Here is a 60948-nt window from a genome sequence, read left to right as displayed (position 1 = left end):
CTCCGATAAATAAATTATTTTATATATACACATTTTAATATTTAACATCTTCTCAATATCTCCCTAAATCGTAGTCTATTTTTACTTTGCTCCGATCCACTCTTAAAGCCATCCCAAACCAAGTATGTTGGCATGGCTATGCATCAGATTGGTCTCCAGTGATTGGTTGGGGAAATGTCAAATCTCCCTCTCCCACGGAAATTGGTTAGAGTTTTAGGTAATGTCAAACTGAAGATGGAGTGTAACGGGTTAAAAATTCAGTCAGCACCTCGAAAGCTCACTAATAAAAACATTATAAACTGTTTGTTTAATCTGTATAAAGTCCAAAGTGTAAAAACAAAAGGGAAACCAGCCGAGACTCCAGGAAGTTATAGGTCCCGGCCAACAGCCCATAAAACAACCCCCTTAAAGCAGTGTTTTTTATACTGATCTTTTTATCTACATTAAACAAACAAGATACAATGTGTTAATCAGTGCACTTTGTATGCATGCTTTTTTTAACCTTTGGACAGAGCATGCTAACTGTTTCCAGTCCTTATGCTAAGCTAAGCTAGCCGGCTGCCAGCTTTAGCTTCTTTTTTACCGTACAGGCATGAGTGTCAAACCGTCAAACTATTCTTCTAAAGGTTACAAAGTTGAAATGATGGCTCTTGCAGCAAATGGCCAACAGGCTAATTTACTGGATTACTCCTCAATGAGGTGTTGTTAATGCTGTCACAAAACCTGACAGATGGGTCATGGTGAAAAAGCATGGCGATATCAAATGAGTTCAAATGAGTCTGGTGGCCGGTGTTGGCACACTGAATGCGCCTCCCTCACATTTGAAATGGGCCAATGCTGGAGCAGAGGGGGTTCACACCATCAGCACAATGGGGGGATGGGAAGGACACCCAGACAGTCCTTCTATTTCCAAGAACTGCAGTTTTTGGCGGGGAAAAGAAAAAACGTTCCTCATTCACATTTTTTCCCTCCCCTCCTCTTAGTTGTGACGCATGTAAGTAGTGAACTGGAAGCATGCTCTAGTTTGATTGAATATTTGCACATTTTGAGCCTCAGTAATAAAAACAATGTAGACAAGCAAGTGTTGTACCAAATATAATATATAGCACAATAGTTGTTAACCCAGTGTTGGCTTAACACTTTTTAGTTAGAACAAAGAGCAATAAAAATGTAAAAATATTTTCAACAGACTTTCAAACAGATTTTCTCCCTTCCATTAACTGAAATAGTAGGCTCAATTGAGGAGCAATTCTAACAAAGTAGACGTCTGAGACAAAGCAGGTTGTGTAAAGTCCTTTCAGCTCGTCATATTGTTAACTCCATCTGGGGCCATCCTTGCTAAAAAAAGAAGAAGTATGTAGTCAAGGTACTTTTGGATAATGGCATAAGCATTATCTGCACACAGTCAGGCAGCGACATAGGTAATCTTTTTTTAATTTGCAGAAAGCCGCTAAACACATGGCACAGACCACCCAGGAGCAGGGTGGGGGCAGGTTTGAATGTTCATCAATGTCAGTCTTTGCCACTTGTGCAGAATCCCCAGTCTCCAGAATGTCTCTAGAGGTGGAAATACATATTCTTCAACACTTGAAGTTGAGTTAATTAAAGCCACTACAAAACCTTGACTTTAGCTGGGGGCTGTGCCAGTAATGCCTCTATAGGATTAGGCTGCCCTCCTCAGTACTGGCCTCTCCCTCTCCCTCCTCCTCCCCCCCTCCCTCCTCCTCCTCCTCCCCTCCCCCCCTCTCCCTCTCCCTCCTCTCCCTCCTCTCCCTCCTCCTCCTCCCCTGCCGCCTCCCCAGCCTCTGCCACGGCCGCTGCTCAGGTGTCCGGCCGAGCGCCTCAGCTTCCTCCGCTCCTCGTGGTGTTCCTGCTCTGCCTGCTGCTGCTTCCTCTGTTGATCCGACTGTAAAAGGAGGAAAGAATAACGCATGTTAAATAAATAATGTCCTGCTGTGTATTTCCCCCGCCTGTCCCTTCATGGAGTAAAGTAATTGTTCATTCATACTTTGGGGAGACCGCAAGCTGTATGAACCATTACTCACTTCCAGGTAATATTTTAATGTCCACTCAGGTGAATAAACCAAAACTTGCTCAGCTTGTTTCTCTGATAACTTAAGATCCAGACAGCTGATGACTACAATCCTTCATCAGGTAAAAATATATAGTAAAAGGACCAAGATCTTAAAAGTGTAAGGTGAAAATGTGGCTTAAAAATGAATAAAAAGTACATTTATGAAATTACAGCAACACTGTCTCAAGGGGATAAATCGCCATTACAGGCGGCTAAACCAAACTGATCTTTTCCTTTATTAAAATGACGGATTTCTCTAGGTAAATATAAATTTAAAATATAGGTCTAGCCGCACATTTTAATGTCGAAATGTTACATACGTACCGTTTTCTTATATTGCATGGTGAATTATTGACTTATTTATTGTGTTTTCTCACTGCTTTAGAATTCTTTATTATTCTTGTACATTCTCATTGACATCACTCTTAGTTAATACTTTTTAATAATTTGAGTATGTTATTGGTGGTATGTGATGCTGGCTTGTTCTCATTCTCTATGTACAATTCTTTTCACTAATAGCTATATATAGCTTATAGCAAAATATAGCTATTCAGTAATTTGACCACAAGTGTCTACAGTGGGCAAGCGCTGTTTTTTGTTACTGAGGCCTTTCTAAAAAATAATGTTTCTGAGAGACTGTATGATGTTAAACCTTCTCACCAATACATCTTGGTGCATCCTCTCCACCTTCAACAATTGGCTGCACTAGTTGGTTCACAGTTGACAATGGAGTGAGTTATAGGAGAGACAGAGGATGGTGCACCGCGCCAACACTTTACCTTTTTGAGACTGAAGGTAAGCTGCTTGCTGCCCACTGCAGTGTCGGTCATGGTGCCGGTTCCAGAGTGCTCCTCTAATTTCAGACGGTCCTCCAATGAAGCCCTGAATAGAATACACACATTCCTCAGACACCATATACCAAACAGAAACACAGTGCTATCAGAGAGCAGGGTTATTGTTGTGCTGGAGTTTTATTTGTTATTGTTATAATAAAGTATTCTTATTTATTGACAAAGAGTCTTCCATTACTGGACAGGTTAGTTCATGCCCCCATCATAAAGAGCTGCAAACCCTAAAGCAGGCTGAATAATTATTAGGGTTTTAAAGAATGTCCCACACTAAACCAGCACTCCTTTAACAGTTCCACTTGATACATTTAGAAAACACATACTTCTGTAGTCTCTGCTTGCGGGCCATGTCGTTAAAACTTCTGAACTCCTCCCCGGCTTTGATCTGATAATATTGAGGCCGGCTTGTCTTCTTGCTCTCGGCAATGTTTGAGGTTTCCTCGCCTCCGTTCTGCTCCGTCTCCAGCAGGACAGTGTTGCGGTCTGCTTCCTTCCTCTCCTGCCTGCGGCGATCTCGGCCCTCCTCCCACAGCAACCTCCGCTGCTCCCTCACCTCCTCCACCCAGCTCTTGTCGTCGTCCGAGCTCTCCTCCTCGGAGCTGGCTCGCCCCTCGGGCTCCTCGTCCTCTTCATCCGCCTGGATGGAGACGTTACAAAGCTATTCATGTGATATTCTTTCTTGGCACTGAGGACAGGCCTGAAGCCTTATCCTATACAATGTCTAGCTTTAGTGTGTGACTGTGAACAAGAGATAAACAGATGACCGTGTCCAGGATTGTGGAGCGCTGTGGGCTAATATCACACTTAATACAGGATATAGTATTTATTTAGTTACGCTTCTTTTTTCTGGCACAAACCAATTTAAATCCCGGATAAGAGCTGCTTCCTCTCACGTGGGAGCAGCTCAAAACTTAGCAGTTCAAGCCTGATGTCCTACACTTCTACACATACTTGCATCTCTAAATGCCTGGAGATTGTAAAACTGTAGTTTCTATATCAGTGCGGGAAATGTAAGTGACCGTTAAGTTCAGCGTTACCTGTTGGGAAGCGGCAGCCTGCTGAGCCAGCAGACGCAGCTTCTTCTTCCTCTTTTGTCCGACCTTGGAGACGATGGGGTTGAGGAGACGGAACTCTTCGCTCCGCTCGTCCACCTGGTATTCTGGGTTTTCGAACATCACCTTGAAGCGGTCGTCCCCCAGGACGCTGGGGAGAGTCTGCAGATTTGAAAAGTTGGAAAGTTGATGGTTTTTCTCTTGCTTGCAGATAGTGTGGTGCGAAAGACATCCAGGTCAAGAGGTACAGAAAGAAACTTTAAAACTTTATTTCAACTTCAGTCGCATTTCATAAGAGACAGAAAGAACAGAATACAAAGAATAAACACAAGCTCATGACAGATGAGTTTTTTATTGCTGTGATAAAGACAGATTACAAAATGAATGTGGTTATGTCACAATTTGCTACTATGTCCTCCTACCTTGCCCTTCTTTTTCCTAGAAGCCAGCTCTGCCTCGTCATCACCCTCCTCCATCAGCTTGAGAGCCAGCTCCTTGTTCACCTTGGGCAGTTTCTGTCTCAACCAACACATTGCACATTTGATTACACAAACAGTTAACAGGCAATATGATCCAGTTAGCTTCATTTGTAAAGAAACATCGCCATTTTAATAAATATTTACTAAGCTTAAGTTATTTGTTTTAAACTTTTGAGATGACTGACGCCCCGTTCTCACATGTCTCACTTGTCACATACAGACAATATTGTGTCAACACTGTAAATTCCAACAAAACTACTTTGTAACGTTCAGGTAAATATCATGGTTTTGGTAAAAAATAAATTAAGGACATTTTTATGTAAATTAAGTTAATAAGTTAAGTAGTGAACGCAAATAAGCCAACGGTTGACCTTTGGTCTCACAAGGTACACAAAAAACATGTGGAAGTCATGTGTTTGCACTACGCCACCTCACGTCTGGAGCTCTTGCTCTGAGATTATTAGATTAATATTGCTGCAGTGTGAAATAATATGCAAAAAGCTCAAAATGCGTAGTGATAACACGGTAAATTAATAAATCGCCCTTTGGTGAGACCAGGCTGGGGGAACAGCTTCACAGGCAGTAACCATTACAAACCGGCTTGAAAAATAAACTTTGCTCTATGAAATGTTAAGTGGACCCGATACATGTCAACATCAGGAATGTGCGCTAACAAAGTGAGAAATGTATAAGAAAGTTAATGCTATTTGTTTTCAATACTGAGTCCAAAGACTATCATTTGCAGGATTTATTTCTCTTACACAAACATTCTTCTCGGGCCACAGATTTGAACAGTAAGCTGGAACCACTAGTGGAAAGATGAAACCGTGTGTCAGGACCGCTCACCTTAACCTGCACTCTCTGTGTCCTGGACTCCTCGATCTTCTGGCGGATCTTATCCTTGCGATACTCCTCGTATGCAAAAGGATTTGCCATGCTTTTGACCTGCGGACAACCAAACAGTAAAGAGACACTTTACCAAAAGCTTTTGTCTGATATGTCATCGGTCTGAATTGACCAACTCAGCTAAGTATTTAAGATACGTTAACACAAATTTGATATGGCAGTTAGACACCTTACCTTGTGATAAAGCCTGATGTCCATGAAATAGCCGTGCATGTAGGCTCTCAGGAGAGATGATCCCACCAGGTGAGACAAACCTGACAAAATAAAACAAATTCAAAACACCAGCCAGCTATTTATGAGTAAAAATTGAATTGATCAGAAAATCTGAGCAGAAACATTGGAGATGTTTTGCCATGTTAGCAGTGTGTTGGTCAGTCTGTCCAACACTTTGGTCCAGATTGAAATATTCTCTAAACTCTTAAGACATTTATTTAACAGGGGCTTTTTTCAATATTTTTTTGTACTGTTGATGTCATGAATACTTTCACACTACGGAACAAGGTCGACTTATTCTGAGCTTTTGCATCGCGAATAGAAAAGGCATCAACCGACCACGTTGTCGACAACAGGTTGAGTTCCAGTCCTTTTTACCTTTCACAATAAAAGCCCTAGACATAAAATATTTGCATGAGAGTATTTTGCATTTTCGAGTTGTTTATTCGCCAAGCCTCTGATGTGTAAAGGCCTTTAGTCTCGTTGTTTTCATGATTTACCTGAACATTAATTTGTTTAACAGAAACTATTTTGTGAGATTCAGTCTAAAAAGTAGGAGAAACAAGAACTCCACCCTGAGATTACTCCGTCCCTGATGTGGATGGGAGCAACAGCATGCACAGGTGAGAGCGTGTAGATAGAGGGACAGAGAGAATGTTGAGTAATTGCTCTGCCTAAGATCTCCTGACAATGTGTTCTACGCAGGCTGCCTCTGGGTTACATAACAGGGCCACATCACACAGCTTCTGTAAATCAACACTGCTGTTCCCCTCCCTGCCCCCTCATCTCCTTTTATTCCACAGCAGCCAACCACCTTTCTGCTTCTTGTCATTTGATCTCTTTACTGCTGAGCCTGCATTCCAATGTTCATTCAACCCTTCCAATATCCACTCCCCCCGACCCTTCTTCCACACCCACACCCACACACACCTTCTTCTTCTTCTTACCTAAAACCTCTCAATCTTTTTCTAGGCCTCTAGTTAAATAGTTTAGCCACCCGTACAAAGATAAAGGTGTAAAGTGTCTCAGATTGATTCATAGCTTTGGGTTTTACTTTCAGGGCTGAAATTAAATTCCCTCTTTATACAGTGATCTCTTTTATTCTCTGTGCTTTTGAACTAAAAGAAGAAGAGTAAATGAACCAGTTGGAGTTGCTTGATTTGGGGAAATATTTTCTGTGTAATTTGTTGTATCACTTTGAGATTTGTCTCCACATGCAATGCGCTTTGTGAGGAGAAATTAAGGCAGCAAGGTCTCACCCAGATTGTCCAGATCCTTCCGTGTTACAAACTTGTAGTCATCGTACACTGTGCTCTCCGGACTCTCCTCCAGCTCCTCTGTCAAGTTGTCAAGGAAGGAGCACCACCGAGGTGCAGGGCCCAGGGCCTACACACACACACACACACACAGACACAGACACAGACACAGACACACAGACACACAGACACAGACACACACACACACACACACACACACACACACACACACACACACACACACACACACACACACACACACACGCACAGTTCAGATTTAGACTGTTGAGTAAGTATGAAACCTGTCGTGTATTTGTTGAAACAAAAATAGACTAACTGTCTGAGCTCATGTTTCCATTCCAGCTTTTCAAAAGGACTGTGGAATTGTGCTGACGTGTAATCCAAAACTGCAGAGTGTCACTGCTTCTTAGGTTGAGCAAATCAAGAAGGAACTCGATTTCATTGAACTGGTTATACAACCAAATACATATGCAGCCTGTCAAGAGGGGTTGTGAGTAGCTTTGTTTTAAAAGATAATTAGACCTTCATACAACACTTGCATGCAGCATGTACATACGTTAATGTTAGCAACGCTATGAATGTTCTAAGCGACATTCCCCCGTCTTTGGGTGTAAATCAAATTGATTTGTGGTGGTAAAATGTAGAAAGATTCTCTGGGCTGAAATAATTGGCATGACAGTATATGTGCATTCCTGTCTGCAGCTGGACTTGATACAGTTAAGAAACAGCACTTGATTTACCCTGATCATGTATCTATGGTATGCTTATTATCTTAAAAATAAACCCTGTAAAACTCAAGTCTTGTCGTGAGAGGTGTTCCATATTTTCAGTTTACATGTTATCAGCTATTTGCTAATGAAGGCTACGGCCAGTTTTGCTGACACAAGAGCGACGGGGTAGACTTTGATTTCAGTTCTAAATCTGTGCCAGCATGTCCATTTCATCTCATCTATTTCCTCCAAGGGAGCCTGAAATTTGTGCAGCATTATTTGCATATTTCAGAATTTGTCCGACCATTTGTTGAATAGCAACAAAGCGATGGGGCGCTTCTATTTTAACCAGCGCAGCTTTTTTCGTTTTTACAACACTGGTTTAGCGGTTCAGGAAACTCACAGACCAATTACATGCGAGTTAAGCCATCTCACGTGATGCTACTCAGCCAATCACATCTGTGCATTTCAACCGGCAAACATTGCGACTCTGAATACAGACCGATGAGAGGCGAGTGACACACGGAAAGACGAGCTAGCGATACAGAGAGAGAAGACGGAGAAAGGGAGAGACACTGAAGAAAGAAGGCAGCTTTAACACTGAAGAAGAGACGAGTGAGCGGCAGACAGGGAGAGAAAAATAACTACTCATGGCGCTCTCCAAGAAGAGAAAAGTCAACAGAGCTTTCAACCCAGAATGGACTCATTCATGTTCATCCTTCCCACTGGGAGCACAACACCAGCGTCTCATATGCTCAGAGACCGTGGTGCTCATTAGAAGTGGTGATGTGAAACGCCACTATGAGACAAAGCACAACGTTTTTGACCAAACATACCCACTCAAGTCTGAACTGAGGGCACAGAAAATAAGCACTCAGAGCTCAATGTGATTTTGATTTGTGACAAAATAAAGCAAATAGTCCACCTGTCATCATCATCAGCATCATCAGCCACAGAGACAGTTTAACCCAGGATGTGCTAGCCTGGGTTAAAATGTTCAATTGTTAAAATGTGTTCAGACTGATTTATTCTAACGGTGGTTGAGAGTTAAATTAAGATGTGAAACAGTTAAAGAAAAAGGGAAACTCAAGCTGCTGCTACACTTTATTTTATTTTTCTAAGACTTTCTTTGACAGTCAGTTGTTGATGACGTGCAGACGTTGATACAGCTACTAGGCTACTTCAATATATATCACACTAATTCATAACGCAAGTTAGACATTATGATTCTCCGGACCATTGCTTGTGGAAATTTTCTCTAACTGGACCTTTTAGAGTTTTAGTTGAATACCCCTGGAATAGACTATACTCAAGAGTTTCTGCCTGTTCTGTGGAATCTGTTCGCTCCAGGCTGTGTTTCCACTTTTGGTACCATGTCCCTTTATCCATTTTGTTTCCCATAGTGGATAGTACCACCTCAGTGTGCCGCTGATCGGCGTAGCGTCGCTGCATGAAACATTTCCTTTCATCGGCAACCAAACAGAGGATTGTCTGCACTTCAACAATTAGCTATTACTAATGCTATTTTGTTTTTTTTATCTGGGTCAAGAGAATAACAAAAATTGCCGTCACTTTGACAGTAACTTGGCTATTTAAAGATCGCAAATTTGCGCAGAATGTCCTGTGTTGCGGTAGTGATTATTCTCTCTGACCCATCAGTGGTACTAAAAAAAAGTACCAGGCAGGTACTATCCACTAATTTTGCTAATGGCAAATCAAAAAGAGAGTGTCGAGTTAAGTAGAGCCGTGCAGTACCATGCAGTGGAAACGAGGCATGCCACGGTGAGGCCAATGTCGACAGAATCCAGCCTCCAGCACCTGGTCTTTGTTTTAGTTTCATAATTGCTGAGCTTCAAGCTGACAAAGCTTCAAGCTGTCCTACAGAGATAATCAGAGCTGTGTGGGCTGAGCGCAGCTTTTCTACGAAGAAACTTTACATAAGCATAAATGGCAGGTTGCTAACAAGTCTGAACGCAGAGCCTGGTTTTTCTAAGGAGTTTGCTTCCTGAGATCATAATCGACCCCATAAAAAGCCTCTCAGGAGAGGAGGAACTTGGCAAAAATCTAAATGTGCCGTCTGAACTCACCTCAGAGATACACAAAGGCTAAATTCCTCAGAAAATGACATTCTGTGGGTTAAAGGGAGCCAACACGCACAAAACGGTCAATTCCACATATTGTAAATAGCATTTCCTAACCGATAAAGGATTTTGAAACCTATTTTGTTTTACAATGCTAACATTTTAATGTTGAAACTGATAACCGCAGTATTTTATAAAAAAGAAGTGTCAAACTGAGTTGAGAAATTAAAGCAGTAAAGCTCCCTTTATATCATGAATGTTCATGCACACTTCTGGGAACTTGATGAACCCGAGATTTTCCAAATGGTACACAATGGTACTGATCCAACAAGGGCTGGGATTAACAATTATTTTAATTATTATACATTTTCATCATTGTTTAATCTTCCAATTCTTTTCTCCATTAATTTCTTCAATATTTGGTCAAGTAGGGTGGTAGAATTTTCTAAATTTACAAAGCTATTAAATAAATATTGACTTGAAAAAGGGGAAATATCATGAACATCTCATTTTCTTCCCTGCTTGTGCACGAACATGTGGATATCTGGAGCGTCCACCAATCCACACATTTTGAAATAAGATAACCCAACTTAAGTTTTTCGTGGGCTGCCTAGGTCATACAACATGAGATTCAGAACTGCGAACTTTGCCACATGCAGGCTCATTAGAATATATTACATTAAAGCATGAAAACATGTTCTATTAGAAACCCCAAGTATGAAGCTGAAAATTAGCAAAATATGTCCCCTTTAAATAATTAACAACATCGTTGTTTCAGCTGTAGATCCAGCACGTATTCCAACAGCTAAGGGATGGACTCTCCTAACCCTTTTAATGCAGGACAGAAGCTACAACATTCAGCACATCCATGTCCTTCATGTCTGGAATCTACCATTTACACAGAGCAAAATCTAGTTTACAGCCCCCCCCCCACACACACACACACCTTCTCGAAAATAACAACGCTGTCAGATCATATCAGAGTCACAGGACAGTCTGTTGACAACAACAAGCTCTCAGCAGCTTTACTCATTATGCGGCGTCCTTGTGAGAACCACATTTATGAGAGAAAATAAACTGCCCACTCATTGCTTGCTTTCTCCCACACATGTCCTTAATAAAACACCTGAGTAACTCAAGTTTTTACAAACTGTTCTGTAACACATTTCATTGCACAATTAAATATGTGTCTAGATAAGCTTGTCAGCCCAGGAGCCGAAGGACAGGATGTGAATGTGACCCGTCTGTTGCAGGCTGTTATGGCAACAGTAAGAATTAGAAATGCCTCTGCACTCACCGGGATGTAGAATGTGTTCATCTTGGGATCCTCATTGGCAGTGAAGAGCATACCTGACAAGGGGACACAGGATGCAGGCCGAACAATGTGAGGACGGAAGCAGGGCAGATATTAATAGAGCTCATCTGTGGCGTAAATACTTAATTTAGTTCCAGTTGTGTATATTTGAAGGTCCCATTACACTTTAAAAATTAAACTGGTATGTGAAATAATAAAAGTGGCTAATGAAGATTTTATTTTGCATAGCCTAAGGGCAGAAATAATTTCCGTCTAAGCAAATGAGAAGGGAATAACAAAAATGTAAAAACTTGTTAGGCAGCTCAAAGGAAAAAACATTAGAATTTGTGAGCTATAAAATGTTGGGAGGAGTCTTTTAACTCACTGCTCTATAAACAGCTTTAAGGATGAAACCCTGCATTTTAAAAAAGCTACCTAAAGACAAAACTTGGAATGATTTCAATGTAACTTACGTGTGAAAGTTCACCTTTAATTGTGTTCCTTGCAATGACAGACAAGACATAACTGCAAAATCAAACTGTGTGAACTGTATCTGTAAGATGGCACCACCTTGAGGTGAAAGGCAGCTGCATGAACGCTAGAGGTTGTGACCCACCACCCACTTTCATTCCTCCTGACCCCTCCTCACTTTATTAGTGACTATATTTGTCCCAATACACTTTAAAGTTACTATTCATGTTGGTGTGTGTGTATATACCTATATATTTTACACTTCATTTGTATGTAGTACACTGTGTTTAGAAAAGAGCTATGAGAATTGTAAATCGATCGCTTTATTAAAAACCAACCAACGCTTTATTTATTAACTGAGATGCTTTAAAATGTTCTGATGTTGTTGAATTTAAAACTGCACAGATAATTTAAGCACAAAATACTTTGCTTCCTAACTGTAATCCGAGGTGGTTTTAAATTAAAGAGAGCTGGTATGAATTTAGGGGAATAGATATTATTAAAAGAAAAACAAGGTTAACAACAAATATAAAGAATAGACGTACATCTGTCAAACTGGTGGAACTGGTGGAACGGTTAAGACAAAGAAGTAAGAATCTGTAGTAAAAGAAAAAAGGCAAACAACTACAAAACAGAGATGTGATTATTATTTTTGTATGAAACTGTTGGAACTCTGGTTCTGCGTTTTGTTTTGGTATAGCCCAAACCTAGTAGTGAAAGGGTTATTATTAGAATATTGTAAATACGGTAGATATAATAAGCGTATGCCTGCTATTTTTCTTTTCTTTCCTCTTTAATGCCTTATTCTATTTTATGTGCATTCTTTTTGGAAAACCATCAAGGACCAAAATATATTATTACTACTATTATAGTTTTTAGAGTTACTTTTCTATGCATCTCCTCTTGTACTTCTGCTGCTGAGACACGTGTGTTGACCTGCATAAGTCAAATAAAGTGAATCTTTTGTTTCATGATCTTGTTGGAGATGTTGTCCTCACCTGAATTAGGGTAGATGCAAACATCATTGATGTTGGTCTGAGGCTGTATGGAGGAGAAGGCCTTGCCCTGTGGTGAAAAGATAGAATGAATAAAGAGATAAACAGCATCAGAAAGAGACTAGAAAGATGTGGGTCCAGTCCTGATATTAGCGTAAGGACGCTGAAAACACATCATCAACATGCAGCACAAGTCGGGTCCTGTAACTGAATCTTACAGTGTCTTTGTTCCAGACTTTTATAATCTTGGAGTCGGCAGATATAACCAGGTCCAGTTGATCGTGGAAGTTGAGTGACTTGATTGGAAGGTTATAGAAGTGGTCTTTAACCAGGAGTGGCTGGTTGGAGCGCAGGTCATAGAGCAGCACCTTCAAGACAGAGCAAAGGGTGCATAACACATCGGTCATTCAAAAATCTATTCCAAATGTGTTTAATCAAAACCAACAGCAAATGGCTTCAATAAACCAAAAGAGGCGACATCACAAGGGCACTGGCTGCTCCTGACCTTTTCACTCAAAGTTGAGCTTGTTTTGAGAACAGTGTAACCTTTTAAGAGGAGACAGAATGACATCAGCCAATTCATAGTGAGTCAGCTGATCTCATGAATAACAGGCAGAAGTTCACCCCGTGTGGGCAGCTGCTAGCTAACAAACAGAGAGGAAGTGCAACCGAGTAGACCAGTGTTAAAGTGTTTTCTGACAGACATGCCTTCGGGACTGATATCTGAAATCATGAAAATATTGTTTGTCACATTTGTTTGAATTACTAGCCCAAAACTTTGCTTAAAACGCACAATATGTTATTTTCTGCCACAAGAGGTCAAATCAAAAGACTGAGTTTGGTGATGTCGTGAAGTAGCGTGGGATCGTGGAAGTTGTTCATTGTCATTGTTCAAGAGGTTTTTATCAGCAGCCAAAAATATGCGCTTGAGGTCTCCTCCTCTCCACAACAAACGGACACAGTGAGTAAAACCCATAAAAACACAGAATAAAGCAGTTTCACGTCAAAAATCAGCGTTTTGCCGACATCATCTGCCGAGAATGTTTACTCAGCTTCTTTCTCTGATAACTTAAGATCCTTACATCCTAAAATTCTTCATCTGGTTAAAAACAACCAAGATCTAAAAAGTGTAGAGTAAAGATGTCGCTGGACAAAAAGACAATTTATGATTCTGGCAGACAGCCAAAAAGCATGCGCAAAGGGGCGACCAAATGAAACTGAATATTACCAGGATTAAAATGACGGATTTCTCAAGGTTTGAAAATTGTTGGAAACATTTTGTGATGATGAAAGTACACAACTCAACACAATATAAAACATGGGTCCTAGTTGTTCCTGAACATATTAATGTGGAAATGTTACATATTATATCTTTAATGTTTGTGGCTCACCTGTCCTGTGCTCGTTCCTACTGCCATGGTGAGCGAGCCGTTAAACTTCAGAGCACTTATTGAGGGCAAACTTTGAACTCTGTCAACAAAAACACAATGAGAATGACACAAGTGAGACGCAAAAAACTAAAATATGCAATAATGCTAAACACGGTGACAAACAGGATAAAAGTGTGAATCAGATGAAAGCCGGACATTTCTAATTCTAATGATGTTTTTGTGTAGCAGAGATACAGGCAATGGAGAAAAGTGGTATGTGGCTCCATATGCATCGTCAGCTTGACATCAACTGAAAACATTTGGCATCTTAGTGTGGCAGCTTGGTACATACTCTGCTCCCTCAGCGAGGCTGCTCAGGGCACAGTCCAGCTTGCCCACTCTGTTCCGGACACGGGGGTCCCAGCATTCAACCCTTCCCTGGTAATGATGTCAAACAGTCAGACAAGTGCAGGGCAACGGAAGATTTGACAAAGCTTCCAACTCCTGACTTTAAAAAGATTTTCTTAAAACCAACTTGGACATTTTAAGACAAATTAAAAGCTACACTGGGCAACTTCTCATGTTGGCAGCTCCTAATGTAACTTGAACTTTATAAATACTCAGAAATCATGTAGCATGCTTATTTTTATCAGCCCAGCTGGTGTTTGATCCATATCTGTTGTGGCAGTTTAACTGAAGCATCTCTGCGACTGTTTTGTTTTACTTTAAGTGACAGTCACAGTCAGCTAATAGCTGGTGCCACATTTCACACACAGCCTGCTATGACACTTACCTCAGAGGTTCCTGTGGCAAACAAATGATGGACGGGGTTGATGTCACACACATTGTTTTCCCTGAAAAGTCAAGAAAAACGGGCACCATGAACATCAGCTGTGAGCAATCGCAGTTATCAGTTATTGTCAGATCGCATCATAGACTTTAGTGGTACAACAATTTTAATGTTTTCACCTGGCTGAATCTTAAGTTAAAGTCGGCCTTCCATGCACATTTTAAAGTATGTAACATATATTCTACTAGGCTTAATATGTTGTCTATCATGGATTTCCTACATAAAAATAAAATAAATGAAAACTCTGAAAAAGGGGCTGAGAGCACATCTCCTCTTTCTCTAGCATTTAGAAATTCTGGATCTGGCATCACCCAGCCCCGCCCAGGTTGAGCAGTGCACATCCCGACAGCGCAGCGCTGAGCTCCGGAGCGATGAGTTTCAGCAGCTGGTCTATTTTCTCCATTAAAGGAAACATCTGAGAGATTCAGTCATACATGTTCGACCCAGATGAAGAGTGTGCAGACGTGTCAGAATGTAGACTAGAGTAATATAAAGTGTAGCTAGCATCTTTTATTTGTTAGCTTGTAACTGGCAGTGGCCGATACAACATCAGTGGTTGTGAAACATCCAATACTAGTGGGATTTTTTTGGTAGATATAGAAGGAAGCTCCAGGGTTCTAGCTAATGCTAACTCTCGCTCTCTGTACTGACAAGTCCCTTCTGTCCTCTCTTTTTTATGGAGGGGATCTTTAACGGTTATTGGATCATACAAGTACCACTGCACCTAAAAACTATCAACAGTTAGGGCAGAAACCTTCTTATACTTACACAGCATCGGTCTGAAGGGAGTTGAGGAAGCGCCCTTGTTCCAGATTCAGTCTAAACACCTGGGAACTGAAAATGAAAACCAAATATTAACAATGTCACCCAACCACAGAAGAAATACAAAAAACATGGCCTCTCTCTCTCATCAGTGTGAATGTGGACAGGAACTATTCCTAACCCCTAGCGGAAACAAGAGTCCAAACTGAAGCAGCTGATGTTGATCACTTGCGGTCCCTACAGGCCTTAACAACTATCTTTCAATTATACTCTCACCTTGTCCCCACAAAAAAGAGGTCACAGGAGGGGTAGTGGTAAGAAAAGTCCCGTCCAAACTTTGGAATACGTGTCTTGTAGTATTGTCCATGCTGGGAGTGCAACTCTACGTAGCGGTCACAGTGCAGAAACACCAACTGTACAGGCACACAGATAAACAGATGGTGAGTTTAAAAGAAAATGCAGTCAAAAATTATGATTTTGTTATTGCATTTCCATTTTGAGAGTAAATTAAGTGTAATAAAACCATAACCAGCTGTGCTATTTAAGAATTTACTACAAAGATAACGTACGTTTTTCCAAAATACCCTCATGTGTACTGTAGTGATGTGTGAGTCACCTCTAAAGACAGCTTTCACCACCTCCAAAGCTATAAAATATATATTTTTAAATATATGGGAAAATCTGGCAGTTTTGTGTAAAACAGTACTAGTTGGCATAAGTGTGGCACATTAGTAATTACTGTTTTTTTTTAAATATGATTGGTGCTGAGAAATTGTACAAATGAATACATATGCAGCCATTAATAGCTGGTTGCTCTGCTGAAAATTAAACTTTCCCCCCCAATTGTATGAGGTTATAAGGCATAAAATAAAAGATTGGACAACAGTTTATTCACAATAAAGTTAGTCATTTTACAAACTAAGGATCTAATGATCCCTGTGAACACTTGGATAACTACGATGTCCAGTTCTTATCATTTTACAGGCGCGCCAACCAAAGTGTGATTAGCAGTTTCTCATAACCTCACACTTACTTTAAGTGATGGCATGACAATACTATGCATTTCGAAAACCAAAAACATATTAAACCATGTGCATACTATTTCATGGCAACACGATCATGCATACAAAATAACATTTACAACATAATCTGAAGATGGTTCGGGCGAGCGTATCCTACCTTAGAGTAGTCATCAGAGAGGATGTCAAAAGCCACAACTTTAAGAGAGAGGGAAAAATAATGAATCAATTAAGCCATATATGCCATGCATGCCATACAACAGGTAGGTGTGTCTACTGACTTACTATCTGAATCCAGACAGCGCTCAAACTTCAGGGACAACTGGTAGGTGTCATAGCAGCGAATCCTGGGTTTGTAAGTGCCTGAAATGAATGGAAAACAAACGTAAAAACAAAATGTAGCGACTAAACACTCTCAAAGTTTTGCTGAAACACTGTCCAGTTTGCCTTACCTGTTGCCAGGATGAACTGCCCATCCCTGGACACTTTGATAGAGGTGCACACTGTGGGCATCTCAAAGTCCTGGATGAGCTCAATCCTGCGCTGGATATCTGGAAATGAACAAAATATGAAAAGTCAGAGTAATGACATACATTTCAAAGACAATTAACTTGTCTGCAATGCTGAAATTGTATTGGTCAACTCACCAACATCTTTCTTTTGTAACTGCCTCTTTTTCCGATCTGACAGCCACTGCATTAAAGAGGGAGAGGTGATTAGGATTTGGCATACAGATGCTTAGTTACAGCAACACTTCCAAATCTTATAACTATGTTTCATATTACTCTCTTCTGGACTTTGTTGGGTTTATTTTATCCTCTATTACTGTTACATCATTTACTGAAATGAGTGGTGCATGATAAAGGTTTTAAGGCTGAACTGAGGAGTCTCAAATGATGTTCTACTATATAGCAAGGTGTGTTCCTTTTGCTAAATGACGTTATATGAAGGAAGTGTGTTGTTGAAGAGTTTGGCATTGACATTTTCTCAATACACAATGTAAGGACTACTTTTGTCAAGGCTAGTTGTGTTAGCTAACAGTTAGCTAGCTTGCCTCAATGTAACGTTAAGCAGTGACTTTATCTGTAACTGCGCTGGAGCGAGTCGTGCTTCTTACCTCTGGAAGAGATTTCCCATGGCTTAAATTGTAAATCTTCACGTCATTCACACTAGATATCTGCATTGTGGAAAGTGAACAAGACTCTGGTCACACATAACACTGTTACTACACACCGGTAAACTGCACCGAACCCACGTTGTAACTTCGGAGCAAAAACAGGAAGTGAAGGTGAGCTTTCCGAAATAGGTCCGAGTAGAAACCACACTGACTGAACACAGTCCCCCTCCACTCCAAAGTTATTCTAGGTTTAAATCAATAAAAAAAAAAACAGATTTTCTCTCTCTTGTGCGCACAAGTTAATTATAATGTGGGAAGAAGTTATATGTTGTCTGTAAGGAGCCCTTAAAGTCCCATTAAATGATCCCCCCTTGTGAGAATATCACCATACGGGACTTCAGGGGCTCCGTAGAAACACAATTATTCATAAAATTGGTAAAACACAACAAAAGATGTATCTTTATCTTGCACACTTACCGTTAAAAAACATAGCTTTTATCTAGACATAACATTATTTAGCTACGGAATTTTCTGTCACAGTTTCAAATTTCAAACACATTTATTTTTTTGCTTGGATTCAATTATTCATCACTGAGAATGATATTAAAATAGTTTTCAAGGCAACACCAGCCATACAAACCAGAAATAAATACGGAAAAAAGATAACTTAAGCTAATATTTATATATTTACCTGTGTACTACATGTAAATATATATATATATATATATATATATATATATATATAAATATTAAGGCCTATATTGTACCTCAAATTAAGTTTTTATTTTTACTTTTTTCCATAAATAAATGCATAGCCTATGTGGTAAAAAAATATTTGACAAAAACTAAAACAGCACCTTCCAAAAATGTATAAGCTATATAGGTATATATCTTCTTTTTTTTCTTTTCTTTTTTTTCTTTGAGGAACATGCAAATTGAAAGTCAAAAATGTTGTTAACGTGCACTCAAATCACCTGGAGTGATGTAACAGTGGGCTGGCTGTCAGTCAGTCTCAGGTGGAGCTGCTGCTCAGACTTTCCAACACTCACAGTGGAACACAGCACGGTCATGAAGATAACCTGACGGTAAGAATCACTGCTTTATTTCTTTTTATTTTGTAGTTTATTTTATTTGACTTCAAGTAGCCATAATAACCAAGCAAAAATTTAAATATTAACCTAGGATAGCCAATGACTTAATGGAATCTATAAAAAAGAAATAGAATAATATCAACTAAATCAATTACAAAGTCAGTTTACCATGAAAGCCTATAAATGCTTTCTATGATGGATTTAATCTAACTGCATGTGTGTTTGCTCTGGGTCACAGTGTATTTGGTGCCAAAGCCTGTTCTTGTGGGGAAGATTTTGACTGGAGGTCTCTATGTGATGCACTGGGAGTCATGACAGACTTATGGTTGATTTCGGTCCCTCTGGACAAGACCAGTTTAACCAATGTAGAGAAACTCAAGCGCACCATTGCCAAAACCAACCTGGCCTCCTGCTGCAAGTTCTCCATTCCAGATCTCAAGGTGAGGCTGTCTGTCGTCTGTCCTAACGAAGAGCCTGAGGGAGTGCTAAGTAAAGTATACCAATCAAATATATACATAAGTACCAGATATGGAAGGGTATTTCTTGTGAGAACAGAATAAAAAAAAAAAAAGAGCAAGACAAGTTGTATGTTAGTTCTGTGTTTATCCCAGTACAGTAGAGTGTGGTGAGGAGGATGACGGTGTTTGGTGTCCTTCTCTGGTGAAGGGATAGAGGCTCAGGTTGCTTTCTACAGTTTGAGGCAAAATTTCCATCTGACCCATTTCACTGAACGTGATCCACGTTCACCTTGGCTGCCAGGAGTTATATTTTAACAGCAGTTTTTATTTTCTGCCAAGAGTTCCAACCTAAAAAGTGTGGCATATTGAAAATTATATGTACACCTCTCAAGGTTGAATCGCCATGAAACTTGCCCAGTTGATTACTAACATTAAGGCAAGTATGTTCTGTGTTAAAATATATATTTTATTTTATATTTAAATATTCAAATGAGGCATTATCTTTTTAAATATGTCCTAATATGCATACATTTCCAGAAAATAAATCTGAACATTACATAAAGCCAGGTTGTGCTAATTAGAGTCAAAGTTTTTTAAAGAGAGAATTGTGGATATCTCTTTGTATCACTCCATAAATCCAAAAAATACTCTCAAGTTATACAATTCGATATAAATCTGGCTATGAATGACATCAACAAACCCCTCAGTAACAACCTTCAGAATATAGAAAGGAATGAAACTGGAAAGTTTGGTGTATGTCTGACGTGGAGATTTCAGGCTCAGAGTATGAGAAATTATTACTTGCTTTTAATTAAAAAACGACCTTTAAAGATATGTAATGTAAAATTCCATATATTTTGCAAGACACTACAGGTGAATAAAGTCAAAATAACAAATAGATATAACCATGAAACTTCCCCAGCTGATTATTTACATTAAGACAATTACAAGTTTTCTGAAATGTTATGTTTAAATATGCAAATTATGCATTATCTAATGCTAACCTTTGGTGAATTTAGGAGAAATCTACAGACAAAAATAGACAAAGTTTAGTAAAATAAAATCTTTCCACTAGTCTGAATGTAGACATGTTATGGAAGCAAAATAGCCCAAAATCTCAAAATAGACCATTGCATGAAAAACGATGTTTTTGCCTGGGGTGTCTTTCCTTAAAAGCCAGTGCATTCACAAGTCATTATGCATGCAGAACTGTGTCAGCCACAGTAACACTGACTCTGCTGTCTATGCTGTGACCCCAGGTGGGAATACTGGACAGTCTGCTCAGTGTGTCAGATGATCTCTCCAAACTCGACACACTAACTGAAAGGTAAAAAAAAGTCCAAGCGTGATGAGCCAAACTGAATATGTTTATGTACACAAAACCTCTTTGTCTCAACGATCATTCCACGTTTGTAGCTTAATGCGCAGCTTTGTCCTTAATTAAGACTTGTAACTGTGAGCTTGTGTGCGGTTTGCACCATGATTAATTGATTGGTTAGTTTTCCCTCCTGATTCTAAATTCAATGTTGGTGTATAAGAGCTGTCACACTGGATGGCCAATTTGGGACATAAAAATGTGGCCTAGGGAGATCAAACCAGACAGATTTTGTCTCGTAATTTAGCCCAGACTTGTTTTTATTCAGTATGAGCCATTGTTTTTTGAATCTCTCTTCAAGTAGAGGTCTTTACTTGGATAAATAAAACTCTTGTGGGACATTAATAGAACATTGTGGGTCTCAGTGCTAGAATTGGGAGAAAAGTGATTTCCAGGAAAGTAGCCAATACATAAAAATGTAACTGAATGAATTAACAAAGTCTGTAATAATGATATCTTTTTCTATTTCCTGGTCAGTGTTATTAAAAAAACCCATCAGTGTATGAAGGAGGTGATGGAGCAGTCTGGTGACAAAGTGCTGGAAAACGCTTTAGCCAATGGAGGTGAGTCACACACAAACACACACACACACACACACACACACACACACACACACACACACACACACACACACACACGCTGAAACATGCCGAGGGTGTTAATTACATAGTTAAAGAACTCATTAAGTAAGTGGAAGCCTGTGGGTTACATGCACACTGCAAGTGAGACTAAGAGCTACTTAAACCAAGCTCCATATGCATGTATACACACAATCATCCACACCAACACACACATTCAGAGATCCCTTTTGCCTTGTTTCCACATAGTTCTGTTTATGCATGGAAGTTCATTCATTCCAATGGGAACGTGATCTCCAATGTGTTTTCGGGAAAAAAAAATTCCGGTGCGGAATTTGCAGCAGATTTCGAAGCATAAAATGCTAACTTCATGTGGAATTTCATTTTATTCAGTTTCTTGACTATGTTGATCGTCAAATTATGTGTTCAGCTAATTGAACACACTGTGAATCTGAGTAATGTTATTTTGATAAAATATATGTTTAGCATAGGCGACACAACCTAAATCGAAATAAAATAAAAGTGGGAGAGTTCAACTTTACATTAATTTACAGTCATTTATTTGCATATATTGCATTATTGGTCCTGTTTATGTCTTGGTAATGCTCCAGGTGCATATTCCATAAGATTGGACGGTGAAAAACACAAATCAACTGAACTCCGATCTCTGTGAACCTTGTGTTGAACACTAGGGGGCGTACTCCGTATAGTAGGCCTACTATACAGGAAACAAAACTGTGTGGAAACAAGGCCTTTACCTTGTATCAGCCTCCTACATAGAGGCAGTAGGACAGATCATTAGCTGCCCAACACAAACCAGGCTAACCAGTGTCTCTGATCACTTTCCCCCATCAGACCACGGCATGACTCAGACAGCTGCCGTGTCACCCCTGAAAGCTTACCTCAAGTCCCTGAGGGGTATTTTATCTGCTGGCAGTTTGCTCTTTGAGCTGGAGTGCAGTGCTGTGTGATACAAAGTGTGCTTTTTTACGCTGCCTTTGCCCCTGTGTTTCCTTATTCCACTGTGTGCTGTTGTTGTGTGTTTACAGATGTGCCATTGTTGGTGTCTGGTGAGGTTATGACTTGTTGTGTGTGTTTCTCAGTGGACCTGATGAGCTACATGACCAAGTTTCAGTGGGACAAAGCCAAGTATCCCACAGCTCTGTCTCTCTCCAGCCTGGCAGACGTCATCAACAAGGTACCAACTAATGAAACTGAGGATGATTATAATAATAATAAGTGGCATGTGATATTTGTTACAGACATAATCACCTTAAAGGAATACTTCACCCACAAGTTGATCATTTGAATATCAATTACTCCCCATGAAGAAAACTTTGTTTTTCTCGCATGCCTCCACGGTGAATAAAGAATTAAAAAACGGAAACAATTCTTGATGAATTGAACTAAATGGGGTCCATATAGTGAGATTTAAGTGAAAAGGCAGGTGTTTTGGAAGTAGTGAGCATGTGGCTGGATAAATGAGACTTGGATTATACTTCATGATTTGTGTGAGAGTTTGTAGACAAATGTTTTGAAGCAACATTAAACGCGGCCCCCATTTTCTTCAGTTCATCAATGCTTTTCTCAGTTTTTGGATTCTTCATTCGCAGTAGAGGCAAGTTTTCTTCATACATTCAAGGTAACACAGGATGAGTACTTAATACACAAATGGTCATTTTGTGAATTATTCTTTTAAAGGCAATTCATTATGACACTTTGACAAAGTTGCGAGACACAAAAGAGACAGTGAAAGTCACTGTGAAATGGAAATTAGAGCGTCTTTAGCTTCAGCAGTGTAACGCATTTCTGAGTGAAATGGGTTAGTTACAAGAGGCATTTAAATAAAGTCCTTCACATGTCATTGGATCTCTCAAAGGGGTGCTGGCTTTTTTCAGTTGCTTGACTATGTTGACAGCCAAATAAATTGTGTAATTGTACAATTAAAAATAAACTAGTTTAGCTAGTTTAACAAATTGTGAATTTGAGTAATGTTATTTTGCTTAAAAATATATGGTTAGCTTAAACTACACCACTTTCATTCAGAGTTCATTTACTTGCATATATTAATAGATATAATAATATATTTACAAAACGTTCTTGCTTCACACTAGCTTCCTTTGCAACATCAACATAGACAAATATTACATCCCAAGGGGTTTTGACAAATCCACATTCAATTCGGAATAAAGTACTTTTTTGCATTATATCTTTGTATCAGCATGCAAGCACCAGAAAGGGAGTTGATACATGAGTTATTATCACATGTACCCCTGATGTTTACATGTCCTGTTAATACTTGCATGTGTGTCAGGAAGTTTCCCAGATGGAGACGGAATTAAAATCTCGAGCTGCGGCGTACAGCAATGTGAAGACGAGCCTTCAAAGCCTCGAGCGCAAACTAGAGTGAGTGACATCAGTAACATATTAGGTTAAAAAATACACCATTATATTATCTATCGAATGTTGAACTGGAATGTCGGTGTTTCCAGTCAGACTTTGCAAACTCGCTGTCTGAGCGACGTAGTGAGGAAGGAAGACCTGGTGACGTCGGAGTACCTCACCACTCTGCTGGTAGTGGTGGTCCGGTCGGTGACACTAAAGGTTATTCTACCTTTATTTCATGGTATAATACATGTAATTTTCTTTATGTGTAAATATGTTTGTGGTCACAGAGGGAGCTACTTGCAGTGGGAGAGGACCTATGAATCTTGGTCAGAGTTTGTGGTTCCGCGGTCCAGCAGGTGAGCTGTCTTTATGCACTCTTAGCTTGTGTGCACCAGCAAAGCCCCGATTTCCTGCTCTCAGCATTCAAAAGGTCAGGTTAGGTAACCACAGGTGTTCCATTACGGACAGAAAGTAAGAGTCCGTGTAGTAGATCAGTTGCAGGGAAGGAAATGTTTCTTTTTTTCACAGGAAGAAATGTATTCAATTGAACATTTTAATATTTGAATGCTTTGAGACATCATGCCACAACTTGAGTAGCAAACCTTACAAGAAAAATAAAGTTCTTTGTAGACTGACAACCAAAGCAAACCAAAACCTAAAGAGCTATATTCACCCTCCAGAACAGATCAACTCCTGTCTGTTCATCTCACGTTCCCATTGGAAGGAAATACTGGTGCCAGTGCCAGTGAGTGTAAGAATAACTAAAGGGAAATATGGCTAATATGGCTTTTTGAAAGTTGATGCTGGTGTGATTGGGTACAGCAGCTGATTTCTTATATTTTGTGTCAGTATTCACTAAGTTACGTTTGAACTTTACTATGCTAATAAAAAACAGATTCACTATTTGTGTGTCATACTAGAAAAGTCTCTTAAAAACATGTAAGACACTGAAACTATTCATTGATGCTTATACTCTAACAGCAGTGAAACAGTGAAATGGAACTCAGCCATTCAATTGAATTTTTACACCTGTGTGTTTCATACTGTGACATGTCAATATGTCTTGAAAAAGGTTTATTATCTCTTACTGAATATCTGGGCTTTCATCAATATGCAGTTTTACAATACATGAATATCACCCAGTCACTCTAATTTTCTGTCATTATTTTGTGTGACCTTCAGGAAGCTGTGCGAGGATGGAGAGGGAGCCATGTTCTCGGTTACACTCTTTAAAAGAGCTGTGTGTGAATTCAAAGCCAAAGCCCAGGAAAGCAAGTAAGCAGGATGGATTGGAGAAAATACCCCATCAAGTCAAAGCTGTGTTGTCTGTGTCACTTACCATAGTGTAGTCTATGATCCACACAGGTTCACCGTGCGCGAGTACAGCTTTGATCTGGAAGCGAAGAAGCAGCAGGAGATGAAGCAATGTAGTGTTCACAAAAAGGAACAATATGTGAGTCTAACATCATACCCTATAGAGTTTTATGACAGCCGTGCCCAGTGCACACGTTTTTGGTCAGAACTCAAGAATTCATTTGCATATTATGACCATTTCAAACAAATGTCTAATAGGATAAAATGATGAAGTTTATGGGCTTTTTTGGGGGGTTTGTAAACTGAATCTTGACTGGTTAGCAGATGTGCACAAGTGCGAGGCAGTAATTCTAGTTTTGATTCGTGTGTATTTTGAAGTTTTCTATATGTGTGCATGCTTCTTCTCCATAGGGAATCTTTGTGCGTTGGCTGAAGGTGAATTTCAGTGAGGTGTTTGTTGCCTGGATTCACTTGAAAGCATTGAGGGTGTTTGTGGAATCAGTCCTCAGGTCAGTGCTGATACAATGATCTCTCATTTTCTCTTAATATTAATGAAAAATGGCATGTGATGAATGTTCCTGTGTCTCCTGCTAGGTACGGATTACCGGTGAACTATCAGGCTCTTGTGCTGCACACGGACAAGAAGCGTTCAAAAAGACTGAGAGAAGAACTCGCCTCACTGTTCATACATCTGGACCCCACTGCCACTTCCAGCAAGACAGATGTAAGAAGCCAAATCAACTTTCACTGCTTATTAGTATGTCATTGTTACATTCATATTTCATCTGGACATTTAAGCTTTTTCATGTAGCCTGCTTCTTACATTCAGTGTTGTAAAGGCAGTGGTGGACGAAGTACTCAGATCTTGTTATGAAGTAAAAGCCAAGCATTCAGATTTTTACTTTAGTAAAAGTACAAAAGTATTGTCACCAAAAGTAAAAATACTCATTATGCAGAATGTTCCAGAATAATGTTATATTATATTATTGGATATAATGATTGATGCATTAATGTGTTTGTCACTTTAATGTTGCAGCTGGTAGATGTGGAGCTTAATTTGAACTACTTTATTTTTAAGTAAAATTTGTTGGGTAGATTGTGTATTTCCTCAATCAATAAATGCTTATTTTATTCTACAATATTACATCATAACTTATTTGTTAATTATATTTTGTATTGTTTATCTGAACATACAAGTCATTTCAATGATCAAATAACTGCAGTGGATTAAAAAGTACAATATGTCCCTCTGAGTAGAAGTATAAAGTACCAGAAAATGGAAATAATCTAGTGGAGTACAAGTACCTCCAAATTGTAGAGTACAGTGTTTGGGTAAATTTACTTAGTTATTTTCCAACTGTGGAGGTACACACTGACTGGTTTAACTATCAAGATGCAACACTCAAAAACTATTGAAATCTATTTTAGTCAGAGTGAAACTGAATGTGGTGAATTTGAAAATGTTTCACCAACACCAATAACAGCAAGTAATCAGGAGTGTTTGTCAAGTCAGATTTAATATTGAAGTCTGGGTGAAGGAGAGCGCTGTCAACCATCTGCTGACTCGGAATGACATCTGTCTCATGCATATTCATCCATGGCCTTGCCAGACTGCAGTGAGAACTTAATTATGGGCTGTTGTACTGCCTTATGAAGACAGTAGTTCAGAAACAGTGAAGTTGAGATAAAAGGGTTTGTAGTTTGTAGCCCAAAGGCTAACCAACAGTAGCCGAGAATACGCAAAATTCAACCAAACTGCTGAAACTCTGAGAGCCGCTCAAAGTAACACTGCTATCTTATCTTCACGTGTGGCGTCGGCCTTTACTTTACGTTAGCCTTCTGTATGTTTACTGTGCCACTAATCGGAGGCGCTACGGTCCATGTACACTTTGGTAGTTTGTTTATTGGACTAAATACAAAATTGCAAAATCGAGAAAACGGCGGGGGACTGCTCCGCGGGGAGGAGAACGTCCGGCGGCTCCAGGGGACGAATCAGTTGTTTTTCGTTCAGTAATTAAAAAAACAACAACATAGAACTGCTTGGGTAAAGAGCTGGACTTAAATGGTGCACAGACAAACACTCCTGCAACACAATGAATGCTTTGGTTCAAGGTGTGTGTGGCACACTGTTTCCTGTGTTCTCCCCTCTGCCAAGCAGGTAAGCTGTGACATCCCAGGACTCTGTCAGCACGAGTACTTCTCCTACGTCTGCTTCCACATCAACACCAATCTGCTGGAGATCAGCTAGCAGTACACAGAGGAGCCACACAATGACAGAGCAATGAGGGCCCTGTCACTCATGTGGCGGAGTGGACCAGTCAGAGCCAGGAACACTAAGACCCTCAACTCTGAAATTAAACATATCTAGTGATCCTCCTTGAACATCTTGATTTTCAACATTTCTCATGAGCCAGAGATAACTGTCTTGGACTTGGACAGCAGTGTAAATCCTCTTGTCTGGTGAACAGTGAATGGATTTGGTGTCCTCTTCGCTACAATATCAGCTGCTACACTTTGTGATGTGCTGCACAAGGGACTGTAGAACAATTTAAATGCACTGTAATTGTTAATGTTGGTGTACAGCTTCAAGCATTTTAAGTGGACACATCTTAGAAATATAAAAGCCATCACAGTGCGGTAAAGAGTTCTTTTTTTCTTCACATTATTTAACACAACAGTCCAGTACATTTTTGTACATATCACTCATGCATCATGACTTTGTACATATCACTTTATCTTTTAACTCATATTTAATCAGAATGTTTTTAAATGTAATGCTATCAATGGTACAAGGAGAACTCACTTCCTTAAACCACAATGTAAAATACTCCATTAAATGTAACAGTACTGCAATCAACATCCTATAATGTTATAATACATAAAAGCTTTTCTGATAGTATTAATGGGCAGGATTTGTTCAGTATAGTTGTTCAATGTAAATATAATAATCCATTTAGTAGTTTTCATTGTTTGTGGCGGGCTACCACCAGTAACTACGGGTTTCGTCAATTCATTGAAATCTTAAAGATTATAACTTTAAGTAAAAGTACGCAAGTATTATCAGCTAAATGTATTTAATGTATCAAAATAGACACACTGTAAAATGAAAAAATGAGAGGGAGCTGCATGAAGTCTGATAAATTGCCTCATGTGATGTCACTTGAGGCAGCGTTGGTTGGGTCAGAAGACTTAAAGGTTGTAAATTAAACAAATCTGGATGTGTGGCGTTAGAAAGAAGTGAGTTTACCAGACTTCTGTAGCTCGCTGTTCATCACTGCTTGAGGCTCGAGGCTGCATTAGGCGCTACTAGCATAACACATGTCCGACCGAACTGTCTTCGCTTGAGTTGCATTGTGGGTAATGTGAGGAAGAAGAATGTGTGGAATAAAGAAGGATGTCACTGGTTCTGCTGCATTGATTTTGATCCACTAATAAAAAACTGTGCATCGTGAGTTTGACAATGTTACAGGAGTGTAATGCTAAATCTGTGGAGTCAGCTAGTCTTTTATATACAGTTCGTCATTTAGTCCAGTGTTTCCCAATCTGGGCGACAGGCCCCCTCCGAAGATAATGAGGTAGGTAAAAAGGAAAAACACAAATTTGCGGCACATTTATATTCTCTAATCTTTGTTTTACTGTTTTACGACAGAGCCTTATCTCTTTGAGCCTCAAACATTTATTTAAATGAAATCATTTGAGTAGTTTAGAGTGGAAATCTCTCTTTAGTGTAACTGCTAACAGCTCATACATCTGACACATGACAAACCCCAACTACACAAGATTATGATTATGTAAAACCTTAATCTATAAATTTACCAGTAACGTCAACTGGCAAATACAGTTAAAAGTATATAATATGGTAGTAGTAGTAGTAGTAGTAGTAGTAGTAGTAGTAGTAGTAGTAGTAGTAGTAGTAGTAGTAGTAGTAGTAATAGTAGTAGTTATAAGTAACATGAAAAATAAATACTCAAAGTTGTGCCACTTGAGTGTACAGTAACTTTCAGTTGTGGACAGTAACTAAGTAGATTTACTCAAGTACTGTACTTAAGTACAATTTTGAGGTACTTGTAATTTATTTGAGTATTTTCCACTACATTTCAAATCAAAATGCAAATATTGTACTTTTTACTCCACTACATTTATTTGAAGATTCAAATTAATAATACAACACATAATCAACAAATATGTTATCATGTGTTATTGTAGGTTAAGATAAAACTTTATTGATCCCTTGGTGAAATTCACAAGCTACCCAGCAGTGTATGAAGTAAAACACTTTTTAAAATCCTCCTTTACCAGCTGGAACAAACAAAGTGATGAACACATTAATGCATCTATTTATCATTCAATAATTGTTGCGCCAAATGAGTACTATTGCACTTTAAGTACATTTTGACAGTAGTACTTTTGTACTTTTACTTAAATATACATTTTGAATGCCCGACTTTTACTTGTAACAGACTATTTCTACACTGTGGTATTACTACTTTTACTTATGTAAGTACAGATCTGAGTACTTCTCCATCACTGGTTACTTCCCACCACTGAATGCTATACTGTACCTGATCACCAGAGAGTGCACTATCTCTGTACTGTGCAGCATCCATATTTTTTTTCTGCTATTATAAATTATACTTGATCAATTAATATGTTTGATGTTATAAGAATATTTGGATGTTTGGATGGACAATAAGCTTTAACCTCTGTGGGGAAGCAGTTAGTTTGTTTGTATGCGCGCGTGTGTGTGTGTGTGTGTGTGTGTGTGTGTGTGTGTGTGTGTGTGTGTGTGTGTGTGTGTGTGTGTGTGTGTGTGTGTGAGAGAGAGAGAGAGAAAGAGAGACAGAGCGAGAGGGAGAGAGAGGTGGGAAGTGTTAGGGAAAGCTGGCCGCTCAAGCTGTGCCACACATTCCATGAAGTCTGAAGAGGAAACATTTACGCGCCGAAATAATGGACATCAATTCTGGTTAGTAAGCTTTACTTGAACATTATAGGACACGTATTTGCTCAGTGAAACGTTTAGAAAATGTGGACGGTTCCTAAGCCAAAATATAGAAGAGGTTCGTGTGACGAGGGGGAGATTGCTGTCAACATTGGCGGAGTCCGAGTGGAGCTTTTCGGGGATGTTTTGAACCGCTACCCGGAGAGCAGACTGGCGGAGTTGTTGAACTGCTCAACCCAGGATCACGAAGTTATCTCGTCGCTTTGTGATGACTTCGATCCGGACAGAAAAGAGTTTTACTTTGACCGAGATCCTGATGCCTTCAAGTGCATCATCGACGTCTACTACTTTGATGAAATCCACATCAAACCCGGCATCTGCCCCATCTGTTTCATCAAGGAGATGGAGTTCTGGAAAATAGACGCAAGCGTTTTGGATGAATGTTGTAAAAGTTACCTTAGTGAGAAGGAGGAGGAGCTGACAGAGATTGCGAACAAAGTGAAAGCGATTCTGGAGGATCTGGAAGTGGATCAGTGCATTACGCGCACCCAGCGGTGCCAGAGGTTCCTGTGGAGACTGATGGAGAAGCCGGGTTCCTCCCTTTCGGCGCGCGTCATTGCCATCGCATCCTTCCTCTCTGTCCTGGTCTCCGCGGTGGTGATGTGCGTGGGCACCATCCCGGAGCTCCAGGTGACGGACGCAGAGGGAAAACTGAAAGAGCACCCGATCCTGGAGGCAATCGACACCGCCTGCATGGTGTGGTTCACCGCGGAGTACTTACTGCGTCTTGCCTCCTCTCCGAACAAGTTACACTTTGCGCTCTCTTTCATGAATGTCATAGACTTTTTGGCTATCATGCCTTTCTATGTGGTCCTGTCTCTCACCTACCTCGGCACGACATCCATGATGGAGCTGACGAATGTCCAACAGGCTGTGCAGGCGCTCCGCATCATGCGTATCGCGCGTATTTTCAAGCTGGCGCGCCACTCCTCCGGGCTGCAGACTCTGACCTACGCACTCAAGACGAGTCTAAAAGAGCTGGGGCTGCTCCTCATGTACATGGGCATAGGCATCTTTGTGTTCTCAGCGCTGGCCTATACCATGGAGCAAAGCCACCCAGAGACGCTTTTCAGGAGCATCCCGCAGTCTTTCTGGTGGGCCATCATCACCATGACCACGGTGGGCTACGGAGACATATACCCCAAAACCACGCTCGGCAAGTGCAACGCAGCCGTGAGCTTTCTGTGCGGGGTGATTGCCATCGCCTTGCCCATCCACCCCATCATAAATAACTTTGTGGTCTTCTACAATAAACAGAAAGTGTTGGAGACTGCGGCAAAGCACGAGTTGGAGCTGATGGAGCTGAAGTCTGGGAGGGACGTGCGCAGAAAAAGCAGGAATTAGTGGTTCCCAATCTTTTTCCTTTTCTATCACTGACAACCCCAGACTGAGTGACATATTTTATGGATATTTCATATTATATTCACTGCATAACAATAACAGCACAGAACAACTGATAAACTCTACAATTAACCCAAATAGTGAATGCAATAACTGCAGAACAACACGGGATTTGGATGGATTTTGAACAGATTATTTCCTGTGAATGTTGCATCAGAGATAAGTTTTCCTCTTATTTTTAGGAACTTTTAATACAATTCTCTATTCTGTTTTTCAACAATCATACATACTTATTTACAAGGTGAGTGTTTTAATGCGTACTTTAGAAAAGAAAAGAGGGAAGGCTCTGTGAATATAGTTTGTGTATAGGTCTTTATCGTGCCCTTATCCTGTTAATATCTTAAATAATAATCCAAACTTATAACTAATAACTATTTAATTACATTTTCATCACAAAGATGAATGAAATCCTGAGATATTGGCCAAATGTATATATTTAAAAAAAGTTGTCTTACACCCCTTAAAATCAAGGAGGCCTCGCGACCCTCCATGAAGCTTGGGAACCAGTTCATTAGTAAAGACTGTTTTTTCCCGAATCAGTAAAGACTTTTCCAAGAACTGTTTCTTTCCTGAAGTAAAAAAAGGAATCTTAGTAGTGAAAATTAAAACTCCACGTGTCCAAATCTAATGCACCAAAACACATTTTAAAACATCTAAAGTCAAATTTAACTTACACAATGTGTTATGCAGAGACCTTGACATTAAGACTTTTCATGGTCCTGCACACACATTGGGTCAGCTCCATGCAGCGTTCTGTACATAGCACCATAACAAAGATGTTGTCTGTTGTTTCTGCTGCTTTGACTGTGCCACGTGCTGCTTATTCCATGCTGCAGTTATTTTGCCCATAACTCTTGCTATCGTGAAGGCTGTTGTTATTATAGAATTAAAAGTTGTGCATGATAAAAACCTGTAAGTACACTTGTGCATAGAGATTCATTAAAGGTGTATCCTGCTAACACATGTACAAGGTGGCACCCATTCCAACAGTAATGATAAAAACATTACAGAATTATTATTTTTTTGGAGGAGAGTACAAATCAAGTTGATATGTTGTATAATTAAGTTTCAGTGCTTTGGTGGCAAATGTATCAGAGAGGGACTTAGATAGGAGCAGTGTGGGTGGATTTATAGCTGCTATCATTTTAAGTGCTATAACAATAAGTGCTTTATTGGAAACATTGGATACTCTAAAATATGACTAAACTAAATCATATATTCCAGCCCCCAGAAAACGGGTGTTAATCTCTTTAATCAGACAATATTTACTGTGTAGAGGAATATGTTGTGTTACTTTGTGCTGTGTGTCTCGCAGACCCCACTGATGGATGTTTTACAGATAGGAAGAAATGGTGGGAACACAAGAAGATTTCTTTCTTTTTATTGTCCTCATTTCTTAATCTTTAGTCCAGGAAACATTAACCACATGTGACTACTGAACAGCTGCTGACCATGCCATCCTCCCCCAGATACTATGTGAATAAATATTATGTTTCAATATTTTAGCTCAGCTCCAAAGGTAAAGTGTGTGTGTGTCTTCTGAATGTTCATGCATGCATGCTTCCCTTCAAATGAGTTTTAAAACACATGAACACAAGACATGTGCACTAACGTTCACCTTGCCAAATTTTCACAAATTACATTTTCAAATATTTTTTATATAAAGATAGTTAGTTTGAGTGTTGGAGTCATTTAAAAGTCAATATAGAGGAGATTGAGTACTTTTTGTTGAACAGTTTTTGTTTTGTTTTGTGTTGAACAGTGTTCAGATTCTTTAAGTAAAATAAGTAATACTGCTATATCGAAATACTCCATTAGAAGTAAAAGTCCTGCATTGAAAATACGAGTAAAAAGTATTATTAGCAAAATGTATTTAAGCATCAAAAGTAAAAGTATTGATATACGATGAGTATATGGCCCCCGTGAGTGTTTTACTAATGCATATTATATGACTTGATTATTCTTTTCATGTGTAAGTAGTATTTTACTGCAGCTAATTGAGCTGGAGATCATTTAAACTTTTCAATTTCAATATATATTGCAATACATTTATGTATGTATGTATGTATGTATGTATGTATGTATGTATGTATGTATGTATGTATGTATGTATGTATGTATGTATGTATGTATGCATGTATGTACAGTATATCTCAAAAGTGAGTACACCCTTTAGATTTTTGCAAATATTCTGTTATATCCTTTCAGGGGATAACATTATCCTACTGAAACTTTGATATAACTTAAAGTAGTCAGTGTGCTGCTTGAATAACAGTATAGATTTATTGTCCTTTGAAAATTACTCAGTACACAGCTGTTAATGTCTAAACAGCTGGCAACAAAAGTGAGTACATCCCATAGTGAACATGTCTAAATTGTGCCCAAAGTGTCAATATTTTGTGTGACCACCATTGTTATCTAGCACTGCTTTAACCCTCCTGGGCATGGAATTCACCAGAGCTGCACAGGTTGCTTCTGGAATCTTCTTCCACTCCTCCACGACGACATCACGGAGCGCACGGATGTTGGACACCTTGCACTCCTCCACCTTCCTCTTGAGGATGCCCCACATGTGCTCAATTGGGTTTAGGTCTGGAGACATACTTGGCCAGTCCATCACCTTAACCTTCAGCTTCTTCAGCAAGGCCGTTGTCATCTTGGAGGTGTGTTTAGGGTCATTATCATGTTGGAAAACTGCCCTACGGCCCAGTTTCCGAAGAGAGGGGATCATGCTCTGCTGCAGGATGTCACAGTATATATTGGAATTCATGTGTCCCTCAATGAAATACAGCTCCCCAGTGCCGGCAGTACTCATGCAGCCCCAGACCATGATGCTGCCACCACCATGCTTGACTGTAGGCAAAACACATTTGTCTTGGTACTCCTCACCAGAGTGCCGCCACACACGCCGGACACCATCTGACCCAAACAGGTTTATTTTGGTCTCATCAGACCACAGGACATGGTTCCAGTAACTCATGTTCTTGGATTCATTGTCTTCAGCAAACTGTTTGCGGGCTTTCTTATGCATCGGTTTCAGAAGGGGCTTCTGTCTGGGGCGACGGCCATACAAACCGATTTGATGCAGTGTGCGGCGTATGGTCTGGGCACTGACAGGCTGACATCCCACTTCTGCAACCTCTGCAGCAATGCTGGAAGCACTCGCACGTCTATTTTTGGAAACCAACCTCTGGATATGACGCTGAGCACGTGGACTCAACTTCTTTGGTCGACCCTGGCGAGGCCTGTTCCGAGTGGAACCTGTCCTGGAAAACCGCTGTATGATCTTAGCCACTGTGCTGCAACTCATTTTCATGGTGTTGGCAATCTTCTTATAGCCAAGGCCATCTTTGTGAAGCGCAATAATCCTTTTTTTCAGCCGCTCAGAGAGTTCCTTGCCATGAGGTGCCATGTTGTCCAGCATTCAGAGAGAATTGTGCCCAAAACACCAAATTTAACAGCCCTGCTTATCATTTACACCTGAATCCTTGTAACAGTCACATGACACCAGGGCGGGAAAACAACATCATTGGGCACAATTAGGACATGTTCACTATGGGGTGTACTCACTTTTGTTGCCAGCTGTTTAGACATTAACAGCTGTGTACTGAGTAATTTTCAAAGGACAATAAATCTATACTGTTATTCAAGCAGCACACTGACTACTTTAAGTTATATCAAAGTTTCAGTAGGATAATGTTATCCCCTGAAAGGATATAACAGAATATTTGCAAAAATCTAAAGGGTGTACTCACTTTTGAGATATACTGTATGTATGTATGCATGTATGCATGTACAGTATGTATGTATGTATGTATGTATGTATGTATGTATGTATGTATGTATGCATGTATGAATGCATCTATGTATGTATGTATATATATATATATATATATATATATATATATATATATATATATCTGCCTGTGTTTCTCTCAGTGTTTTATTGTTTCTTCCTGCAGCCATCTTGTATAGAAGCGACTCAGGATTGATAACAGAAATTGCTTAAAATACTAGATTTTATTCCACTAAGAAGACAGAGTTTGTATTGTAGGCAAGGCATGAGCCAGTGCCTGCTGTATGGGCTGAAAGCTACTGTTGATCCTGTGAAATATTATCAGTGTGTCTGTGCCTTTATCTGCATGCTGCCCTATAAGTGTCTGTGCTTGTGCACCGCTTGTGACACGATCCAAGGCAGCGGTCTGTGAGAAACTGCCGTCCCCAGCGGGAAAACACTTCAAAGTAAGGCAATACACACCCACACACTGAACTCTCAAAAACACTCCGCTCCCTCTTTCCTCCACCACCACCCCACCCGCTGTTTCTCTCTGTCTCCATCTCACTCCTTCGTCCTGCCTCCACCTCCTCATGCTCCGTCTCAGATGATGAGCTGTCAGCTTCTCTGGCTGAGAGAGCGTTAGTGCTGTCATCTTTTCAGGGTGTGTAGAGATGCAAAACTTTACACTTTTTTACGCTCTTAAAAGAACGTGAATTGCACTCTAAATGTAAAAATAGCAGGACTAAATGATGGATTTATGTGAGGTTAAAGGGAAATGTTTAATATTTCTAATAAGAGATATAGCACATGAAAAAAGGAAGAAATATAAAATTTAGCAATAAGAAGCACAGTTAAAAGGTAGAAACATAATAATAACAATAATAATAATAATAATAATAATAATAATAATAATAATAATAATAATAATAATAATAATAATAATAATAATAATAATAATCAAAGTACTCTGCCTCTCAATAGATCCAAAGAGGAGCAAGCCATACTTTCTGCATTTTAAAGGTACGAAAATACTATTCAATGTTCAAACCTACAAAATTAAACAAATGAGAGACTCAACTCAATAATAATTTAAAAAAAACACAACAATAATAATAATAATAATTGACATAAAAAAGGGGAGAAGGTCCGTCAGTCAGGGGAAAGAGAGATGGATGAGAGTTGAAAAATGTAAAAAAAAAAAAGATATATACAAATATTTCTACTTATTAAAGAACTTATCAGAATTAGCTCTCACTGAATATCTAATTGTCTCTAGGACATGTTATCACTGAGCCACTGAGTGCTAGAAGGATATTTAGTAGACATATTATTATTATTGACTTTAACCACAGCTGACCACAGTGTGAGACAAACTGACCTTCACTCAATAAGTGCAGCTGAACATCTATGTTACTAATGTACAATTTCTTTCTCTCTGTGGCTCTCCTACTATGTTTGATCCGGGGCAACCTGTAAACAAAGACTAAAGAACCTCCATGTCAATACCTGGCTTCCCCCGGTGTGCTGTGATGCTTCCGAGGAGAGGTCTCCCACGATCCTTATAGTCTCAGAGTGTACGTGTGTCTGGAGGAGGATTTAACAGGAAATAGATTTTTGATTGAAGAATGATTTAATACTGATAATAAGTCATTTTTAAAGAGTTCCCACTGGCCGTGGTAATGTAGTGTAGGCGTGTGCACAGGTAGGTTAGTGTTTAGGGAGTTAAAGTTTCACACACCGCGTGTCTTTGTTCTGCAGCGTTTTTTTAAACGTGAACACTGATCACTGATGCAGCAGCACTGCAGCAAACATAAGAAAGTGACAGGTGGCAATCGTAGTGGAAAGCAAATATCCATTCATATTCTGCAATCCCTATGTAGGCTTGGTGAAAAACAACCTTGCTGGTGCTGATGGCCGTAGCGTGCTTCTCCAAGGGCTTTTGGGCGGCTGCTGAGAAGGTGTTCCAAGGATCCTTATCCAGAACAAGGGCAGGAAGGTTTCACATTTGCTCCAGAGGTGACTGGACTTGGGCATCGTAGACAGTTTGTACTAAGAAGCTGATGCGATAGGAGGCTTGCCAGATGTTGGATCAGGTGATCTTTCGTTGCATTGCAATTTCCCATCTAACCTTTTCAGAGTTTAAAGGCCAAAGTGCAATCCGAGTGGAACTTTTTAGCTAGCAGCACCTGAGCACAAGTATCGTTTAATGTCTGTAAAAAGCATATATAAAAAATTATTTTCAGGTTCAACTGTGTCCAAGTTTCTTTGGGTTTGATTTCCTCACAAGTAAAAGCACATGAACACAACACCGCTTGGCTTCAGACATTCTTACCAGTATGTGATTATGAAATATGTGTGCCTGCAGTTTGTCTTCCATCTATGAGTGGATAAAACAAAGCCATATATTATGTGATTTGAACATTTAGTCCTCTGCATTTTGTATATTCACAACAAATGGCAGTGCAGACAGCATATCCCTCTAAGTACAACATGTCTCAGTCAAAACCACTGCACCCCAAACAGAACTAAACCTTATATCCTTTATGTGATGTCATAAATAACATTAGAACAACATATCCCCTTCCACTTTTATTTCTCTTTCAGAAAAGCACAACCAATTTTCCTCACCAGCAGTGGCCTTCTGTTGTCATGGCTCCAGTCTCGCTCTCATTATTCTGCCTCGACGAAGCTTTTTGCTTTTAAAATGCACTCTGCAGGTCATTGTAATAGATTTAACAGAGCAACACGGTGTTTCTTTTCAAATCTTATGCACGTCATTAGAATGAATCATTACAGATATTTTGAGACGATCCATTTGGCCATATATCTGCTTTGCACCGGGGACAGATTACAACATGAAGAACGACACTTAATATTCACATTTTAAAAGCCAAACTTCTGACAATTTTGAGACCGGCTAAATTAACATCTATGTTTGCATGACGTTTTCTTCTTACCTGCGTTTTTCTGGCGCATTGCTACTTTTCATGACACGTTGCCGCCACATGTAGATCAGTGAAATAGTGAGAAACCTTTGGCAGGAATGTAAATCACGCCATATGTGTCCTTGTGAGCCTCTTCCAAACACTGCTCAAAAACATCACAGGGGATCTTTAAGTTATAGCATTCAAGTTCATTTTTAAATCATCCAAGCCAAATTCTGTCAAAAAATAAAATAAAAAATGTTTTGGATCAAAATACTGTCAAGCTGAACATTTTTGCAGAGTGTATAATTTGTTTGTAATAATTTACTGAATTGATTTGTTATTCAAGCTTCCCTTTCAAAATAAAAGCCTGAGACATACACAGCATTTCGCTAAGAGACCACTCAACAACGTAGCTACAGTAGCTATTCCGATGTAGCGGAACAACCGGAGTAATGTTAGCTGTGAAAACTCTGTTGACGATGAGGCAAAGAAGGCCAAAAAGGGAGAAAAAACGTTCTTTCTACTAAGCTAGATCAGTAAGAAACAAAACCTGCCTACTTATTAATACTACCGAGTGTTTTTCATACCACTGAGATCAAGGTTTCTTACAGAAATCAACAGAAAATACGTTATAAATGTCTCTGCTGCAAAGTTTGTCTGAACTTAACCAGGAAGTGGGAGACGAAAACACTTAATGATAAACACTTCAGTGTCGCTACTTTAGATTCAACAGTCCTTGATTTGAAAATTAATCTGTGAAAGCAGCAGGATGTGACCTTTCAAACATCTAGGTTTTGCTAGGTCTGCCGGTCTGATGCAGAGCGAGCACTTAGCCTTGCCCGCTCAATGATTGTTTTGCACTCCTCCTTGTCCCTCACTTGCTCACAGCTGGTCACTCCGTCTAGGTTTTACGGCAACTCGCTTCTTTCAGAGAATGTGTTTTCATATGTCGACGCTGGAGATTCAATGTCCCACTGTTTTACTTTTGCAAAGCACTTCTTGTTTATCAATGCATGTTCTCCCTGCAAAGGTCAACACTGGTGGGGAAGGGGGGCGGTGTGTGTAGGTTGACCTGTTTGGTGTGTGATCATGTACTGATCCATGTTCTAATTTACGACACACTTAAGCTACAGGCAAAAATATAATGTTTTCATGCACTGGTCAATTTGATCAGTGTGGTCTTCTTTCAGACTAGTGGAAAGAAAACATCCAAAATATGTATTTAGGTGTTTATTTTACTACACTTTGTCTATTTGCGTATGTAGATTTGCCCTAAATTCAACAAAAGTTAGCAGTTGATAATGCTTCCTTTACATATTAAACCATAACATTTCAGAAAACTTGTGATACAAAAAATAATTGTTTTAATGTGAGTAATTAACAAAGGGACACATCATGGTGATATCTATTATATTTAGATATCTTTTTTCTTTATCCAATTCCCCTATAGTGTCTTGCAAAATGTATGGGATTTTACAATACATATCTTTTAAGGTCGTTTTCTCAAAATGATTATTTCCTCATACTTTGAGCCAGAAATCTCCACTTCAGCAGCTCTTACATACAACAAACTTTCCAGTTTAATTTCTATCTATATTCTGAAGGTTTTTACTGAGGGGTTTGTTCATATATCATCCATAGCCTGATTTATATCACATTTAAATCCTAAAAACAATTCAATTTTTTATGGCTGCTGACAGTATTTTCTTATTTATGGAGTGATACAAAGAGATATCAAAAACTCCCTCTGTAAAAACAAAATGAATTTGTGGACCTGGCTTTATCCAATGTTCATATTTCTGTTCTGGCAATTTGCATATTTAAACATAACATTCCAGAAAAATTGTAATACAAAAAAAGTGTCTATATGTACTGTAAGTAATCAACTGGGGAAGTTTCGAGGTGATATCTATGAGTTAGAAATGTTACCTTATTTACCTGTGGTGTCTCCCCTTAACAGAGGGTGAGACTGTGAGATTGTATGATGAGCTCAGTGGCAGTACTCTACCAGACCTTAAGTACCTGAAAAGTAGATGCATTAAAATCAAGTCATAATGGCTAGTGTTAACGCGGCAAAGAAAATGAAAACTGATCTGACACGCAGAGCGACTGATGTTCAAGGCTAAAGTTTGGCCAGGAAATGAAATGTCATTCTTTGAACTACAATGGCTTTAACACAGGTTGACAATCGAGCTAAATGAGGTTGTTATAGTAGTTTTGTTCATAGTTTATATTTATAGTGATGTTATACTTTTGTTTATTATCAAATTAAAAGATGGATAAAACTCCTGGAACAGAACTACTTTCTTACTTTAGCGCCACCAGCAGGTCAAAGTTTTCACTTCACTTCATTATCTTAGCATATAATAGATGGATTGGCACAAATATCTTAAACAGATTCACGATTATGTGGAATACAAATTAGGCCACCATGATGCCCCCCTCAGTAACCAGATGCAACATAATAAATGTCCCTCCCTGTTCGTTTGCATGATCTTTGCTTCGACTGATAATCCTCAGATAGATGCTACGTTTTAGAATCTGGGGAACTCTCATCACTTCTTGCATTTTGTTGAACATACTTCAACAAATGAAATAAGACTGTCTATTATTCCCTCAGCCATAACAAACACTTAACTTTGTGATTGTTGAAAACTCAACTGAGGATAATGTGTTCATAGCTCAACTGTTCTGGGCTGTACGCCTTTCTAAATATCGTTGAGGACATGAGGGAAACTCAATCATATGGTTGAGCTGCCTTCCAATTCACAGTTGAATGTCATCGGCTGCAGATCTGCTGCAAGCATGCAAAATCTTTCATTGAGGGAAGGATGGGTGTATTTTAGTCCATGGCGTACTTTTGGCCATATGTACGTAGCTCCAGCTCTCTGAATGCCTGGGGAGAAACGACAAAAAATAAAACTGATTGAGATGTAGGCTTGTTCTTTGCTTAAACGCACATGAAGGGTTTGGGTAGATATACTGGCTATTTACTTTAAAATATTCTTATTCCAACATTACTGTAATATGCATCTCTGAAATAGGAGGAGGAAAGAAAGAATGCATGTAAAGGTGAAAGTCACGCCAGGTCTCCTTCAGTGATGTTCTTTGTTCTTTCATTTATTATCATGTTTTTTTTAATTAGAATGACATTTAGTAGTATATTTTTTAATATCACCTGTTCTACTTACTCAGCCAATCAATCATTAATTAATACCACAGGTGTATTGGTTGTAGGGTGCTGACTGCTGCACTCTTCCTGACATCCATTTATTTGTTTTAGTTGTATTTGTCATGTCTTGTCGAGTTTGTTGACGTTTTCATGTTGTCTTGTCAGTCACCGTCTGTTATGTCACTTCCTGTTTTATTTTGTACCTACCTCTTGTTTCTCAATCCAGATCCCTTTACTTCCTGTCTTTGTGTGGTTTCCCGCCATCGTCAGCATCTGCCCCGCCCCTGATTGTTTCCATCTGTGCCCACTCACCTCTTGTATAAATAGTCCTGTCTCCCTTTGTCTTGTTATATCCATGTGAAATTAACCAACGGTGTTTTTTGGAAAAGCTTGTATATCCTCCTCGTGAGTGTTTTGACTTTTGTTACCTGTTTTTGAAGTAAAGTATTTTATTTTACACTTTTGTTTCTGGCGTTGTGCATTTTTGAGTCTTCCTTCCCTGTGTCCGAGATCGTGACAGTATTGCATGTCTGGAATGGCATCCATTAGGAAAGAGAATACAACATAGATAATTGTTGTGGTTCTTTTCATTCTTTAAAATTTTATTTGAAGTATTATGAAAATGCTTATAAAATTTATTTGTATTTTCCCTATTTAAAATATTTTGTAATAATCTGAGCTGTGTTGTCTGGAGCCTGGTGCTCCTGGTAGGGTCTCCCAAGGCAAATTGGTCTCAGGCGAGGGGCCAGACTAAGAATGATTCAAAACGACTTCATGAAACAGAGGGAAAGGAAAGGAGAGACCCTGCCCGGAGGAAGCCCGGGGCCCCCGTCTGGAGCCAGGCCCAGAGGGAGGGCCCGACAGCGAGCGCCTGGGGACCAGATTTGCCACGGTGCCCGGTCGGGCACAGCCCGAAGAAGCTACGTGGTGCCTCCTATCCATCCATCCTGTGGGCCCACCACTCATGGGAAAAACCGCTGGGGTCGGGTGCGCTGTCACACGGGTGGCAGTGATGGTCAGGGACCTCGACGGACCAGAACCGGGAAGCTGGGATCTGGTGGGGCTTACATCTACGGACAGTCTTGGCTCTGGAACCGTACTCCTGGATAGGGGTAGGACTCTATTCTTCTCTGGAGTTGCCCAAGGTGTGAGGCGCCGGGCGGGTGTGGGGAGACTCACAAGTCCCCGGCTGAGCGCTGCTACGTTGGAGTTCACCCCGGTGGACGAGAGGGTCGAGGGGGAAGATTCTGACTGTTGGTTTTGCCTATGCCACAAACCGCAGGTCGGAGTATTCGGCCTTCTTGTAGACCCTGAATGGAGCCCTGCAGGGTGCTCCAGTAGGGGACTTCAAAGTCTTGCTGGGAGACTTCAATGCACACGTAGAAAACGATGGAGACACCTGGAGAGGCGTGATTGGGAGGAACGGCCTCCCTGATCTAAACCCGAACGGTCGTTTGTTGTTGGACTTCTGTGCTAGTCATGGGATGGCCATAATAAACACCATGTTCAAACATAAGGATGCTCGTAAGTGTACATGGTACCAGAGCACCCTAGGCCAAAGAGCAATGATCATTTTTGTGATCGTATCATCTGATCTGAGGCCGCATGTTTTGGACATTCGGGTGAAGAGTGGGGCGGAGCTGTCAACTGATCACCATCTGGTGGGGGAAGACTCTGGACAGACCTGGTAAGCCCAAACGGGTAGTGCGGGTGAACTGGGAACATCTGGGGGAAACCCCTGTCCAGGAGATCTTCAACTCACACCTTCCGCGGAGCTTTTCAGACATCAATGTGGAAGTTGGGGGCATTGAACGGGGGCCATGTTCAAAACCTCTATTGCTGAAGCTGCGATGAGGAGCTGTGGTCTCAAGGGTCGGTAACCCTCGAACACCGTGGTGGTCCCCGGTGGTCAGGGAAGCCTTACGACTGAAGGAGTCCTTCCGGGTTATGTTATCCGGGAGGACTCCGGAAACAGTTGCAGGGTACCGACGGATTGCCGTGGCAGAGGCAAAGCAGCGGGTATGGGAGAAGTTATGGAGAAGGACTTTTGGTCGGCACCAAGGGGCTTCTGGAAAACCGTCCGGCACCTCAGGAGGGGGAAGCGGGGAACCATCCAAGCTGTGTACAGCAAGGGTGGGACCCTGCTGACTTTGACTGAGAAGGTTATCGGGCGGTGGAAGAAGTACTTTGAGGAACTCCTTAATCCGACTATCACGCCCTCTATGGTAGAGGCAGAGCTTGAAGCTGATGGAATTTCCCTGATGGAGGTCACAGAGGTAGTCAAACAACTCCAGAGTGGCAAAGCCGCAGGGGTTGATGAGATCCGTCCAGAAATGCTGAAGGCTTTGGGTGTTGAGGGGCTGTCTTGGTTGACACGCCTTGTCAACATTGCGTGGGAGTCTGGGACAGTTCCTACGGGGTGGCAGACCGGGGTGGTGGTTCCCCTATTCAAAAGGGGGACCAGAGAGTGTGTGCCAACTACAGGGGTATCACACTTCTCCCTAGTAAAGTCTACTCCAAGGTGCTGGAAAGGAGGCTTTGGTCGATAGTCGAACCTCTGATTGAAGAGGAACAATGCGGATTCCGTCCTGGTCGTGGAACAACGGACTAACTCTTTACTCTCGCAAGGATCCTGGAGGGGGCCTGAGAGTACGCCCTTCCGGTCTACATGTGTTTTGTGGATCTGGAGAAGGCGTTTGACCGGATACTGTGGGAGGTGCTGCGGGAGTATGGGGTGAGGGGGTCACTTCTGAGGGCCATCCAATCCCTGTACGCCCAAAGCGAGAGTTGTGTCTGGATACTCGGCAGTAAGTCGGACTCGTTTCCAGTGAACGTTGGCCTCCGCCAGGGCTGTGCTTTATCACCAATCCTGTTTGTGATTTTCATGGACAGGATATCGAGGTGTAGTCGTTCTTTTTCCTCGATCTACCGGTCAATCTTCGGTTGTAGTTCGGTGGCCTGAGGATCTCAACGTCGCTCTTTGCAGATGATATGGTCCTTTTGGCATCATTGGTCTGTGACCTTCAGCAGTCACTGGATCGGTTTCCATCTGAGTGTGAAGCGATTGGGATGAGGATCAGCACCTCAAAATCTGAGGCCATGGCTCTTAGCAGGAAACCGGTGGATTACCTACTCCGGGTAGGGAACGAGCTCTTACCCTAACTGAAGGAGTTCAAGTACCTCGGGGTCTTGTTTGCGAGTGAGGGGACGATGGAGCGAGAGATTGGTCGGAGAATCGGAGCAGCGCGGGCGGTACTGCATTTGCTTTACCGCACCGTTGTGACGAAAAGAGAGCTGAGCCAGAAGGCAAAACTCTCAATCTACCGATCAATCTTCGTCCATACCCTCACCAATGCTCATGAAGGCTGGGTCATGACCGAAAGAACGAGATTGCGGGTACAAGCGGCTGAAATGGGTTTTCTCAGACGGGTGGCTGGCATCTCCCTTAGCGATAGGGTGAGAAGTTCAGCCATCCGTGAGAGACTCGGAGTGAAAGTAGCCAGTTAAGGTGGTTCGGGTATCTATTAAGAATGCCACCTTGGCGCCTCCCTAGGGAGGTGTTCCAGGCACATCAAGCTGGGAGGAGACCCCGGGAAAGACCTAGGACTCAGTGGAGAGATTATATCTCCTCACTGGCCTGGGAATGCCTCGGGATCCCCCAGTCGGAGCTGGCGGATGTGGCCTGGAGAAGGGAAGTTTGGGGTTCCTTACTAGAGCTGCTGCCCTCGCTACCCGACCCCGGATAAGCGGTAGACGAAGGATGGATGGATATAATAATTTATTTGGCTTGGCCGTCATTCATTGCATTTTTAGAGGTTATTTACTGGAAACATCTGCCCGCAGCATCTGGAAATACCCCCGATTAGAACGATGGGGGTGAAAGAAAACAGTAAAGGTCAGTGACGGACTGCAACAGCCACACTGTGCTAAAAGACACTGAATCGTTCTGTAGAGCAGAGGGGAGCTGCAGACTCTGGTGGTAATAGTCGGTACAATTGCCCTCTTTCATTGGAGCCTATAGTTAAAAGTGGAGGTGCAATTCTAGCGGCGGCAACAATAGGTACGGCGGCATTTATTGATGCAGAGTTCGCAGTATTGGTGACATTCTTGAACGTTAAAACAGTTCTCGCAAAATACCAGTTGGGTTAGGGTTAAAAAGTTGCAGTCCTGTGGTTATGGTTAATACTAGTGTCAGTGCTACTTGTGAGGATGCATACAGACTTATTGTAATGGATGACGGTACAGTAAACTTTCCGAAAGAATGAAGGCAAATGTCAAATGATGGTTTCCTTAACAGTTATATGCACTGCTGAACTGCTGAGGCTTAGCTATTTGAAATTCCTATTTTACATATAATTTTCATTCCCTCACATTATCATAGAATTCTGTTTTTACTCATAATTCATTCATATCTTCATCATCTGCAACAAACACACTGCTACCAGGCAATCATGTACTGAAAATCTTATAGCATTAAAACTAAATTCCTGAAAAGGTTTAATCTGAAGGTAGAAGAAACTGCAGGGTTAAGTGGGTATCTGTCAAAATTGAGTTCAGCAATGAATGAAGAGGACACACCTAAATTATTCATTTGCTGACTACCTTTTCATTAATCTCTGAGGACTAGAAAAGTGCTTTACCTCTGCGGGAGTTAATAATAGCAGCTTGAAAGAAGGAAAAGGATGGAAGAGAGTCCAAACTGCTGAGGCTGGGAGTTACATACCTTAACCTTAAAGTACTGGACATGCGGCCGTGTTTCAATATAGTGACTGGGATGTTTCTGTTTTTAGGCAGAGTATTAAAAAGTTCAAGCTCAAGATTCTCAAAATTACACAAATTTCACAGTATTTTGTCACATCATCGTTTTCCATATCACTGAGAGGACATTGTGTGATCAGTCTTTTTAGTCTTTGCCCCTCATCTAGACTTGATTTCTAGTACACCATGTATGGAACAACACTATCATTGGGTTCAATCTTGACACGTCATCCATCCCGTCGTCTGCCTAATAAAAGCTATATAAAATAACATTAAGAAAAGAAAGATGTGTAATATCCGCTTATTTCTGTATTTAATTTGTTCACACATAAGACTGCCTGAAATTCAGGTGATGGAAAAATAAAAAGGTAACAGGAGAGGTCAAGGAGCTATAGGCTTATACATACACACACACACACACTCACACACACACACACACACACACACACACACACACACACACACACACACACACACACAGGTTCAGTGGAACAGAGGCCTCTTTAGAGTTTGAGAAAGTTTCCAATCAACAAATTCTTTGTGCAGCAAATAAAGTTAATTACCTCATGAAATAAAATTTGCAATGCTCTGGGAGTTCATTTTCCTTATCTTTATAGCACTCAAGATGCAAGTGTGAAAATAATGTATCTACTTCCGCAGTGAAAACAATCTAAAAGTTTAATTGCTGCAATACTTAGTCTGTCAGTAACCTCTCCATTCCCTGTTAAACCGTATACTGTGATTATAAAATCGATGTGCATTTGCATCATTAAGAAAATCCTTTGTCCCAAACCACTGAGGTTCCTCTTATCATTTGATGTTCAAAGTTATTTTGCAGCTGTCCTCTCATTTCTGAACATCTTTTTGTCCCTGCGTTTTTCTGAGCTGTCTCTTGCGGCTAACACCCACTCTGGCAGAGAATTGATAACGGCTTGAGGATTAACTTCAGAGACGCACCGCATGTGCTGGGAGCCCCAATGTCCCTCAGCTAAAGCATGAAGTCAGCAAAGGACAATGTTTTGTACCCTTATAAAGCTGGATGTCAAAGAACTACAGCTCTGTGTGGCACATAAAGCTGCACAAAAAGACAGCAACTGCTAGAATTCAACACAGAGATTTAATCTTTACAGCTTTACTTGTTCTGGTGTGAATAAATTACATTAATTAATCAACAGCAAACTAAAACGTGTCCACTATATAAACCCAACAGCATCTAGCAGCACAATATATTGACCTCATACAAATATGAAGAGCCTACATATAATGTCCAGGGAGATATGCAACAATAGAAATTAAATAAATATATACACAGCCAGACTTGTATACATTTATTTACACATAAAATCTACATATGCATCTGTTTATGCCAATTGAATTTTGTTTATATTTGTGAATACATAAATAGTCTGTTCCCTATAATAAATAATCCCTATAATGTATGATTTTATTGTCTTTAGAAATATATTCAGACAACAATCTTCAATTTAAGCTCTATCAACAATTCTGATCAAACGTAAGTCTGGAACAGAAACTTTTTAAAACAATGTTTTTCGCAAATCATGATACAAATGACAGTAGGCTATAAAACGGATTTCATTTTCCACCTCATTCAGTTGACAATATTCACAGATTATTTCGTCTTCAATCACACCTCTGTATCATCCAGTTACAATATGTATGTTCAATATGCGTAAAGTAGCTATGTTTTATTGTGCTGATCACTGGTTTGTTAAGGCCCTGTCACACAGTGCCATATGGCAGAAACGTCAATGCTGAGGCCGTGAAACGTTTTTGAACATGCTCAAAAAATGTTTCACGGCCTCAGCGTTCAACAACGTACACCAGCGTATTGCCGATATTCCGTATACACCGGCATAGTTTCCGCCACACGGTGAAGGAATACGCTAGGAATGCGCTATGCATCTGTTGGGCATTTGTCGAATACGTTGGCCATTCGCTTTGTATAAGTACGTGATACGCTATCAATAGGCTCTGTATACGTTCATATACGTTGTATATGCTCATTTTCATATGCGCCAGCATACGTTTCTGCCATACAGCACTTTGTGACAGGGCCTTTAGCAAGTGAAACCTGATAAAAAACAGCGTGTGTGTAGATGAATCAACTGAATTAGATTTTATTTCATTGTAACTGCCAGTATTGGCCAGCGGTTGGTTTCCTCTGGACCAAACTGGGGATATCATAGCCATACTCCGACCTGCGGTTTGTGGCAGTCAGACATTCCTCATATCTCAAACTCAAAATTAAAATTAGGAAGCTAAGGTGACAGTTTAATTTGTTTTTTTTCCACATCTGGTTGCTTATAATTAGAGTCCAAACATGTATGATATTAACATGGCATTATCTTGTTAGAGTATATGGATATTCTCAGACACTGAAAAGCAGAAGAGTACCGTATAGAATGTGACTGATATGCAATCTGTACCGCTGCAGACACTATCCCATTAACAGGTTTTATCTCAGAGCAGCCATTGTATTGTTCCTGAGACATTACTGGCAATGTGGATTAGAGGCAACACAAATGAAAGTCACCTTCTAAGCATTCTGCAGCAATACATCTCTAAACAGGCATTCATATCAAGCAATTACACACATGGTTATAGTTGTAGTATCTCTCCTTACATATTTCAGAAGCTACTGCTGACGCGTCCTCATCGGTGGATGTCCCAGTGTCCTTGGCATGTACAAATCATGTAGTTGATTTATTGGTGCCTTTAACCGAGCCGTCAGTGATGCCACAACTACAATACAATTTAATATATAAACAGTTTTAAACGTAAAAGTTCTAAATATGACCCAGTTGATTTCCAGTTGCAGTGTATCGCAAAGACATCAGCTGACAGGAAGTAAACATGGACCCAAGCTGTTGCCTAGCAATGCAATTCCGTTGAAACGCACTAAAAAGGAGCGTTTAAGACAGAAGGTGAATACAGTTCTAAAGAGTATAAGTATAACGAATAAAGAGCTTTTAAACAATAAAGCATATAAACACATTTGAATAGTGAGGTGGACTAGCATTTTGAAGCCTTAAGTTTTGTGTTTTGGTATCATTATCTTGGTTTTTGGACGTCGCTATCTAGGTTCTATCTATTTTTCAACCAGAAGTGACATGAGCGAGTGGAGCTAAGTACAACTGAACAAGACAATTTTAGGCGACCACAATGTTACAGTTAACTTTTATGAACTGAAAACAAACGGTGAAAGGTTTAAAGTTCTAAAACAAAAACGTGAAGAACACCCAAACAGGACAAAGGCATGGTAGCGACCTGTTAATCACAAGGTAGCCACGACCTAAAACATACATTACTTTATCGTCTATTTTAATCTAAATGGGACCATATTTACTAAATAAATATCATGCTGTATTAAAAAAAAATAACGCTTGAGACCATAAACTCAGCAGGATAATGTTTACTGAAGTAGTAAATCAAGTGAGAAGTAGGGTCATTTTCTCACTTCTAGACAATCTGACTTCTTTCTGTAACCAGTGGAGTCGCCCCCCTGCTGGCTTTTAGAAGAGCATCTAAGCGACCTGACTCACATGTTCTGGTTGTGCCCTAAATTATCTACCTTCTGGCAATCTTTCTTCGAATGTATTGCTGAAATTGTAGGTCTAAAAATCTTTCCATCCCCTCATGTAGCTATTTTAGGTAGGCCCCCAGATGGAATCAACTTGACAAACACCCAAACCAATGTCATTGCCTTTACCTCTTTGATTGCTCGTAGGAAAATCCTTCTCTTGTGGAAATCTCCTTTACCACCCTCTTTTAAAATGTGGCTGAGCGATACTATGTCTCTCCTAAAGTTGGAGAAAATGAAGTTTACTCTCCGGGGTTCTTCAGATAAGTTTTATGCTCATTGGAGACCACTGATCAGTTATGTAGACCGTCTTCCCCCTTGATATAGTGTCGCTGTAGGGATTCTCTCTGTATCTGCCTATAATTCCAATATCTTTACTCCCCTGTCCACCACACATGAAGCCCATGTGACATCCCTTGATATATGTGTTAGTATGTGTAGGTTTACATGTGTGTATGTATGCAGGTATGTGTATATATGTGCATGTATATTATTGTATCTTTCATTTGGTATGTAATTGACTGTTGCCTTATTGCTCCGGGAGAGGGGTCGGTGGGATGGGTTGGGATGGGGCTGGGTTGAGGGAAAGTGGGTAAGGGTTCTTTTGTTTAAAAAAAAATAAAAATGAAAATGTCTTATTTGCTGTAATGTTACACTTTTTCATGTGAATAAAAATATTTTGAAAAAAAGAAAAAAAAGAAGAGCATCTAAGTTTGAGGCATTAGCAATATTTTTCAGATCCGGCGGTTGATACCTGGACAAGATTGAGCCAGAGGAGTGTTACTGATATTACTGGTGTTTCTGGCATTTATGTCCACTCTCATTGGTCCCAATGATAAAAAACACCACTCTGAATAATTTCGGACACTTTGTGTCAGATTGTGTCTCCATTAATCATCCATTATGAAAATCTCAGTGACAAAGCATCTTTTTTTTTACTCAAGACACAGATCATATAAAACAGGCAAAATAGAAACTGCAATGATGAATTCATACATTATATGTTTTCATACTTTGAGGAGAATTCAGTCAAAACAATACATAAAATTGTTGTTATAGAGGCCAGACATTTGATTAGCGTTAACTTGAGCTCTACTTTGGACACTTGAATAATTAAAATTCTCCGCTTCCCACTTTGTAGTGATGTAACACACAAGTATATTCAAACACACTTGTTTAATAAAAATATTTTCTTAGAAATGATTGAGGGATAGTCATATTTTGAGCTGTCAGTAGATGTAGAGAAAGAGAGGCAGGCAGTAAAGCGAAAATAGATTATTAAATTATTACGAAAAAATCTTGTGTTTCTTACATCAGAAATACTTAAATTATTTAAGAAAAATAAATGCTGAATGCATCAAATCTACAAAGCTGCCAGGTTTCGATGAGTGGGGAACCGGAGGATGCCCAACTTCCTCCAACATACAGTATGAACAAAAAATGTGGATGCGCCATGTATACCAAATAGCATGGTAAATGCTGATAACTAATGGCTAAATAGTAATCAGCACCTTGTGTTTTCTGCCTTTCTCCCCAGGTGTGTCTCGTTCCCTCATTTAGTGTCTGTGTATATATCCCTGTCTGTCTCAGTGTTCTTTGTTGGATTGTGATTCATGTTACGTGTTCGTGACCTGCTCGTCCCCTGATTGGTTTGGTTTGTGTTGTTTTGTTACTTTATTTCTGTATGTTTATTAGCTTTTGTTAATAAAGCTCTCTTTTTGGTTAAAATCATCATCCATTGTACTGCATTTGGGTCCTCACCTTCACCGAACCGTGACAGTTCCTGCTTGAGGGCAGAAATTATTTTAACTGGAACCCTACAGCTAGTCAGCAGATCTGTATAAGATGAATGTCATGGATCATTTTTAGCGTTGACACTTCAAAGAACAAATCCACAAAAATCTGTTTAATCTGTAATAAGAAAAAAGTGAGGCAGTTGTTCCATTTTCTCAGGGGATTTAATCTTCATGTTATTGGTCATTTTTCACTGATGACTCCAGATGGTTCCTGCTTATCTAACTGAATACATTTTGAGCAAATTAATAATATCAAATGATATCATTAATATTTTCACATTGACAATTGAGTATGTGAAAGGGGTTGCACAAAGTGACAAGCTCACAGAGGGTTTTGACCCGACTCTGAAACTCTCAATGTGTAAATAAGCTAAAATGTTTGTCATCTACTTTATAAGGTGACTGTGTCCGTGTACATTTGTATAGTTTGTTTATTGGACTAAATCCAAAGTGGCAGAAGCAATAAAACAGCCGACACTTTCGTCTCGTCCTCCCCGTGGCCAAGAGAACACCCCGCTGGGAGGAGAGAGTGTGGCTACTTTGGATTCAATCCAACCAACAAACTATCAAAACGGATGACAAGCCCTCGCAGAGTGTTCTCTGTACTGAAGGCAGACTGCCGCTACAGTGTCTCACTATCGCCTCTAGAGCAACAAGCGGTATTACAAGACAGGATGGGCCGGGGCTAGTCAGTTATAATACCCATTTCCGTAAATATCTCTGCAACACAATACATAGACTTCTTTTACATAACATCAACACAGTAGCCCATTCTGTTAATGTATTTTTTGTCGATGTTATAAACAAAAATTCTGGCCATATCTTACACATTGCACCTTCAGAGTGACTTAAGATGTTCTACTCTGTTTGTTAAATTCTATTACTGCAACCAGATGAAAATCGCTCAATTTTTTTATGCTAAACTTAAAATCTCTCCAATTTCTATCACTTATTGTCGTATATGATGTAACTCGGAAAGTGGACATGTTGATAAAAGAGGATTTGTGTAAATGCTACATAACACATTTAAGAAGAAATTATGTTAAAGTTTTCTTCATTTAAGTGAAGGACAAAATTAACATTTTAAATCCTTCCATTACACAGCGCTCAGAAAAACAACCCCAGAGATTAGCTGTTACAGTGTGACACCACTTGGTGTTAGCCATATGCAAATTCATGTTCCCTCTAATTCAACAGTGAATCACGCCCACACAGAATAGCAGAGAATACTGCTGGACAAAACTGGGAAGTGAACCTATCATTTGAGGAATCTCTCTCACGATCGGTGCTTGCTTTAAATACCTCTGTATAATTGCTGTGTCATGACAGGATAATTACCACTGTCATTCCAACTATTAAAGGGGACTAACAGGCCTGCAGACTGCCTAACACATTTTGCCTGTTAGCATGGTTCTGCAGGGAATTGTGGTTGCTGGTTGGTAACAAATGATGAAGAAATAAAAGGAACAGACGAGTCAGAGTGGCATTTAAAGAATAGTGGTAAACATTACGGAGCGGTGTTCTGCTTCAAAGCGCTTTGATTCCGGCTTTGGTTGTTTTTTGCTAATGTACTCCTCACACCTTATAAAACCACAGCAACACCATCCATGTGGCAGACATTTAACGGTTTTAACAAGGTTCAAATCCACACAGGGAATGATTGCATTCAGATCATAACACTACCGTGCATGTGTAAGGAGGTATTTCACAGCTTTTGTGTGAGATATTGTAAAATTAGGTCAATAATTGATTGCATTCAATCACACTACAGGTGAACTGTGTAGAAGAAATGCCATGAAACTTCCCCAGTTAACTCTACAGGAGGAAATAGACAAGGTGTCGTAAAATAAACATCTAATTGAGTATTTTGAATGTTTTCTTTCCATTAGTCTGAAAGAAGCAATAAAGCCTAAAAATTGACCAAGCTTAACAAAAACAATATTTTTGCCTGTAGTGTCTCGGCTCACTCCTCAAGCCTTCAATTGTATTTAAGTTATGTTGTCTCTAATTAAACTCTGATACAGTTATCATTGGGCTACGATGAAAACCTCTGCACACATCTCCAATGCAGTGTGAAAAACCTGCATTTCAATGTGATTGCTAAGGCATGGTGACATTCTGCATGAGCTCATATCAACATCAGATGTCCTGAGCGCTGCTTTCACATGGCTGACACCTCCGAGATATGCAGAGACAAAAACACAGTTGAATCATGCAAAGTACATAGTTTGAAGATAAAGGTAAATTGGTGTTAGATTCACATGGAATGAAGAAATCAGTAAATAATTCTTCGCTGGCTGCAGATTCATGCTCCTCAGTTGAACTTGATGCGTCAGGTCCTAAAAGCAGAGTATTGAAAGGCAATAGAAACTAAGCCATCGGATAGAGAGGGCTTAAGGAATGTGCTTTGCGTGGAAGCTGATCGATATGTAGCGTTTATGTTCAATAACCTATCCACCTACACAAAGGACATACATTTTTAATCAGCATTGCATTTTTTCTTTTTCACTAAGCAGTGTTGAGGATGAAAAACAAGGTCTATATTCATTTAAAAAATCTATAATTATTTCCTCTGGGAATGAAAGACCATATTTTAGCTTTTTGTATAATTTGTTATAGCTATTAGTATCTTGAGTGACCCTTAAAATCTCAGTAACCAGGTCGATTTGCTTTCAATGTATTGAAACATTAGAGCTGAATTAAATTCATTACACAGGGAAAGGAAGCATTTCTTCCTTTGGTGAGGCTATATGGAAAAAGGGCAACAAGAACTATATTTGATGACTAGGTAAAATGTTTTTTATTAATATTGACACAAAGTTAATGGGGTTATTTTTACAGATCCATTCTGACCTCACTGATTTATTGATATGGGAAGTTACTACGAGGAAACTTCATTTTGTATTGATTTTGGTGGACCTTGTTTCTAAGCAAGAGTCCCAAGCAAGAGAAAACCTCTCATTTTACTGCTCAGTCCTGGTTCTGGATCTCCTGTGTCTCCCTTCCCTCTCACGCTGCCCAGCCTAAGTTGAAGGAGTTTCTGGATGCACCTTGTAAATCTGTGTGAGTTTCATCACAGTAAAATGTGCTCCTGGAGACACCTAATGTAGCAGGACTACCACAGAAGCCATTTTAAGTACCTAGGCAGGTGTTTATATTTACCAGCCGTGACACTGTTATTGTTTTCACCTGGTGAGTCTGTGCGTTTGTGGACACATTTTTGCCCCTGGCCCAGATTTTGCACCACAAAACTTTACATGTGTATAGTTTGTTGAAGCAGGGTGATAGGAAGTTAGGAAGGGGCCATTTCCGCCCCCCAAAAGAAAAAGGGAATTTGATAGATGGCCATTTGAAAGTTATCTTTACATTACATAGAGCATTCCAGAGCAACTTTCAGTGAACTAAGTACAGGCACAGTCTCCCTGAAGCAACTCAGAGTTAAGTACCTTGCTCAGGGGTACAATGGTGGCAGCCTGGTATTGAACTCCCAACCTTCTAGTGTATTGTTTGGAAGGCATACTAGGCCATCACCACCCATTATCAGATATTAGCTGTAAGAAATAAAAGAATGAAGAATTGATTCCAAACTGAGGACATGTTGGTGTCAATAAATCAATTCAACTTTAAATGTGAAAACAATTGTAGTAATGTGATGCATGTAATAACATGATTCATTGTTCACCACTGGAGGAGCCTTGTGACCTGTGGCCTGCACTGACCCAAGACATTAACTTCTAAATGATTCCTCAACAAAATCACCTCTGATCACTTGTACCGGTTCATTGCCATTGTGCACTGAGTCAATCATTAATATTGTTCACCTCACTGTTGAGAGAAAGGAACATTCAAGCATTGGTACAACAATGTGAACACCAGACAAATAGGTTTTGTTTCGCCCTTGAGAAAATCAAAAACAAGACTATGCAGATCATCTTACTTTGGTACATAGTTTTGATTTTGCAGATTATTAAACTGATTAAATAATATAATTTTTTTAACTGTGGCGCAGATGTAAAATATGTTGATTTACATTTAGAACATATTGGAGAAATGGAGATATTTGTTTATTTTTATGTAAAAATACTTCTTTCAGACAATAGGCTTTATTAGTCTAAGTGAGGTGTGATGATTAGAATACAATACCCCTCATCAGGAAACAGAAACACTCTGCAGATCCAACAGTTGGTTATCCTATTTATAGCTTTTGGAAAGACTTGTTACTTTTCACAAATTTGGATAGGATTCTCCAGGAACATGAAGTTACTGCAGTTTGCCAAAAAGTATTGTCATGCAGGCATGTTACAGCCAGAACATTCACCTTGATACCCTCCTCCAATTAATGTTTAATTTATTATGTGTCATTTTCTATCACTATGTATATATGTGATATCTTGATTATGCTGATAGTTCATCCAAAAGATTACACCAAAAACAAAATCATAATCCAGCCTCAATGTTTTCTTCTGAACGCAGTAGTAAATCAAGATTGTACTGTCATCTAGTGGAGACAATAAATGTTGCTGTAGTATCCTTCCAATAAGAAGACAAGGTGTTGGTGAATTTACAGGGAGGCCTACTAACTTTAAAACCTAAAGCTATCAGATTTATACGTCTATATTTTAAATGAACACAGGGAGACATGTACTGCTTAAACAGCTGCCTCGATCAGAGGTGAATATGGACATTGTGTATGAACGCATTAATGCCGTTCTATATGGAGGACCAATGCATTATAATAAGTAAATAATAAATAGACGACTCAATAAATAAATTAATGAAAAATATATAGGTAAAAAAATAAACCTAAACAGAAAACCATATATTGGGAAATAATTAAATGTGAAATAAATAAATGGATGATATCATAGATAAATGTAAATAGATGTATTGGATAAATGGCTAAAAGAACTGCATGCATATCCTTAGAAAGACATTAAAAATTAAAAAGTATGGGGTCCTTTTATTTATCTTGAACATATAGACTTGGAAAGTATACTGGGTCAGCGGAGTGAATTTGGAAATTATTGATATATTTTCCTCTGCTAGAAGCAGGATAGGAGTCTTGCATACCTCGCTTTATGTTGACTGAATGATGGGACGAAGTTGGACATTGGTGATTACTAGCTGTACAAGAGTTTTTGTAAAATAGATTATTTCTATTTATTGAATTTTTAATGTATGCTTGATTTATTTAATTGTTTTCTTTGTCTTGTGTAGCCTGTGTTTGTATATTGACAGTTATGTATTGTTTATTCCGATTTATTCTGATTCTATTATGTTTCTTGAAAATCTAATAATTAAAGTTTAAAAAAATAAGAAAATTTATTTGATGTGATTTGTAAAATAAATACATTTTGTTTTCTATTTTTGTGCATATGTATTTATTTACAAATAGACCTGCACATTTATTTGCATTTACTATTATTATTTATTGAGTCCTCCATAGTTGACAGAGTATGACATGTGCTCGTTTATCCATTGAAGGCTTAATGATTGTCCTACAGGGCATGCAGGACCAGGGGTCAGGGGCCTCTAAGCAAAAACTTGTGTTTGAAGTGAAGCATTTCTCATTCACAGGGCTCAGTTAAAGGTAGGGCTGTCCCAATCATGTTAGTTTTTGTCCTGATCCCTTAACATTGAATACCTGTGAGTCCAAGTCTGATGTCTGTCTTGATTGTGCCATTTACCCGTGTTTTAAAAAGGTTTAGGGAATAGTCCAAATCAAACATGTACATATAAATATTTGTTTGCACGTTTTGGCATACGTGCACAAAATATAATATGTAAAATGTAATAACTTTAAAACCTGTCATCACATTGAAGCATGGACATTGTAGCTTGACAAAAAAGTCTCAGCACAAGATCCACTTTCTTACAATTCTTACAATTCTTAACCACATCTCTTGGCCTTTGCTCAGTTGTCATGGAAATAGCTCAGTTACTATCACGTGACCTAATTATTATACTTCCCTTCATCGCATGTTTGTCTGTGGAGAATAGTACAAGGTTCAAACTGGGCTCTGGAAAAAAGCACATGTATTATGTCGCATTACCATCGGTAATGGCTGATGGATAATTTCCCTTCCCCGAGCAGTGATACACCTAGAATCAGAATATTTCTACTTATCCAACAATGTTTTTATATTTGAATAATGTCTTTATTGTGAATATGGTGAGCTATCTGTTATAGTGGATAAGTGTACTGTGTATACATACCAAACATTGTAGCTTTAAATATACATATTTTAAATTATATTTTAGATGGTTGGACCAATTGGACCAAGAGATAATGACACATATATTTGCCTCAGGAAATATTTAAACTTTATTTTATATCACCTCTTGCGCCTGTCTCTGTGTATGTATTCATGTTTGCTCTTCTTGAGTATGTGTGCTGTGTCACATTCCCAGAAGGCTCCAAATGTATAAAGGAAATCTGTTTTCAGTTAGTGTGAGGGTCCCCACACAAAGTGTTTTATTTATTTATTTATATTTATATTCAGAGGCAGTAAGCGAGAACTCAGTCCTTCTCACGTCAACTATGACACACGTTCATAAAGGCAGTTAATTTGTGGCCAGTGGTGGAAAGTAACAAAGTACATTTTCTCAAGTTGCCTACTATATTTAAGTACAATTTGAGTTATTTGTACTTTACTTGAATATGTGAGGATGTTAAATGCTTTATTTTAAGTTAATGCAATTTAGCAGTTTTCTTACCCAGTCTATAGTTGTTACATCTTAATTTCCTTTATCTGCTGTGTGTATCACTTTCGCCTAAGAAAGATTTCCCCTCAGGGACAATAACGTATATCTTACCTTATCTTATCTTCTGTCCATTTTCTGCTATCCTACTTTACACTTCTACTCCACTTCATTTCAGATGCAAATATTGCACTTTGTACCCTATTTGATAAGTTAAGCTACTTTACAGATTTAGATTATTAATGCAAAATATAATAAAACAACTAATTAAGAAGTATTAATAAGGATAAAGATAAGACTTTATTGATCCCTTCGTGAAATTTGAAGTATATAAAAAATAAACCCAACCTTTACCAGCTGCAACATTAAAGTAATTTACATATTAATGCATCAACAATTTAAGTTAAAAAAATATATAATATACATTATTCTGAAATGGACCATTCTGCATAATAAATAGCTTTACTTACTGTCGATACTTTAAGTGTACTTTAATGCTAATAGGCCTACTTTTGTACTTTTACTTAAGTAACATTTTGAATGCATGACTTGTAAGACACGTATTTCTAGACTGCTGTATTGCTTTTACTTAAGTAACATCTAAGTACTTCTGCAATCACTGCACGTGACATAATATGTTTATTGAAGCGTATAAATGTGTTCTATAACATTGGACTACAGTACCCAGAGTGCACCAGCACTTGCGTATGTTGGCATGATTGGCTGACGTGACCCCGCCCCTGATACTCCCCTCCCAGTCTTCGGGTCAACTGCCATGTTTTACTGCAGAGGAGCTCTTACGAAGAGCACCGACAACAGCTACAGAAAGCCTCGGAGCTATGACTACTCACGCTAGCATGTGCTGCCGCTTGTTTGACAGACATGTGAGCTCAACACATTTCAGAAAACTCTTCGTCCAATGCGTAAATGGGAACTTTCAGCGACTGTATTCCGGTGCTACGCACAACGAAAATGAGCTTAAACTTGGAAACTCGACTTCATCGGCTGCCAACTTCGCTTCTTCAACGAAAACCAGGTCCAAACAGGTAACTCAATACGGATTCATAAGACACTTAAGGTACAAGTTACACTCGGTGTTCAGGTTTTCACTGTGAATGTCTAATGTCAAGATAGTCACTGGAGTTATTAGCTAATGTTAGTTAGCTTCTGATTAATGTCGATTCTGATTAATGTCATGTTAGGTGGCAAGTTATGTCAGTTTGTAATGTAGCCACAACCTCTTCCCAGTTAGGGGCCCAATGAAGGCTAAACTAGGTAACTCTGTTAAACCAGCAAGTTAATGACTTAGACAGGAGTTTAACTAAGAAAAACTAGGAAAATATTTTTCTAAAGCATTTTTATTGAGTAAAGTAAAGGTAGCTGATGTTGAAGGGGTTTATCTGCCTTTTGAATCCAGAGGATCAGTGGATTTACACTGTTAACCTCAGATGTTATGTCTTTACACAGTAATACATGAGGATGCATACATACTAAGTATTTGGCTGGGTCCTGTGATTCACTTCAGTGTGTTTCCTTATATGCAGACTAGCACTTAGTAACGAGCTTGCCTTTATGCTGATCACTTCTGACATAACAGTAGCCCTCGGTTGGAAGGTCAAAGGTCATGAGCCATTTACAAAGCTATGTGCAACTCTTTCTTTGTGACTGACATTTGTATACTTTTATTATCACAACATATCCCTGTGAATTTTGCCCTGCATTTTCATATCTTACAAACACTAGAACAAATATTTGACTGGTTTCTTGTTTATGGACACAGATTGAACCTTAGATTAAGGCACCAATATTTTTCAACAAGACATGAATGAGGACAAAATAAATGTATGTTAGCACAAGAAATCTTGCAAAATAATATTGCAAAACAACAAGACATCACAGTGCTACTGTAAAATGATTATCCGCTATTTCTATGTGACATATCAGTTCCACAGCTGTTGTCTTGTTGTCTTTATCCCCAGGAGAGGCTAAGAGACGACAGCATACTGCCCTTTTCAGCCTTCTTGACTGACAGCTTTGGTCGGAGGCACAGCTACCTGCGCATCTCCCTGACTGAGAAATGCAACCTGCGCTGTGAGTAGAGGTTCCCACTGTGCCCAGTAAAGATGTCCTGCTGTGGTTTATTTTCCGTGATGCTGCTTTTTCATCTACTTGAAGAAACGACGGTCAGTAATAACTGCTGCCACTATAACCACTAGCACAGCTCTTACTGATGGGTAACTAGTACAATAAATTTTTTGGGATAAGAGGATTAGTACGACAGCACAATCATTTTTATTTGATATATTGTATTAGAAGTTTATTGAGTTTCATCAAGCAAATAATTTTTACAAGGATACATTAACGTTTATATCTCTAGTTTATTATTGTATTATAATATATGTAGATCCACATTTGTGGCACTTTCACCTTGAACGTTTCAATTCCTACCAGAGCCCTACTTAATGGAAAATATGTGAACTTGTGATAATGTAGGATAAAAGCATCTGTTGAGTGGCAAATTACATAATTTTGTTACCATTTTACCTTCTTCCCATTTTCAGGTCAGTACTGCATGCCAGAGGAAGGGGTGAAGCTTACACCCCGGGGCCAGCTGCTGTCCACCTCGGAGGTTCTGACCCTGGCTCGCCTCTTCGTCCAGGAGGGGGTGGAGAAAATCCGCCTCACTGGAGGAGAGCCCCTCATCAGACCTGACATACTGCATATCATCGGTAAGGAACTTATGAAACATTGAGTCAATAGGGGCAGGTTATTTCAGCTAGTGATAAAGTGTATCAAGCCAGAACATAGAAAGATTACTTTGAACAACCAACTTGTGGGAAACGAAAACTGCTTTATGCATTTTACCATATGACTAAGTGTATGTAGTGACAGTTTTCAGATCAATTATTCAGTGTTTGGTATCCAAGGTCTATCAGTGATTCATGTTCAAACCCTGTTGACTAGACTAGAGTAACACGAGGAGGGAGAGGAGAAGAGCAGAACAGGTTTTCCATGCGTGCCTTCAGGTTGAGACATAGTTGTGGAAGTGAAACTGATTTGTTACAGCATTGCGATGTGCTAATATTACGGCC

The 60948-nt window shown here is 39.6% G+C and overlaps 4 protein-coding genes across 8 annotated transcripts in view; 3 read left to right on the top strand and 1 right to left on the bottom strand.

Annotated features, from left to right (window-relative positions):
• Nucleotides 1-1726: 1726 nt before the first annotated feature.
• Nucleotides 1727-17723, bottom strand: nol10 (nucleolar protein 10; the record flags this gene model as incomplete). Its single annotated transcript, XM_029461378.1, has 21 exons — nucleotides 17519-17723; nucleotides 17049-17094; nucleotides 16854-16952; nucleotides 16687-16764; nucleotides 16562-16599; nucleotides 15659-15795; nucleotides 15389-15454; nucleotides 14564-14624; nucleotides 14123-14208; nucleotides 13792-13870; nucleotides 12619-12768; nucleotides 12404-12470; nucleotides 10938-10990; nucleotides 6832-6958; nucleotides 5534-5613; nucleotides 5300-5398; nucleotides 4397-4489; nucleotides 3960-4136; nucleotides 3246-3559; nucleotides 2854-2956; nucleotides 1727-1906 (listed from the first exon to the last, which is right to left on the bottom strand). Coding segments are annotated over exons 1-21 (2199 nt in total), but the record flags the coding sequence as incomplete, so codon positions are not given.
• A 715-nt stretch (nucleotides 17724-18438) lies between these two features.
• LOC115027405 (V-type proton ATPase subunit C 1-A-like) lies at nucleotides 18439-28134 on the top strand. Of its 3 annotated transcripts, none has more exons than XM_029460728.1 (13): nucleotides 18439-18603; nucleotides 18848-19049; nucleotides 20327-20394; nucleotides 20920-21005; nucleotides 22124-22218; nucleotides 23335-23426; nucleotides 23513-23608; nucleotides 23696-23764; nucleotides 24591-24683; nucleotides 24774-24861; nucleotides 25134-25231; nucleotides 25317-25446; nucleotides 26878-28134. In XM_029460728.1, the coding sequence occupies exons 2-13, from the start codon at nucleotides 18921-18923 to the stop codon at nucleotides 26968-26970; spliced, it is 1137 nt and encodes a 378-aa protein (XP_029316588.1). In that variant the 5' UTR covers nucleotides 18439-18603; nucleotides 18848-18920; the 3' UTR covers nucleotides 26971-28134. The 3 variants fall into 3 exon arrangements, with proteins under 3 accessions (XP_029316588.1, XP_029316587.1, XP_029316586.1); XM_029460727.1 differs by having other exon boundaries at nucleotides 22070-22218; nucleotides 26881-28134; XM_029460726.1 differs by having other exon boundaries at nucleotides 22070-22218.
• A 1495-nt stretch (nucleotides 28135-29629) lies between these two features.
• kcnf1b (potassium voltage-gated channel, subfamily F, member 1b) lies at nucleotides 29630-33031 on the top strand. The gene has a single exon (XM_029460754.1). It carries the CDS (start codon nucleotides 29746-29748, stop codon nucleotides 31063-31065), a length of 1320 nt encoding a protein of 439 aa, XP_029316614.1. The 5' UTR covers nucleotides 29630-29745; the 3' UTR covers nucleotides 31066-33031.
• Nucleotides 33032-58600: 25569 nt separating this feature from the next.
• mocs1 (molybdenum cofactor synthesis 1) overlaps nucleotides 58601-60948 on the top strand; it is a 10362-nt gene continuing 8014 nt past the window's right edge. Inside the window, exons 1-3 of one of the 3 annotated variants that reach the window (XM_029461043.1) lie at nucleotides 58601-58902; nucleotides 59836-59947; nucleotides 60418-60585. In XM_029461043.1, the coding sequence (XP_029316903.1) occupies nucleotides 58696-58902; nucleotides 59836-59947; nucleotides 60418-60585 (487 nt within the window). In that variant the 5' untranslated portion in view covers nucleotides 58601-58695. Of the gene's footprint in view, nucleotides 58903-59835; nucleotides 60040-60417; nucleotides 60586-60948 lie in introns of those variants that run through there. The other 2 variants (XM_029461041.1, XM_029461042.1) reach the window with 2 other exon arrangements.

Source organism: Cottoperca gobio, chromosome 22 (genome assembly GCF_900634415.1).
Source record: "Cottoperca gobio chromosome 22, fCotGob3.1, whole genome shotgun sequence".
Lineage (NCBI taxonomy): Eukaryota > Metazoa > Chordata > Actinopteri > Perciformes > Bovichtidae > Cottoperca > Cottoperca gobio.
The sequence above is the reverse complement of the archived record's forward strand: the minus strand, read 5'-3'. Positions and strand labels throughout refer to the sequence as shown.

Coding starts and splice junctions, on each gene's coding strand:
- LOC115027405 (XM_029460726.1), top strand. CDS start 18,921: ATGACAGACTTATGGTTGATTTCGGTCCCTCTGGACAAGACCAGTTTA. Junction 23,765..24,590: donor GTGGTTCCGCGGTCCAGCAG/GTGAGCTGTCTT, acceptor TGTGACCTTCAG/GAAGCTGTGCGAGGATGGAG. Junction 24,862..25,133: donor TTCACAAAAAGGAACAATAT/GTGAGTCTAACA, acceptor TCTTCTCCATAG/GGAATCTTTGTGCGTTGGCT.
- kcnf1b (XM_029460754.1), top strand. CDS start 29,746: ATGTGGACGGTTCCTAAGCCAAAATATAGAAGAGGTTCGTGTGACGAG.